Raw genomic sequence first — 54,782 nt, 5'->3', positions numbered from 1 at the left:
AGCTTTGATATATCTTACGAAGTTATGACTTTTGCGTCAGCTAAAGTTGCGGGAACGATCATTGCTGTTGCTTGGTTCTTGCATATACCTCTATCACAGTTGGCAGACGCATTTTCCCCGAAGAAGTTCCAATTTGAGGTTATAGTCGTTAATGTTTATTTCATGAGGAAAGTAGAGATACAAATCGGCTAATTTCTCGCCATTTTAATTTTCTTCGGATGAATTGATGAAGAAAACTTTTGATACTATTTTCCCGTGCAAGAATTGACGATGATGACTCAACGCTCGAATCCTACGATTCGCTTTTTTCCTCAGTTGTCGAGTTTCTTTAGGGTTCAATCCAGCAGCCATTATCTTTCTTTTCGTCAGATTGTCTCTCAAAATACTTCTCATTGGCGGAACCTTATGCTCCTCCATGCACTTACACGCAAAAATATCGCATAATTTAAAATGTTCCTTTAAAATTGTTTGAGTCTTATACTTCAATAAAACCCTACTTTTGGCCTATTAGTAGTATTAGATTTTCCGTAAGTTTTAGCACTTCCTGTGGTACCGCTAAATCTATTTAGTCACATTCATAATGGAAGAGAAGCGCGTCACCATAGTTCGCACACCTTCATAGCCACTCGAGAGGCGTCTTCATAGACCGTAGTCTCCTTTCCTGCGCGCGCAGGTCTAAAATTATTTCATCACTTCTCTAAAAGTTGGTAACATCGATTTGTTTAACGCCGACGAGGCGCCAAATAAGGGACAAGTCGTCTCACTACGCATCGTTTTTTACCGTCTACCATCTTCTGATTTATATTATGAAAGATAAACGACCTCCTAGCAGCATGCGCGGGATGAATTTTGCTGTGTTAGAGGCGTGGGAGGGGGAGAAGCGAGCGTGGAGGGGAAGGGATCGGCCTGCGGCTCTGGTATCCGCGACGCTGCGTGGGCGTTGGAATATTTTCTTCGCGGACGCGGACTCAAATTAGGCATTTTGTGGCTAAACGGTGGCAGATACGTCAAAATGCACGAAATTTTTGTTCTATAAGGGCAGTAACTCGGCAAAATCTATAGGGAATGACCAAAGAATATTATATTTTTCGAATTTTGACCCTCCCCCCCTAAATTGCATTTGAGCGAGGGTCAGGGGTTCACGTACAGGTCTCAAATTTTTCAGGCCTTATTTTTGATCGGTCCCACAACTTTTTTTCATTGGGCCAGATGGATTTGAAAAAAATCGATTTTTGCGATCCGCCCTACCGTGGGGTCCTCACACTCCCACTCGAAGGGGACCCACTCGATGGAGAGGGAGAGCGTTGTTACCCGGAAACACTAATTGGCAGCTCCTTAGGTCAATCACTGCCCCCGCTCTCTGAAGGAAATCCAGCCCCAGTTCCAGGGGTAAGCCTGGATTCCACACAACGTGGCCCCATGGATTGAATCTTTGATTTCCCAGTTCTAAAGGAATTATTTCCATCGACTTCACCCTCCTATTCCCTGGGAGGATCCTTGGGTCTAGCCATGTGTATTCACTACATGGGAGGACCTTAATGTGATGGCTGAGTACCCCACATACTATCTCGGATACCGTCAGCGTGTCGGGAAAGGTGATCGATGGGCTGGGGTATCCTTCCGCTGTTGGCCATTCGGGGCAATCTCCAGGGGTGTGCCCTTTTTCCCTGCAAATTCCACATCTTCCAAGATCCGCCATTCTGAAATGAATTAGACGGCTTGATTTCCTTTTTTCCCCACTTGCCTTAGGTTGTATGGAGTCATCCGTGAGACGTGTACTACGTCCCTTTGGCCTTTCGCCTTCTCTATCTCGTAATTGACTGGTCCTTTCTTCTCAATAACCTTGAATGGACCCTGGTACTGCGGAAGAAGTTTCTCACTTTTCCCCACCTACCTATTCGACGTTTATAATCTGATTAGATCTCTCGCGGAGAATTCTCTCTATTTTCGCTGTGCATTGTATCTTGCTGCTTCCTTTTTCTGTCTCTGGGCTAGCATTTCTAGAGCTCTATTTCTTACTTCTTCTAACCTTTCTCAGTCTTTCGTCCCGTCTGATTCTTCCCTATCTCCTAGCATTGCTTCGGGGGGCAATACTGCTTCCCTACCATGGACAAGTATGGAGTCTCGCCATACGTCGCTTGCCGTGTCGTATTGTAGGCAAATATGACTTGAGGTAAAAACTCGTCCCAATCCTTTCGTTTTTCTACCGTGAAAGCGTTTAACATCTCGGCTAGTGTTTTATTAAGCCTTTCTGTAAGGCCGTTTGTCTGGGGATGGTAAGCTGTCGTAAATGACCGTACTACTCCCATGCTCGTCAGCAGGGACTTTATACATGCTGACTGAAATACTTTTCCTCTATCTGTGAGGATTGTCTTTGGTGCCCCATGTCTGCAGACGATTTGCTCTAGTAGGAATTTAGCGACTTGTTCGGCTGTCCCGTTTGACAGAGCCTTGGTTTCGGCCCACTTCGTCGCATAGTCCGTAGCAACGACTATCATCGTTTTTCCTCTCCTGCTACGTCTAAAAGACCACAACAGGTCAACTCCTATTTTTTTCGAATGGCTGACCCGGCGATATTGACTGTAAAAATTCCACCGGTTTCTCGTGCGGCCCTTTTCTCACCTGGCGGTCTGGGCAGCCTCTTACATATCTTGGTGCGTCATTTTTCATCCCTCTCCAGTAATAACGCATTCTTAACTTGTCGTATGTTCGGGAAAATCCTAAGTGGCCTGACAGTGGGTCATCATGGCTCGCGTACATTACTTCCTGCAGAAGCTTTTTCGGGATTACTGTTAAGCACATTTTCCCTCTCGTCCCTCCATTTCTCTTTACTAGTACACCATCTTTTAAGGTAAAGAATCTGACGTTTTTTAACACCATGTCGTCCACCTTATCTGGTTCTTCCAAGGCCTGGATCATAGGAGCTAACTTCTCGTCTTCTCTCTGTGCTTTACCTATTTCCTCGCCAAGTAATGCAAGTATAGCTATCTCTGTTTGTCCTACTTCGTTTCCTTTTCCAAACAGGGACAGAATAGGTATTTCGCCCGCCTCCGCCGATTCTTCTTCCTTGGGGCTTGAAGTTGGATTTCGAGAAAGGCAATTAGCATCCTTATGCGTCCGTCCTGACTTGTATTGAACTACGTAATCTATTTCTTGTAGGCGTAAGCTCCATCTTGCCAACCTGCCTGAGGGATCTTTTATGGACTTTAACCAGCATAGGGCGTGATGGTCAGTCACTATCTTTACCCTCTGTCCCCATATATATGGTCGGAAATTAGTTAGCGCCCATACGGCGGTCAAACATTCCTTTTCCATTATGGGATAGTTCTGTTCAGCTCTGGACAGAGTTCTTGAAGAATACGCCGCAGGGCGAATGTCCTTCCCTTCTTCCGGCAATAGGATCGCTCCCAGGCCAAAGCCTGAGGCATCTACGCGTAGTTCAATCGGGAGATCAACATTAGAACCCCGATAACTCAAATATCGATATCTGGACACTCCAGAGAAAATCGACAAGCCTGACTATTTTTCCTCACACTCAAAACACATTTTTGAGGGGACTTGGGCCCCCTCAGGCCCCATGGAGTCGGCGCCACTGTCAGTTACTACGTTTGTGCACTTATAATCTAAAACTCTACCTTAAATTCTTCGCATTTCCCCTACTAGCACAATTTGTTTTCAGAGTATGCTGAAGGCATTTTCAACACATATGTAAGATGTGTTTAACATAATTTGAGCACATGCTGAGCATATGTAAATGTCTGGTGAGGCATATGCTCAAAATATGTTCAACGCCAGTGGAAAAACTATGTTAGGCGCATTCTCGAAATATGCTCAATATATGTTTTGAACATATGTTAAGCATATTCATCACTTATGCACAACATATTTTTTTAACATATGCCCATCATTCTCCCAAAATATGTTCAGCATACCCTAGTGAAAATCTCAATGGGATTTCGTTTTCCTATGGTAGTGTGACACTGGGAAACGTCTGTTTCTATATGAACAATTGTTTCCCATTGTCAAATTACTACGGGAAAAAGATATCCTATGGATATTTTCACTAGGGTCAGGTTGCATCCATTTATCCCCCTTATTAAATGTATTCCCTTACAACCTTGCAATACCTATAGATGCACAAATTCTCTCCTTTTCATCTCTCCTGCCTTTCACTGTGGACTTAGGGCATGATGACAGACCTACACATTGCATTCACTGAAGTTATCACATTAACACTTTTAATTGAAAATGGTTAATCACTAATACAACCAAATTTGGTCAAGGATTTGAAATCACCAATGTTAATTTAAAATTTATAAATGATGAGCTTCTACAGAATAAAGCACCGATGGTACTGATTATCAGAAGGAAATAACCATGATCCTGCTTCTGATCCAACATCCTATTATAATAATGACCAAAGATTAATTAATTACCAACTTAATTGCTGCTGCATCTAAACAGTCTATATCCCATAGTGATTTAAGAGCAAATTCTACACAAGAGAGAGTCATGAGGGAGTACTACGCCCTGACACTTATTACATAAAAAAATAGATTAACCTTCTACTATGAGAAGTAATCAAGTTTTAATTACATGTGATGCCTTTCAGAAAAGCTGAAAATATTGAAAAAGAAAATGGTTAATCAACCATGAGGAACCGCACAGAATAACTGAATCTCTGAAAAGAAAGTCTCCAACAAATTGTTCAACTGAGATTTCCCCACTTCTATTGTTTGAAAACAATGAAAATTTTCTGCATTCCAAATACTGTAATTAATTAGCAATATAATATTTGTAATTTGATCACGGATCACTCCTAAAGTTGAGCCAATGAGAGTTGTCTGATGACAGGTAGAAGAGCCAAGTCAGTGGTAGGCAACAATGCTACCTCGTCAGGATGGGAAACACCCACAGAAGGTGTACAAAGGGTTTATGAAGACAAGCCAGAAAAGACGATGGGGAGAGAAGGGCAAACAAGAGGGATGTAGTCGTTATTACCTTTTTCCTGTGACGACATTGTATGAGTAAGCAAGAGTGAAAGGTACTTTTGGGTAATAATGACTGCCTGTAAAACATTCATGTTGTCTAGCCCTTCAACATCCTCTTTAGCCCTGTCATCGTACAGCTCTCACCAGCTCCATTGTGCATGTGCATCTGAAAGTATTACACTCCACACTGCTAGATTACAACATGCGAAAGATTAAACGAACAAGGAGCTAAGAAAAAGAGCTAAGGTATGTTTTTAGTGACATTCATAAAAATATTGATACATAGGTGGAATCATGAGCCACTAATGCTTTAGCCCCAATTATTTTGTATGGATTTAAGTCAACTACCACTTTATCCTTTGATGAGCTCCTACAGAATATGTAATCAATTGGTAGATAATGGATTTCATATGATATAATAATAGGAGAATCAAGTATGACATAATTGTAGAATTCGATAATGAAGTAGATTTATTCTAATAAAAATACCTAAGCATTTAACATTATCAACAAATATTTTAAGCCAATTCTTTTCCTTGATTTCTCTCAGCCTTCTTCAGGCAGCACGACCGTCGTAGCCACTCCCCAGAAAACTCTTGAAAGGCACATTTATCAGCGCTGCTAAACATAAGACAAGAAAGGAGAGCATCTGCATAGATTAAGATAAACAGAAATCAATATTTATCCACTAAACAAGCACTAAACTGCAAAAAATTATTACTTCTTTAACCTGGAAATGGTGAAGATTGACTTCTTTCATGAATGGTAAATTAACATTTAGTTGCAAAATTTAACATTTGCATGTGTCAGACTAAGGAGAGGACGTAGCAGTAAGGGAAGTATTGCATTATAAGGTCACACAAAATGGGTAATTCATCTCAACTAGTGTATATACATTGGTCTTAAATATCAATAATCCTAATACATTTCTATACAAGTCCATCATCATAATATAATTATTGAGTGCTGGATGCAGATAATACTAATAGATTAGTGAGTTCATGACCATTTTAAGACACATATTCTTTACATTTTATGTAAAAATCCTCTTATTCTTTAATTTCGAGGTTTTGATTCACGTTATATTTTATGTACTTGATTCTCGGCATATTTTAGGTTGATGTGACTTCCGTAACATTATATGTATTTTGTTTCTTGTTATATATTATTTGTTATCTTGTTATTGCGCCACTGTTAATTGGCAATAATTGTTGTATGTGGGCTTTTGAAAAAAATAAATATAAATAAATATTAGCTTTTTCAGATTTATTTTCATCTTCTTCATCATCATTTTTCTTTATTGGTTGAATTCTGTCATAGATATCCAAACTGCTACATCCTATACCCACCAATGTGCTGCACGGCAGTTCAACTTTTACACCTGCGTAGAAGTTAGTCCATTCTTTTTTACACCTCCTTTACCATATTCCATGCAACACAGTAAGTGGTCAGTCTAGTCTCACAATGTGGCCAATGTTTGCCTGTCATAATTCTTCATCAGGTACTCACAGTTGTGCAGCCCAAGCTGTGTACAAAATGCAAATAAGTCGCCTCCAATCACTCCAACTTGCACCTATTTTCTTAAGAATGCACATCTCAGTTATGTTCTATGCTTACTAGTCCTAATTATTGTTATTGCACCACAGGTGGACTTTCCTCTCCCGAAACTGAACTGATTGCTGCAATAAGGGTCTTATTCTCTTGCTCCCACCTGCCCATTATCCTCAACATCACTTTTGCTGAATGCATTATTATTAAGCTAATAGTCCTTGAGTTCCCACACTCCATGGCTTTATGAGCTCATCTTCTTTAAGTACTTTAGGAGCATTTATGGCAAGTTATCTCATTGCTTAATTAGCCTTTTAAATTTCCACAGCGATGCTCATGATGAATGTAAGATTCAGGGTTTTCCAGCTGCATTTGTTGTTTTCGAGTGAAAACAGATTTGAAAGCCATTCTGCTTTCATTGGCAGTGAGAAGTTTTGATTGTATTTTTATCATAAAATTAAGGCCTCTCACCTTCAACCTGAAGACAAGAGCAAGATGACTTTCTAAACTGTTTTCCTTCACAAACAACAAACGCAGCAGGAGAACCCAGAATTAGACTCATCATTTTATGGATTGTTAGTCTCTCAGACTACGTTTAAGCTCTGCTACTTCTAAATTTCATTTTCTGCCCTTCATTATTTTTATGAACCTTTGAAGCACATTTTTACTTCATTCTATGTGGTTTTCCATGTTGTACGAATTTTCTGTATCATTACTCGAAACTGTATCAGGCATTCACACTATTCCTAAACCTCTCTCTACCTAAACCTACCCCCTCAGCTATTCCATATGTACCTCTACCTGAAATGCTGTTTTGCCACGAGTGCCATTTTGATAAATAACTTGCCCCTCCTCAAGAATTCTACTGATTGGGGTCAACAAGCCTTAAATTTGGTTCTGAGTTATTTTCTCACTTATTGATTATGGAGATAACCACTGAATAGTCAGTGTTTGGTGAACCTTCACCCGCAAATGCACTAAAAAGAATGGTTCTGATAAATATGACTAATTAGTTTGTTAATTACAGCAAATTTGGGTGATTTGTTCAAGACAAGGCTATTTGCACCATATCACATTTGAGAGTACATAATATTTCTGAAGTTATCAAATTTCAGCGAGTAGAATTCCATCAATTTCAATAGTATTATTGATCATCATGAGGATTCTTGAAAGATATATCATGGGATTTTTTAAGACGGGCAATAGGTAAGGGGAACATGGGCGTACCCAGCGAGGGGCAGGGGGGCCATCTGCCCCCCCCTCCCCCTAGAAGCAAAAATCTCAGAAGTCTTTAAGAAATATCAGTACTGAATTGAAACGAAAGTATTAAACAAGTTTTTTTTAAACCCACGAAAAATGATATGTATTATATAATATATGTCTTGTATAAAATATATAACTAAAATAAAACTATTTTTTCAAGGAAATAAACTAATAAAGCCCTGTTATAATTTTCTTAAAATTTTATTCATTTTTCATTCATCTTTTCCATGCTAAAATTTCACAACTTGGCTTGCCCCCCCCCCCCCCCCCCCCCCCCCAGTTATGATTCTGGGTACGCCCTTTAAGGGGAAAGATTTGAAAAATATTCAACAAAATGTAATGGATCAATTTCTATTGTGTATTAAGCTTATTTTACAAATTAGCTAAGCCACAGCGATATCTTTATATGAATTCATTATAACAATCTTGGTTTGAATAGAACAAAATAGGTAACAGGTAAAATAGTAGTGACGAATATGTAATCACTTTGTTCTTGACATAAGCCTTATCAATCAATTTTTATACATTCTATGGATCAGTCTATCACAAGTCAGGTTGCTGATGCCCAACAACAATACAAAATAGAAGACATACTGTAAATGTTCAGAGTAAATCACATTGAAACACATTATGCTCAACAGTACAATATTAGTCGAACAAATGCATTTTACTTATAATCATGGAAAAGTCAATAAAACACATTGTTGGCAGGACCCAATCGGAGGAGAAAATTTAAAAAATAAAGCATCTTCCATAAAGTTTTGGTTCTAGCATTGGACCACATCTTGATTTAATGTAGGATAATGTTATGAACAATCCAAAGGTAATAAATCAAATTGAAAACCGTACTTACTTCAGGCTCTTTATATAGCACCCAATATTACTTAGGTATGTACTTAAAATACGGTGAAATAAAATCATTCAACTACATACAACAAAATGCTGACAAAATCCCTGATTTTAAGTACAAGTGTGAAACAAGAGTATAAATATACAAAATTCTCATTACATAAGAGAGCAGCAAATATTACCAGTTGGATTAAAGTATACCATTTAGGTAAGAAAATATACGTAATATATCCAGGAAGAATAAGGAATGTAATAAAATTTACATGATTGACACAGAAAATAATGTTAAAAATTGTCATATTCTTGCACAAAAAATAACTAAGAAAATATTTCAACAAACGTTTCCCTCTTTCTTCAAAATTTCAACAATAAAGTATTATTATCAAGTGAACAAGACTAGTATACCATCAAGAGTGCATCCTCAAACAACTGTGCCAAAATACTATAGTTACAAAAAGCACACACCCTCAAATAAAAGTAAATATCACCTAAGGATATTTATATAAAAGATGGAGAGAAAGATCTTAATGCCTCTTTAAACTGAAATTTCATTAGCAATAAAATTTGCTCATATTATGATGAAATTAAATTCTACAGACTACATAAACAAGTACATTCATGCCTGCCTGTGTTCAGAAAATATTCAATTTCTAGCATTTTTCATTACACATTTAGTGTCCTGGAAAAATGTTTGGTAAGTTTGTTTTAGCACAGTTAAGTAATAATTAGAGAAGCATAATTTGGTAGAGGTATGCACATTGATGTACAAAACAGAACGGTTATTCTTGTTTGTTTTCTGTGACTCACAAAACTTAAGAAATTTTTATAATTAATTTCTAACAAAACCAAACCTCCAAACAGGTACCTTTTGACCACTTCATAGAGGTTTAACCTCTTATCATTCAATATTCACTTGTTTCCAATTCAATGTGAATAAACGTAATCAAATATTGGAGTATGATAAATGAGTAGCGAACACAGACACTAAGGAAAGGTTATTCACTTATAATATGATAATGAACTAATGATACATCTTTGGACAAACATACTTTTCATAGCTGACAATCAGCATAATAATGTAAGAGACCCATTATCAGCTCCTAAAAGTAAAAGACGATTGAGGGGAAGCACAGCCATTGCAGTAAGAACTCCCCGGAATGCATCAGATCGCAGGCGAGTGGAAGAAAAACTGGCCTGCTCATCTAGACTGGTGTGAACTCCAATCCGATTCGCTGTAGTCCCTGAAATGAGCTCACTTCCATATGCTCCAAGGCAATGGACAGGCTCAGTAGGGCCCCTGAAATTAATAAATATTATTGCCGAATATATCTGCTTAAAAATAAGGCCAAAATATTCAACCTTTAACAAGAACAGTCAATGTATAATGCCTGGGCAATCAGACCCTTTTTATTTGCGTAAATGTATTTACAGCAATACATAAAAAATGCACACAAAATTCAAGTAACTATTGTGGTAAAAATTGTGCTATTACCCTAGTCAAAATGGAAATCATATTTGAATTATATGTATTTCAATATTTAAGCACTAAGAACATTAAACATTATTTGTCCCCAGATATTATTGTTTTGAACCCTTGTCTTGACTGCTATTACAAATATTTAGACATTTTAATGCTAAATTTGACTCATAATGTGCCATGTACCAGTGATAATTATGCATATTTTTTTCAAGTTTGCACTACATTTTTAACAATTCTTGTCACTACCACAGAAGTGAGTGATATTCTCTGGAATTTGACAAATAATTTGCTAAAATATGGTTAGCACATAAGCAAAAAAGTTTTTTTTCTTTACACGTAATTCTTCATTAAAAATTTCTCGAATGGTTGTCAGGGTGATTGCAAACTTTTTGGTCTATTTTGCTGTTTCAATGTTTGGGTGACCCCAATGTCACCAGACTGATGCTGGTTGCTTTCTCAATAGAATTTGGTGAGGTAGAGATACATCTTTGTATATATAACGTTGCTGCATACGGCAGAAGAAGGGGAGGAGAGGTAGGTTGGAAAGGGGACAATGGACAGTTTGGATATAATTTTTCATGACTAACATCTGCCACGTTAGGATAATTTTGAGGCAGTTGTGCCTCTTCAAATGGTTATCATCCCCCTTTTGTATACCTATTGCTTTTCTCACCCATCTTTGCTTATCGTTTTTTACTTTGGCGACAATTTTTGTATTCTGCAAGTCCATTGTGTGGCCCAGTGATGCATATTAGACTACTGTGGATTTTGTTGGCCACCCCAGTCAAATTGATCCCTTGTTTCCCTCTAGGTGGCTTTTCACGGATCTAGCTGTTCTGCCAAAGTAATTCTTCCTGCAGGTTTGGCAAAGAATGTGTCAGACCCAGTGGCAAAGCAAGGGGGATGGTTGGGGGGGGGGGGGGTCCAGACCGCCCCGAAATATAAAAACACAATTACTTTGCTTCATAAAAGAAAACGAAATTTTGAAAAATCATGAATTTACAAAATATTTCTTGGAAAAATTAAGTTTTTTAAATGTAAAAAGGGTTAAAATTATATTAAAACCCTCTTCTTCATACCCTGTTTTTCAAAAAATTTCCCCCCTGGTTTTGGACCCACCAACAAAATTCCTGGCTACCCCACTGGGCAGACCCCTTTAACTTTCAGCATTGTTCTGTCCTTGGCGCTTTTACTGTATGATTAAATATCACACGAGGGGAGAAAATTGCCCCATATTTCTTCGTTAAAACTTTTGCGGGTACTCGTCATGTTGAATAAAACATTTTGGGCTATGTCGCTGGGTCAATTCTTGGATGGCCCCAACGTTTCCCAACCGAAGCTGGTTGCTTTCTCAAGAGAATCCCTTAAGAAAGCAACCAGCATCATTTGGGAAACGTTGGGGCCACCCAAGAATTGATGCGGCAACATAGCCCAAAAGTTTTTATTCAACAAAACTCCCCTGGTATGAAATTTTAGAAAAAAAATTCAATTTCTACTGTCATTACCCATATTTATGGCAGAAAAGCTTTCTTCTGGCTGCTGAGGTTTTCTTTTGATGAATTAGTGGCCTCTGTATTGTTCCTTTTACCTTCCTTCAAATTTTCTTGAACGCTCAGAAGATAACACCATTGTTGAACCCATTTTTATTTATTTAAAATAAAGATAACCCCCAGGGCCACACTCAAAAAGTTGCTCTGATGCACATACTGTAGTGAATTTGTTTATTCAAAGGTGATTATCCACTATCTTTGTTGCATCTGCTCCCAAAAAGTAACCTCTAGTTTAAATGAAAAGTATGGAAGTTAGTAAGCATTAATACTGTGAAGCAGCCTCAGAAGAGGCTTTACTGCCATTTACACTACTTGTGCAAGGACTACGTGTTATAGTCACAGGAAAATCCCTTTCTGGCCAATGAAAAGAAAACCAGTGAATCAGGCAAATCAATCGTACATAAGTATTTCATGGAAAAATGCAACATTCTGAAATAAATTCAAGCAGTAGTACTGGTAGTACCCGAAATAGGATTAGGTAGCATCAAGTCAGCACTAATTCTTGCTACCAAGCTAGTGGAGCAACAAAATGATTTTTATCTTTTTGCTACCCCTCAGGAGTTTTTCCCTGACCATAACCTAATTTTCCCAACAATACCCAATTTTTCTAGTCCCAAATTTATTCCCCTGATTTTACCATGATTTCCCTGACAGGTTTGAACCCTGCCAAACTCAGAATATTCAACTTGGATTGTGGTGACAACATAAGCCATTAGACTATGACACAAAAGCAAGTACATTAATATACATACATAGTTCTGCACCATTTAATATCAGATCTTCCCAATGCGACAGTTGACCCTGAGCTGGGGCAGGGAAAAATTGGAGAGGAAGTCTCAAGAAGCAAGAGTGAATGTTTCCAGCCTTATCTCAGCTGAAATCACTCATTCACACAACCTTCAGCAATAGAAAATCTAAAATTAAGAGAGAACCTTGAGACCATTCCAGGGAAGGAGAGCGTGAAATGAGAGTCACCAAGAATTATCACCTTGATGTTACAAAACTAATTGGCTGAAAAAATTCACATTCAATCAGCAAGCTAAAAGACATACTTAGGAAATTGACTTCTTTAACTTTCACCTTTAAAAGTTTGGCCGAAAGCCATAGATGATAAAACTTTTGTTAATTTCCAAATAAGAAATAGAGTACACTCTCATCAATACGAACGACGCTACTACGAAGTTCTCATTTTTACGAAGCTAATCGTTGGTCCCGACGAAAAGACTAATCCAATCTATAGTAAAGGAAATGTTATTACAAAATTTTTCGTATTATAAAATTACGACTCAGTCCCAGTCCCAGCGGTTATAGCATTCAAACTTTATAATGAAGTTCCACAGAAAAGCAACCGTGTTTAGGCGAATATACACAACGCTGCATCATAATCATTCCACTACGTTCTAGTTCTCGTTGTGCACTCTGCCCAAGAGAGTCAATTATGATTCTTTCTTCAGTAGGAGATATTTCAGTCTCTACACAACATCATACAATAAGCTTCATTCCTGTGGAATCATGGTGACCCACTCATTACCGCTCGTAAATTGGCCGTACAGTAAGTCCTCTTCTTGCAAACATTCAATTTACAAACTTTCAGCGATTCGAACATACAAAATATTCAAACGTGTCCACAATTTCAAATTTGGCGCCTTTGGATTTGGCAGATGCAACGCGATGTGGTGTGGAGGAACTCACACTTAGGGCACAGTCTGAACAAAGAGCCAATTAATCCATTGGGAAGTCAGGAACAGTTCAGCATTTTGCCTGCTCTTCCTTCCCGTGGACAGAGAATTTTTTACAGCTCCAGCTGCATCACATGCACAGCTAGATCCGTACGTCAAAACAACGAATTAACACAAAGTTGTGTAGAGTGTTGCATTATACAGGATAACAACACTTTCAATGCCTTGCATAAGTTTATCAATTTATGACGAAGGTCTCGGAATGCATCTTCTTCGTATGCCGCGGACTTACTATATTTGTGCATAATTTAATTGCGCACATCATACATATGACTCTGAAGCTTTTCTGCAGCACAACTATAAACACAGGAGATCAAAGGGACTAGGAATTTTGAAAAGATATTTTTTTTTCAATTATTTTTAAAAGAAACGCTCTTACGAAGTTTGTTATTACAAACCTCCAGTTTTTTGGTCTCTTGAATTTCGTAATAACAAGAGTTTACTGTATCATAAAATTATTTGGATCAAATGCCTCCCACTAAGCCAGAGGGATTCATTCAGTCACACAGAACTTCATGCAGGAATCTTCATATATGATCATGAAAATTGAAGCCTGCTCAATGTATTTAGGCCATTAAACACGGTACCCGGAATTGCGCAATCTGACATATGTGCGAAGGCGCAATCAAAATTGCGTCGTGTAAAGTGGTGAATTGCTAGAACACATGCGAGAATGCGTGCATGCGAGACGGCAAAATAGCCCCTGTTCTAATTTCGTTCATGCATTTGCGCAATTCCATGCCATTTTAGAAATTAATGCAGCTCTAACCTGTGCAATTCCATGCTCCATGTAAAACGGCCTTTTGACTTTGCACAGCTGCATAAAATACATGTGACAAAGCAGTCAGCAACAAATTCTGATTACTCTGACAACACAAATATCACTCTGCTATGAGGAAAGTCAACCAAATACCAATGTCAGAGAGATAATAACAAATGTAACAAAAGACTTACTTCATATTAAACTTTAGTTTTCCATCATCAGGATTCCACACAGAAACTGCCTGGTCCAATGATGAGCTGACCAAAGTGTTCTCATTCACAACAACAAGCTGTAGCACCTGCAAAGTATAGGCAAATTCAAATAGAGTTTAAAGTAGATAAAGAACAGTATATATTGCAACCAATGCAGTTTGGCAAGGTTCATGGGTAATTTTAAATCGGCATTTATGAGAGAAGGAGAGCTGATGCAATATTGTGTGTGAGTGCATAACGATGCATGAATGGACTCAAGTGTAAAATGTTCCCCCTTCCTCCCACGGTTCCCCCCGCTTCCCAATTTCGGGGTTTTTCCAGGTTGCGTGCGTGACCAGTGAAATGTTCACGTTTCCCCCACCCCCTCCCTCCAAACAATACGTGTGAGCAGCGAGCGGAGGATGACGTAATCCGCAACCCCACCCTCTACAAACTGAGCATGCTTCGGCAACCCCCCCTCCCGATGGCGACGATTCAAAGAAAACCCGCCTCTTTCTGAGTTTCCCCACCTGTCCCAACCCCGGAAAACCAACCCTCTCTGGGTTATAAAACCCGGGTGTATTCCAGCTCAGGAGAACACATCGTTGCCAGCTTTGTATTGCTGCCGAAGGCAGGTGGAGGTCAGATGGAGAGGTGAAGAGAGGCGAAGTAGAGGAAACAGGAGAACAGACGGTACATTTCCCACACCCAGAGGAAGAAAGTCACCCCACGACATCCCAATTTAAATATTCTCTCAGCCCATGGTGAATGAAGACGCAGCGACCCCGACAGGAGCCAGCTGAGGAGGTCAACCCCATCCATGACCGAGAGCCAGAGAGCCTATAAGTAAAACTGTCAACCCTCATAACATCCCCCCCTAAGTTAATAAGATTCAAAATTCCAGATTGACATTAATAAATTTAATAACACCTTAGTTGTTAATCATGAGCCCATACCATAATGTTGGTGAAGCAAACATTTGATGAGAGGATTGTAAAATAAGAGAGTGAAGAAATGGCTAGCATTGAGTTCAATACAAAATGTAGCACTTTATGAAATGTGTTATGCAGATGCTAATAAAGGAGTATGAGAATGAGCTGGTAGTGAGTAAAGAAGGAGGAGAAGGGAGGTGAGGTGTTAAGAGAGAAAAAAAGAAGGAGGTATGTATGTATTTATAAACCGCTAGGGAAGATGATGAAGAGACAGTGTGTGTATGGAGCATGTAAAATTGTAAAAAGGTACTTGGAGGAGAGGAAATGATGAATGTTGTGAGTGAGGGATGGATGTTGGGTAAAAACAAGGAAGGAGTTAGATGAGAACAAGGCATTTAGCTACAATGAAACAAATAACCACCTCATGCCAAACAGAAGATGGGAATTCTAAGTGAGAAGGGGGTAGGCCATGGTGACTAGTAAAATTATCCATTCAAGCCTAACTCAGCTAGTACTTCACCTTGGTAATAAAAATAAAGTATTGGAGGTAAGAGCTCCATTTTTATTCCAAGTATGGACTATTATTGATATTACGATATAAATCTTGGTTTTTTATCATAAAAATTCACTGTTTATATGCTGCTAATAGGAATTTAACTTTTTTTTCAAAGGGCACTTTTAGAACCAGCCATTTGGCTATAATTCAACATACCTCACCCTCATGACCTTTCCACGAAGAAAGAACCAAACCAGTTCGTATGTCAAGAATGGAAAGATGACCTGAAGATTGACCAACTGCCACCCAATACCCATTAGGAGCCACAGTTACACAGCGTATTAATCCCCATGGACTAGGAGAAACCTGTAATATTCAGATATAATAATTACAGTAACAGGCACACATATCATGAAGATGGTTTTAACACAAGATATTAATTTTTAGGCCCGAAATGATGACACAATATGTTTAAGTCACGAAGGAAAAAAAGAAGAGCGCAGATTTTAAAGTGAAGTTCTCAATTTGAGATACAATGATTAGGCTGATATTTAAACTCTTTTTCAAGTAAATGTTTTTCAATAATTTCAACAAAGGACTTGCACATAAATATATTAGTATAACGTGCTACAATAACCAGAAGATATTTGCTTTTTAGGTACCTGGAGAAGAATAATGACAAAATTCTGTTCCTATTTAAATATCACCTGGCTTTAGCCAGATATGTGATCCAAATCTCAAATAGATGGAATTTAAAGAGTTCATCATGAATATACTCTGAACAAAAACTTACCTTACATTTCTCTCCTTTGACTTTTCTAAAGCTTTTGACTGTGTCAATCACGGTCTATTACTGCAAAAACTTGAAATGTTTGGAATTAGAGGTGCAGGCTACAAGTGGATTGAGTCTTACCTGAGTGATAGGCGACAAAGTGTTGTCCTTAGAAGGGATGGAACCAATTTTATGTCCCCTGAGAAAAAAATTGTCATGGGCGTTCCCCAGGGCTCAGTTCTGGGACCAGTTCTGTTCCTTTTATTTATAAATGACCTCCCAGATATGTTTAAATATGTACCAGGTGTACTTCCAGTATTGTACGCTGATGATACCAATGTTTTAGTGTCTGCCACATCAATGGAAAGCCTGACCTTAAAATCTAATGATGCAGCACGTGTCTTACAAGAGTGGTGTAATCAAAATTCTCTCCTCCTCAATGTGGAGAAATCTAATTAAATTTACTTTTGCAACAAGAATAAACAGCAATCACAGATCTCTGTCAAGACTGATGGTAAACCTATTCCACAAAACCTCAGTTCCTCTTTCCTGGGTGTAACTCTTGATAATCAAATATCTTGGGAGGAACATATTCAGAAGCTTCGCAGTAAATTGAGTTCTGTCTGTTATTTGATCCTGTCTATCCGAAAAACTGTAGATATTGATGTACTATTATCAATTTATTATGGTGAATTCTACTCACATGTAATGTTTAGTATACTCTTCTGGGGCCCTAGACCCAATTCCAAAATAATCTTCAAAATTCAAAAGAGGATACTGCGTATTATCGGCAAGGTGCCTGTTTATGCTCCATGTCGCCCTCTTTTTAAGAAATTCAACATTTTACCTCTCCCCTGAGTATATATGTATGCTGTAATTGTCTGTGCAAAAAAGAATCTTTCGAATTATGCAACAAATAGTGATTACCACTGTCATTATACAAGGAGTTCTACAAGCCTCCATCAAACATTTACAAGAACCAAGAACTCAAGTTATGCACCTTGGCACATGGGCCTACTGCTATTTAACAAACTCCCACCAGAAGTGAAGGGAGTCAAAAACATATATCTCTTCAAATCAAAGCTTCGTGAGTTTCTTTTGAAAAAGTTATTTTATTCTGTGGATGATTTTCTTCATCCATAACACCTTGCTTTTTACATGATGTATGGTAATACCTTGTAGTTTTTTGTATCTGTGTATTTTTGTACCATAATTGACGTGTCCTATATTTGTGAGAACAAATCGCCGGACAAATAAATTATTATTATTATTACCTTGAGATCATTGAGATAAGCCTGAGGAATTCTGGGATCAACCAGCCTCAATGTAGCATCAGTTGTAGCAGCCAGAAGTGTACAAGCTGGGGGAGGCAGTGGACGAAGCACACACACAGGAGGATAGCGAGTAGACTCAAGACGGCGAATCGGTGACCCCACAAAGGGGTCCCACAGGTGAAGAGCTGAGTCACACGAAGCTGCCAGTCTCAAAGGCTCCACCATTGCTACTGACAACACAGACTTACGATGGCCAACATAGGTCCACTGGCAATGTGTTACTGCAGACCCATCCCCCTGGTGAACAGAATTCTGGATTAGACATACGTCGGAAGATACATTGAAAATAAAGTACATTCCAGTTATTTGGGACACATCAGGATGGGCACACTTTACCCCATTTATGACTGTTCTATTAATGACGAAGGTTAGGTTTTGTACATAGAACCATTCACAGAATATGTTTTAACTCTTTCACTGCCAGCCCATTTCAGGTGGAATGTACGAAGACTGCCAAAGGCTATTTTCCGGAATTAGCAAAATTTCAGATTTAAAAATTTTTCAGCTACTTAATTTTATTTAATACGTCTAGATTTTTTTCCCAATTCTTAAACTATACTTATATCTTATAAGCATAGATAGATTATGGGGGTTTACATAAATTACAGCCCTTGATAAGGCCACAATCACGGAAAAAAGTGAAATAATTTGAGCCGATAAATCGGCCCTTGGCAGTTTTCGCTCAACCAGCTTGGGCCAATATATCGACCCGGTGGCAGTAAAAGGGTTAATGATCTTCACATTGGTGAAAGGGACGCAAACATTTTGTTTACACACATATATGAGTTTGAAATGCATAGTTCAGGTAAAATTCCCGACACTCAGTATGGTTGACTATACAGGTGGGCCTAGGCTATCTCAGAAAATAGGGGAACAGAAAGAGATCAAGAGGAAGGGATGGGTAGCAGAAGCGTGTAAAGTAAAGTTGGAGGGGAAGGAGCATGATCCCTCCATCTTTCAAGCAACAAGACTACGAATGAGGGAGTCAAGGACGAACATGTCAGATCTTGCTATTTTTTGACATCGTTGCCTTGAAAGTGAAGCCGGGCGAGCTACGTGATACATGCAGTTGGCGTTTCCAGTCCGTCTCCACTTGTTTAAGGGGGCTAATGATACTCTTGTTTTTTGGAAATAGTGCTGTATTGACAATGTTGAATATTAGTATAGTCTAGTCGTAACTAGAAAACTTGGTGGCAATGAATTGGAGGTGAAAAAACTAAAATATCATCAGAAATGCATCGCGTTTGGTCTCATTCTTTTTTAAATCTCATGCATGTCATCCAATTGCCGAAGATGTCGACAGCGCATGCAAAGAGAGGATCAGAACTCTTTCCACTCTCTCTTATGGGATGCTGCATTTACTGAAGCATTAATTCATATCCAGATCCAATGTATTCCGCAACTTTGGATATGAAGTATCCGGAGAAGGGCAATACCCACGGATATTTGGATGCTAAGTATCATATCCGACCATCCCTAGTATTTAGTTAAAATCCCCATGTCCTACAGCTGGTAAATCCACTTGCCTTCATCCGAAGTGCTTTGCCTCCACTCCACTTGCTACCATTCAGCATGGCACGAGAACCCTACCCGTTGACAACATGTAAGGACTTGGACTTGTCCTAACCAAAATTGTTTTCTGCACATGACATACTGTGACAGAAACCCCTCTGAAGTTACCCCTTTCTCCACACATTTCCTCCTGATACTACGACAGTAACTATTCAAAGTTGTTAGTTTTCATTTTAAATTAACTCATAATTACTCCCACTTACCTGACTTCTTAAGGACCAAAGCTTCACAGTCTTGTCCCTACTGCCACTAAGAAAGCTATTTTCATTATCCAGCACAACAACTGCCCTGATGCTATTTCCATGACCTGAAAATTTTTGGAGTTTAATTTGCTTAAAATTGAATCTGCTATCCTTTTCTGAACGTCCAATTTCATGCTCCCAATAAGCCAACCAATTCCCTCTCAAATGCCTGAAATACAAGTTAAAAGTCTCATCAGTTGAATGGATGATTTGAAATTTGTGACGAAATTACAGATTGAAATGAAGTGGTACCTGTTAGTATTTTCCATTTTCTTACTTATAAAAGATATCATTTCTGACTCTTGAGGAACATGCCCAATTCCTGGACTTGAGCAAAGTGGAAGAGTCGAAGGTATATCAGCTCGCTTCATTCGCCAGTGATGAAATTCAAAAATAAGCATTTAAAATATGAAACACTTTCATTATTCAAAGGTTAACATCATGCTGAAAGCCATACATTTAGTCTTGTATCAATTCATCAAACTTCACTGATCCTTATCCAATACATATTTAACTGATAACTTGATTATTTCCCCTGACATTTCCATGGTTTTCAACATCCCCAATCAGGTTAAGCAAATAATTTACATCACTTCTCCCTGAGAACACAAATGGACATAAATCTGTCCTGGCAATGTTTACATCCCTGTAGCATCAGATTGCATAAATTATACGCCTAAATGACCAACTGCTCACACTTTTTCATCAATTTTATAAACATTTAACTGACTATTAGATTAACAATAATCCAAGGACCAAAACTATACAAATCATACCTGCAAATCAATCCTGTTTCCAATGACAGCTACATTGCTACCAAAACTCTGTGACATCTCCTTGTCATGGGTATGAGGTCCCACAGGTACTAAGTAGTCTGATAAATACATGTGATCAGCCGTTTCTTCATTCCATGAAAATATAGGGAGAAAATCTTTTAATTTTGTACATATATATTTATAAACATTTATTTAAAATAATCTGTGGTCCAAATTACCACAACTGAAAACCCACGCCAAAGTGAAAGTTAAATGACCCAAGCAATAAGGAAATAACTAAAGCCAGTCAAGCAACGCTTAGAAGCTGGTTTAACTTAGGTGACAATGCACATTTCCATAGCTGAATTTAGACCAGTCAGTATAAAAATAAAGAATAACTCCCATCCATAGCATGTGAAGATTACCTCCTTCAGGTTGAAAGTGGTGCATTTCTTGCTCATAAGTAAAGCATAAGTCACGAATCAGCTGCTCATTTTGTAAAGCTTGCTCCATAACATTCTCTCCAAGGAATCTAAAAAACGGAATGTATGCCAAGTGGGCAAATTCTTCAGAGAATACACACTTGAGCTCTTCAAGTGCCTTTTAAAAAGGGAAAATGAAAATCAATTGAAACAATTATAATATAAATTATATTGTGTAATTATTTTTGTCAAAAAACAATCAAAACTTATATATCGTACAGAATATTCATTATATGAAATATGCCTACAGTTCAAAAGTTTTCCATGAAAATTATTGCAAATACGTACATAAATATTAGACACAAAAATAACAACCTGGCTTCTCAATTCCGACATTGGCTTGAAAGAAGAGCCACCATCAGGAGTTGTTCCAACAACAGGTGGTGATGCGGAATCGGTGGAATCATTTTCTGCTTTACTTCGAATATGTGATATGTGCGCACCACGAACTGCCCATTCTGCAGTAGTACCATCACGGCAAATTTCTAAAAAGCTGTTTTCCTCCAATGATCTGTGAAAAATGATTTCATCACCATTGAATGAACTGAATCAAATCTTTACATCCAGAAAAAAAGGCCAACAATAAACAGAATCCTAAGAGAACATATTTCAAATCAGTGCAAGTGTGAAAATTAATGGCAAATAGACACCTAACGAGTCTATATGTTTTAAATGAGATAATATTGAATTTCCACTTACAACGCAGGGCTATCCTTGAGTGACTCAAATCTTGTCCCTAATGAGCTTGGCGTACCATCCGAAATAGTTCCAACAGAAGTGCCCTCAGCACCACATTGCTTTTCATTTCTTTCCCTGATGAATCCATGAGCCTTGTCAAATGCAAGGAAAAACCTGCGCAGAGCAGATGATAGATGCCTTCTTGTCATTTCAACACCAACTCGCAGGGCTAAAAGATGCAAAGCATCAAGTACTTTAGCTGTGAGGGCAGCTCTGGCAAGGGCACCGGATGGAAAAGGTGCTCGTCCAGATGATATAAGCCGAATACAGGGTAGCAAAACCTGAGAAATTATGTTATCCTGAATAGGAAGATGAAATAAATGAAATATTAGAACAATGGTATAATGTGTTACATATATAAAAAACCAACAATACATACACCACACAAATTTTTGCAGCCCTGACCACCGTGTACACATCAAATGTGAAAATGTACAACATAATAGCTACCTAAATAATCATTGAAATCGATCGATTTGGCTTTAACATGGTGAAAATTCATGCTGAATGAAGACAATCAACCTTTGTAAATTTTCACAGATATTTTATTTGGTACAATGCATTTCGATGCTAAGGTACCATTTTCTAGTATGCAATAAACATTCCTTAATTTCAACATACATATCTGCTATACAATATCTTTGAGAAAATAGTGATTTACAGAGAACAAAAGAGAGTACAACCTAGGGCTACTAAATGGGAGTCCCTGAATTCAAATGTGAAACAAGCTCTTGAACCACCCATCACAAAAAATTCACACAGCACCAAGTGGCCAGGGAAAAAGCAGCTGGCCCCCTCTGCCCAGAATGTGACTGGTTGAGAACAGGATAAGCTCCAAATCAACATCACTGATTGTAATGTATCTCAGAAAAGAGGAATGAGAAAGCATTAAAAATAAAAGTCATTTTCACATAGATTGACCAGTTCAAGAGAAATGAGGAATCTCCACAAAACTAAATATAGTAAGTATATGTAGGTATTTAAATTTTCAAGGTCACTAGACCAAATTATTAATATGTGGGGAAAAATATAAAGCAGTTCCTTGATCAAAACATGAGGAATAAATTATTAGGATGGAAAGATAACAAACTATACTGTAACCATTGAGCACAAAACATGATATCTAGGCCAAACCACAACCTATCCAGTAAGTAATGTAGCATTTTGAACATTAAGACTGTAAAGTAAATACGTAGGTTACTAGAAATGTTTAGGTTACCTGCAATTGGTCCATTAATGTTGCATCAGAGAGGAATGGGACTATGTGTATCAGAAGAGCTAGACATCCCACCAATCCTGCTTCCAAGGTTGGAGTTAATTTGCGTCGGCAAAGAGCTGCCAATTCCCACATATGAGGAAGATACTGCAGAAGGATCAGCTGCTCTCCATACAGAGCTAGAGCAGAAAGCCACACAATAAACAATACTACCACACAATTTTTAAATCTAATACCATTAATACAATTACATACATAATTCTTTAATTTTAAAAATCCAATTACTGAAGGAAATAAATATTGTAAGGATTCAATAATATAATGCATTCCAGGGTTCCAGTGGTGCAGCGAGGGGGGGGTTTTGGGGGATAACCCCCCCCCCCCAGAGCTCAGAGAAAGTTTTAAGTTTAACCCATTTTATTTAATTGGATTGGTATTACTAATAGAATAGTGTAAGGATGAATAAAATATCCCTCAGAGAGCCGTAAAATTCACCATTTTGAACAATTTATTTTTAAAATTCCGCAATTTATTTATCTCGCATCCTGGTGGGTATACCATACCCCCACACACCCCAGTGTTAGTTGCACCTAAACCCCCCCCAGCCTTAATTCCTAGCTGCGCCCCTCCAGGGTTCAACAAAAGTAAAGGTAAGCACTCGATTAAAATAGGAATGGTTTTGGAGAAGTAACACTAAGGGAATATGTCAGAAGTTTGGCTTTATGGTTTAATGAACCCAAAAATACACAAAGCCACCAAATGAAAGTTAACCATACACCATCCTACTCAAGATTCTCTGAATCTTTAGCATCCCTGGACTGCGTCCATCTCTAGCATCACCCCGAAACCCTCTCGAGGGCCAGCAATGGCTGTGCAGCCACTGTACAGTCTTTTACCTTACTCCTACACTTCCCACAGAGTGAGATCCCACAGCTGAATGCAACTCTACATCCAGCAATTTACATTACCTGCTCAAATGCAACACCCAAGCTGATGCAAGTGCTGATCATTGCACTCACACTTGCACAGGCAGAAATATGTATTTTTCACATGGATGTATTCAACGGTGTTTGGCGAGATGCTGTGGAACATATGACAAATGAAAAACTTTGTGTATTTCCACAATATTTATTATTGCATGACGTGTTTCAGCAAATCACCTTCACCATCATCAGGTACAAATGCATACAAATGGTAATGGCAAAGGTGATTTGCTCAAATGCGCCGTACGATAATAAATACTGTGGACATACACCAATTGTAAGTTTTTCATTTATCATTTTCACATGGATTTAATGCCAATGTTAATATGGCTGTAAATAAATATGTGAGCTTGAAATACAAAGTTTTGAGTTAATAATTGCGTAGGGTTACAACAAAGCAACCCCAAAGCAAATGTTAATGATGACCTCAATTTCATGCAGGAAAATAGAGAGTAAGTTAGATAGAGAGAGAAAATTGAAGTATTCAGTAAAAATATTCAGCACCTCTTCGCTAAAGAAAGTAAATATGTACCTGCAATCGAGGAAAGGCATTCCAGGACTTTAGATGCATTACTGTCCCCCATTAACTTCCGGCCAGATATACAACACGGATGGCGGGCATGAATCCCTTTCCTCCCACTTTCATTTGGCATAGGAGTTAGGTTTTCCTCTCCCAAGAAGCAAAGTGTGAGCATTCTCAGGAGATTCCGTGACAAATGCCTTGCTGAAAGTACTGGCCCAAGTCTGTGTGCAAGCCATGATACTGTCTCAGCACTGACACTCGAAACCTCACTACTGTCCCCTTGCTGACTAGAAAGCCATCTTGAATAGTTCAGTGTATGACTTTGAGATGCAAGATCTAGGTTTGGTTCCTCATTCACAGCTTGTTCTGCCTCTTCCTCTAAGACATCTCTCTCTTCTTCCTCTCCTTCTACATCCTCTCGGCCCAGGGAATCATTGAGGGATAAGCGATCAGCACTTAATGCATCTGAATGAAGCTCTAGTTGGTCCATGAGGTGATCCATCAGTGGGCCTTCCCTGTTAACTTCGGTTGTCACCTCTGGTTCTTCCTCTTCTGTTTCTGGACCAACCTCAAACACAAAGACCTCTGAAAATATTTACATAAAATATGATAAGTTCGTTTTTCCTCTCAAAAAGCATTTTGATGCTTTCACATTATTTTCAAGTCTGTTCAAAGCTCCATGAAAATGATGTGAAAGCATCGAAACATGTCCTCTAGTGAATGAAATAACTTCCGTGGAACTTGCAAGATCTCTTTCATCTATAATAATCAAAATGCTTCATTCAAAAACCAAGTCAATGAAAATTACTGCAGGAGAATTCACCTGGTTCCACTTCTGCATCTGTTGCTCCTTCTTCATCCACAGCAGCTCTATCTTCCTTATCATCTAGTTCATCTTTGGTACCTGATTTCTGAGAAGCATTGCGTTCTGAATCTGCTGAGGAGTCTTCGTCTAACGGGGATAATATGGTCTTCCCATCAACAGGAAACTCAATTTCTGTAGACCTTCACAGCAATAAAATAGCAAGACGAGAAAAAATATGAATACCTACGCATCCAAAGCAATCCAATGATGATGCAATTTCAAACCAAATAGACTTAGGTTCAATAAGAAATCAAGAATATGCACAAGGGTACCCAAAAAAAGTTAACTCTAAAACATTTTGCAACACCTGTCAGATTTGACAACCTTAAATCATAGTGTGATATGAGCTTAGAAAAATAAAATCACATCCAAAGAAGGAATTATTTTCCCATTTTTTTCCAATTGAATCAAATCCATGATACAATTCAAGCAATTCTAAAGCAATAGACAGTTAGGTATTCATATACTTACTTGGAAACAAATTCAGGCCTGTGTGACTGCATTGAGCTACTACTAAAGCCTTCCTGGGCATCCCTCTTCATCACTCCTGATGGTCCATCCCTGTATCCCCCAACAGCTTCAACCAGAGATGTAACAAATCGATCCAAGAACACGCCAAGTCCAAGCCACACAGATAGCCTCAGTACAAAGCTTCTGTGGTACAGCTTGCTAATTCTTCCAACTGCAACGGCTCCAGGACCTTCTCTTTCAAACAACCTAGCAATGGGTTCCAGCAAATGCAAACCTGCTTTACGAGGCCCAAGTGCTTTCGCTACAGGCTCAAACAGGTGCCAAGCAGCTGCTACTGCTGTCTGAGGATCTTCCAAAAGACGGCGAACATGTGGCAGGACCAGGGCAACACCCTCTTCACCCAAATCTGGAAGAAGAGGCACTAAGCCTCGGGCAAACTCAACCACCATACACTCCGATACCTTTTCAACAAGCAATTGTCTCTCCTTCCTAAAATTATCGTCTTCCTCCACACTACAGTCAGCATCAATCAAGTCTAATTCCTCTCTCATGGTCATGTACTCCCTCAACGTCCTCAAGAGACTATACAGTCCAGGAAAATAGGTAGGAAACGGAAAAAGAGAAATGGAAGGCTGAAGCAGTTGGTGGGCTGACGGAGGAGGAAGACCCATGGGCATGATCATAGGGTAACGGAATGGAAGGTAAGGCATTGTCGGTAGGACACTGGTGTTCTCCTCACTTTTCAACTCTAAATTGCTCTCACTGTCTTCGGACGACAATTGGAGCAGGAGTGAAGTGGCATGCCGAACACAAGGTGGCAAGGAGTGGTTCTCGGCAAGGAAGGCAGCACGGCATAAAGCAAGGCGCTTCGATATGGGCACAAAGCGTGGGAGGGCATTGAAGGAGGGAGAAAGGAATAGCTCCACCACGAGGCAGCCCAAAACTTGCATCTCTCGAATACGACGTGCAGCAGCGGCTTGCTTGAGGTTGACTCCATCACCCAAGCGTGAGGAACCCACAGGGGGGACTGAGGTAGAAATTCCATAAGGCTTATGGAGAGTTTTTGAGAGGAATCCATACAGGGTTTCCAAATCTAATAGGGGCTGCGCAGGGTTGTAATCCCTAGGCAATGAAATTGGCATATTTGCAGCACCACTCTTCACACCTGTTTCAGTCTGTTGTTGCTGCTGTTTTTCCTCCACCAATGAGGACCTAGATCGGCTAAGCAACTTGGTGAAAGCCAAAGAACGTGACGAAGTATCATCCTCATCAATGCTATGGTCCTCATCTTCACATTTCTCTTGTTTCTCATTTTCTGAAATAAGAATAAAATGAACAAATGGTGGACTTAGTTTTTTTTTCTAGTAAATATATAACAATGGAAAAATTATCATGAGTGAGGCTACTGAAGACAATGGCAGAGATAGTTATCAAACTTTTAACAACCCATAGCCTGAGGAACTGCAGAAATCATTTAATTTAACAAGTAGGTTTATTCTTCAGAAATATGCTCGTGATAACATTTATGCATATCCACCTGATTTCAGTAGATGCACACAAATAAGTTCAATGGAATATTTTCAACAAAGCATAGCCATTTGGTCAACAGTGCCCATGAGACATCAAACGTCAGCATAAAAACATTCTGGGAGGAAAGTAACAAATAAATAGTAACTGGCATCCACTATCAGTCAAAATATTATCGCTTTAAAAATCTGCATCCTTGGTGGTGAACTAAAAATGATGAGAAATAAGATGGGAAAAAGCATATTTATACAAGAGAACAAACAATTAATCCCCCAGAAAAAGCGTGCATATATTATGATCTCATATTGGTAACTAATACATACATGTAGCTATAATTCAGTATTCATAGAAGCTGAAGTGCTAGGTGCCAAGTAACATGACGACCACATTTCAGCCATGAATCACTAGTTGCTGGAACAATACTGCTATCAAATGACATACTATACCAAGAGGATGGGAACTGAGATGCTTCAAAGAGGAATTATTCTACCAGAAAGTGAAAATGGCTAAGGCCTAGGGATATCCTGAATATTAGCAACCCAATCAACATTTACGCCAAGATGGCTGCTTATAATGGGCATGCAACATCAAAGCATGCTGAGAAAGTATACCCTACTTGGTCAGGTATTATACTTTTTATTGGGATATACAGTAAACTCTTGATTTTACGAAGTTTTCGATTATACGAAGTGATATTGCGGTCCCGGTGAAAAGCCTATGCTAAATACATGGCGCTATTCGATTATACGAAGTTTCGATTATACGAAATTTTTTGAATTTACGAACCTCGGCTCGGTCCCTAGGAGCAAATGGCATTCGTTTATACGAACTACGGCGAAAAATTTGTCAACAAAACTAGTTATGCCGGCGTAAGTAGCTAAAAAATCAGCGCTTCCAACTGTGGTCCATCAAAAGTGCGAAATCGTAAATGATAATGCAACTTTGGAGAGAAATGGGTCGCCAAAAACCTCACTGTGGGAATTTAGGGGGAGTAGGAGTTAAGTTAAAATATCGCGGCTGACATTATGCCCCTATTTACGTGCCTGTTCGTAAACATAGCATCGACAATAATTCGTACTTTAACATGTCAGGAAGGTCGTGCGGAGTATTTCGCACACCCCTAATTAACCCTTTGCACTGCTGTGAACGTACTTCGAAGACTACTTGACTACTTTTCGCCGAAGCACTTCGAAGGGTCCCTAATCCGGGACCCTTTCCTCGACGAGCTCACCCTCGCTGGCCCCTGAAACTGGGCTATTTTTTAATGCCTTACCTGACGTAACCCTGGGTTTCAAAGGGCAAAGGTGCCATGGGGGAAAAAAGAGTAAAGTGCGTGTTACTGTGGGGCTGTGCGTCAACCAAACGGGCACGGACAAAATAAGCCCGTTGTCATTGGGAAATTTGAAAGGCCACGGTGCTTAAAACATGTAAAATTGGAAGCCCTCCCCGTTTTTTACCATGCAAATAAAAACAGCTGGATGACCCGAGAAAATTTCCAGCAAACGGTTATACGTCTACAGAGAAAAATTGCTGGAGAGAACAGCAAAATTGTTTTAATAATGGATAATGCCACCGTTCATAAATACGTGGAAGATGTAAAATTGGCTAATGTTCGAGTCCTCTTTTTACCCCCGAACTCGACTAGCAAGTCCCAGCCCTTGGACCAAGGCATTATCCAGAATTTTAAAGTCCTATACCGGAAGAAGCTTGAGCGGTATTACTTGCGATGGATCGGTATGTATACATTCATCTATTTTGCTCATGTGCGTTTGGATATCGATTTAGATATTTTTATTCATGATTATCATTCTTTCAAATATATTTGCTACTTTTATAAATGGGAACAGAAATTAATAACATCCCGAAATGGACGTTGATACATGCAATCCGCGCCATAATATCTTTTCGTGTATATATTGGCCTTTGTGAATGAACAACTTAAATATCTTAAGTACTGGGCTCTATTTACCGCCAATTTATATTTCAGGCTTCTCGTAATGAAGACGCACTTCCAAGTCTAACCATGAACTTTCTTCTCACGCGCTTCCCCGTTCTCCCATGCTGGGGTTCTGTCTTTCCAAAGCCGTCCCTTCCCTCCTGCCGCCTTTGGCTGATCTTGCTGACACCCACCTTACGCATCCCAAACCCCTCCTTCCCCAGCATTTCCCATTCACTCCCTCCCTAAGGAGACTGAGCTTGTGTGCGTCGCAAAAAAATATGGCCCCCAAAAGTAGACTGAGGCAGAGCTGAAGGCCATTTCCCCACCCTTCTTTGTCCTGCCCCCTTCACCAGTCCTTGTGCTGACCACACTCCTTCCCTCAGGCAATCCCCATCCCACTCTTATTCACCCCACCCACTGGGAACGTTCCCCGATTGTGGAGAAGGGCATGGTTCATCTTTACCTGCAACGGGGGGAAGTTATTAACCGGAGAGAGGCGGAAGAAGTATCTTCCACTATCGGGAAAATGGTGCCGCGCTTATAATTGTCTCTCTTCTTCTCTGCTGACTTTTCAATAAAAATTAATTTCTTTGCTCTTTCCACACTATATTTATTTACAATTATGGCGCGACTATTTTTTAGTGCTAAAACTAAGAAAATCTTTTCTCTATGTCAATGATCCTTTGCCTAACTTTCAATACGGCGGAGAAAGGAACACGAAAACTAAATGAGGTGAAGGTACAGGTTTTTGCGTGTCATTTTTTGGGAATTCACGCTAGCAAACCAATACTTAACCACGTTGAGAAATGATAAAACGTCTCTTGTAGGAAAACAATCAATGTGGATAATAACGTTTCTATCTATATTTCTCCGATACTGTAAGATGTTTCTCCTGTCGTTTTCCGGTTGGAACCTTGCTCCTGTCGGCATAAAATGAGAGAAACACTATATGAACAGGTCACCTCACACCCGGTATGAAGAATACAGTCCTGATGAAGAATTAAGTCTTTTATGGCAACGTCTGCGAAGATGATGGAACACAGTAGTCGGACGGAGAACTCAAACAGAATTTACTTCAAATATTCGCCAGAAGATAATCACATCCTACGTTATTTATGATCGTAATTGAATCTCAGTGAAAATAGAGCACATTCTGCTGAAAATACGAAGTAACTCGAAATATTAACTTACGAAGGTTATTTTGGAAACGGGCTAAGACCCTTGTTTTTCTTTTTTTCTCGTCACTGAGCGATAGAGGGCGACATAAATGGTGGTTAGGCCGGCTGCCGCTAAAATTCCGTGGGTGTCAGAAACAAATATCTATCGTTTGCATACTTAATAGTAGCTATTGGCTCCTAACCACAAATTTATAACTGTTAATTCTTGCAAACTTGTTAATAAACATTGCAATTCATTATTTGATAACGTTTTCTAAACTGGTCGGGAATTTCTTTAGCGATCGTTGATGTTGAAGTATGAACAAGAAATGGGAATTTTATGGTGATATAATTATTTAACGATTTTTCACATCATAAATCGATAGCAAAAAGCCTTTTCTATGAATTATACCGAGAATAACCACCGAAAACATTTAAATAAGACCACTAAAGACAAAAAACGGCGGAAGAAACAAAAGCGAACATTTTTTCGTGACTTATGAAAAAGGTTTGAATTTACGAAACTCGATTTTACGAAGTGCCAATTTTCCGGTCCCACTGACTTCGTAAAATCAAGAGTTTACTGTAGGTAGTTTAAGTAGCCCAACTTATATGAATTTATAATCAAATATGGATTAAGAAGAATCAACATACAAGCAAAAAAAAAATAGGATAACCTGGACTGTAACAACTCGTGCCCAAGATAATGACAAATCAATTCACAAAATACCATTACATAATAAATAATTCTAAAAAAAATCTAAAATAATATTCAGTCTCCGAAACTTACTTCGCTTATCTTTTGGAGGAAAATACACTTTTGGAGGAGTCTTCCCAAAATATGGAGACTGAAGGACTCTGTGTGGATGAGGGTGAGTAAATAGCTGGACCACACCGGAGTTGGCCAAGTTTGTATGACCATCCACAAGGTGAAGGCAAACATTTTTTGCTCTTACAGCTGCCATTCCAGATAGTCTTCACAAAGAAATTTAAAGAAAGCATTAATAAATATCAGAATATACTGAAAATTACCAAAAAAGTTAAGTATTTCACAACTAGGTATATCGGATTAAAATATCTCATTGAAATAAATAACTAAGCATAAGTTTCCTGAGGGTGGACTAAACGAGATCTACTGAAGTACTAAACAATATTAATATCTACCTTACACTCAATAAGATATAATGGATAATCAAAAAGTAAATTTGGAGGATAAAGATATTAGAAAAAATTCAAGTTACTTGTAACCAAAGGTAAGGTCTATCCAGTGATGAAGCCTTTCCGATACATAGGCACTTTCAAGTGCCTGGCGATGTTTTTCAATGAAATGTTCAGGAGAAGTAGCCCACGAAGGAACTTCAAGATCAGGGAGGTCTTCATGTATTGACTGAATAAAAAAATAGCAATTAACAAGAAATCTTGTCAAAAAGGGAAAATATTAATCAATGGATACAGTGAATGAAGTTCTCACTACATATGCTCTTTGTCTCTAATGAAAGGGAAAATTAATCAAATTAAGAAAAAGAGATACACTAGAAAAGGTTTAATGTTGTAAACTGAAAGTCTACAATACAGACAGTTAAAAGCAATGAAAATGTAACTGATTGACTTCGTTATCAAAGTATCATATCATTGTATGAAAATGCTTTCTTATTCATTGATTACTTTTTATATGGCATATCAGAAATGTAAAGCAGGAAATAAATTATCATTAACTTCAATTCATAAAAAATAATTTAAGTGTCATGGGAGGAAATACTCATACATTTTGGCAAAAAAATAAGAATGGCTAAGTTACCTTAAAAGTCTGGGGATCAGTAAAGAACTCTGGTATACATTCATCAGGAGTCCACTCATGCATACGCTGAATAGAAGATGGGTACTCTGCAGGAACCCATTTGGATCGAACATGTTTACATAAGATTGATTTTGCTGTTTGGCGAGCCATATAAACATAATATGTTATTTCAGAGAGAACATCTGAAACATGATGTGGAACCTGAAATCATAAGAACATCCATATAACACTACTTACCAGAATTAACTATGCTACATCAAATTCTTTAATAAACTGTGAGGTGTACTTGAGAATACACAAATAAGCACATAAGCAAGTGGAACATACTTCTCACATAAATTCCTCTCATAGGCAAAATTCTTTGAATAAAAGATACAGTGTCCGGCGTGATACGGTGGAAATCTTCGATATTCAGCTTAGTAAAACCACTAGTCTGTTTTCGCACACTTTTATTTAAACTGACCATGGTTTTGGCAACTTGTGCCATTATCAAGGTGATAATGGCACAAGTTGCCGAAACCATGGTCAGTTTAAATAAAAGTGTGTGGAAACAGACAAGTGGTTTTACTAAGCTGAACAAAATTCTTTGGAAAATATCATCATGAAAAGTAGCCAACAGACCATTTCCAATATCATATCAATGGAATTTTCATTAAGTAATCAGGTAAACTATAGTAAAAATATTTCACACAAATAATGTGAGCTTTCCCTTCAGAGGTTACAAGTTCTCTACCATAACTGAAACAAATTTTATGTACTTCAAATGTGCATTTCCTACCCTTTCGTTTCATGCAATGACTGCCAGTAACAAGTAAATCACTAGGAATCAATTTCACAGACTTCAGTTTCTAAAATAGCACACATTGAAAATCTTATGCCCAACAAAGCAACAAAAAATTGTTAATTTAAATGAAAAAATTAGCAAAAAATCCTCATATGTAACGAGATAAATATAATAATTTTTATTACACTACATATCCCACTGAGCAACAAAAGAAGACTGAATTAATGCTTTCTAGGTTTCCACGCATTGACAGACTGCAATTCCGCACACAAGTTTTGGAAAATGATTTGTTTTCTGAAATGTCAGCAAACAAAGATCCAACGAGCTGTTGGGGAACTCAAGGATAACTCATCCATTATAAGTACTGAATAATTTTAAAAGATTTCTTGTTCATTGTAAGATTTTGAGATAAACCAATAGATAGGGTATGATTACGACTGGAAAGCTAGATGTAAAAAATAAATTGAGTGTAGTTACCATGAACATAAAACAACACTTCCTGAAAAAGTACTTAGATTAGAAGGAAAAGGGCAGAAAGTAATGTTAAATTACAAAGGGATAGAAAAGACTCAAGTAGAAGATAGAAGATTTTGATTAAGGCCTGGTTACATGGTACATTAACCCATATATGATGTCTAAATGTATGAACCGGTGAGTGAATAAAAAAATGTACTGTTTCACCACCCAACTTGTACAAATACATGAACAGAAAACTGAACCTAGTCTAATTTGATTCACCCCTTCGTACATATTCTGTTCCAGTCCAACAAAATCATTCATGCTTTCACTCATTAACTCATACCGTGTGGACAGATCTTAGTGATAATCTTCAACTACAGTCTTTTCTATAAGTGGGAACTATAAAATAAAATATATACACAATAAGCATCAAAGATAAAAGAGAGATAAATTATGATGTGATATATGATGAAAATTATAGCAAAGTCCTTCATCAAATATCATCAGATATGATGGATAATCACCAAGAGAGATACCATAGAGAAATTCAATCAGAGCAATGGCTGAAAACCAATGAATTACACTCATTTCTCACCTGTAACAGTGGACGCCCAGGAGCTTCCAAATGATGCGATAGGACTGCATCGAAAGTAAGATCCAACTGCCTATCCCCTTTATTTAGTCGAAACTTTGATTTGGACAAATCCCTCCAGCCACCATTTGGCACTGAAAAATCCATCACCCACGGCAGCACTGGGTGATAACTAGGACTGTCGTAACGTCTCCCAACCAAGTGGTTGAGGGCCATAAGGTATTCAAAATTAGAGAGACCACCACGAACCCACAGTTCCATCAACTGTTCCAGATTTGGTTCAGAGGCCTCATTTTGGCAAGAGGTACAAACAGTTTCACCTGGTGGAAAATACTGAGGGGATGAAGTGGAGGAAGAGCCGTCATAGAATGATGTCACAGGTGTAACCGATTTCCCCTGCTTAGATGGCGTGTTCATTGTCCAGTGAGTTGTTTTGAGGTGGTCAGCATTAACATTTGATGCCAATGCATCGAACCCAACACTGTGTACATTGTCAAGTAAACAAGGCAACACTCTTATCCACAGGCCATCATCAGCTAATAGAAGATGGGAAAGCGTCAAATCCCCTAATGCAAGACCTCGATCATGAGTATCCTGCATGAGTTGTAAAAGCTGATATATCACAAAGAGAGGTCTCGCAATGGATGATGAGCCTGGGGTGGAGAGGGAAAATGAATAGGATGAGCAGGAGACCATGGATGGCACAGCCCATGGAGGGGGAGGAGCAGCCCCCAGAGCAGCAGGGCTGAAGTTCACACAGTCCTGCACAGAGTAGAGGCATTGCTCTGTTGGACTGTGGATAATGTAGAAGTGATGGGGGCTGTCCATGGTACAAATGGTTGGCAAGATGTTGAGGTGAGGCTCATGTTTTCTACCCCTTAAGATAAAAAAAAGAGTGAAAGATAAAAACACAAGTAAGGAGAAATTTAGTAACAGGTCTCAAAACTGCCTGAAATCCAATTTCATGAGAAACACCATATAAATACATTATCATTCAATTGCATTCTTAGCTCATTCAGATATGATTGACTCGACAAGTTTATGGCTACAGTGTATACTTTGGTAGACCACCAGAAAATATATTTACAAGATTTACAGCAAGAAATGGCATGGTAAAATACAAGGTAGGAAAATTAACATTCATTTAACTACCTGATGATGACGTCTAACAATGAAACCATGGTCATGAATAAACATTAACGTGAAAGCACAAAGTTCTTCTTTTTAATGTTAATTATGAATCGCTTTCACCAAGTTACGCCTCAAACAATCAATTTTTTCAAAATAGGAAAAGAAAAGAAGGGTGAGAATCATTTCTCATATTTACCTCAATATGCTATTTACATGTTCTTCCTCAGTAATTTGACCATGAACTTTTACTATAGGACAGCCAAATATTCTATTGATCATGTCAGCTATCACTATATCAGAATCCACGCAGTGTATACTGGACGTCTCTTTCCCATCAAGTGGCACAGCTGAACCTTGAAAAATTATATTCCTTTTAGAGCTTATGTTGTCAGTGTTAACACAAAACTATGCAGAGCAGTGTACTACTTACTCAGATATTTTTTAAATGCTTCTTTCCAAAGATTTTTATGATTAGTCTGAGAAACATAATGTAGAAGTTGAGAGAATGTGAGAGGCGGCTCAGTTTTCGAAGATGTGACACGGGAACGGGGAAGTGGAATAACCTTTTCTCTTTTCTTGGGAATTACCTTGAAATACATTTTAGGCATATACGATTATTAAAAAGATGAATTCCAGACATAAAAGAAGGGTGAGACGGATTCAATATTCGATTAGACCGTCCCTAGCCTATGACGATATCAAAATCTTACCCTTATGAAAATGATTTGCCAATCTGTACCAGGACATTCTCCTTGTTTCAACCATGCCTCAACTTCTTCATCGCAGAGGGTATCGTGGCGTCGAAAAAGAGGTAACTCCCTTCTTTTCAGCAATAGCCTACGAAAAATTGGATTAATACACCAGAAAACACATTCCAATCGTCTGAATTGAATACTTTTCACTCACTTACCTCAGCCAACTTTTATGGATAAGAGACACAAATAAGTCATTGTGCGCGGACTTCTTAATATATTTGACAGGGATACCCAATTCTTGTGATATTTGTTCGGTGGTAGTCATGTTTGGCTGCATAAACAATCATCATCCACACATCCTACTTCAAAGCATCTTCGACGTGTAAATGAATAGCAAGTTTTAATCAACAATACGTGACTTCAGTTTCAAGTCGGCATCCTGATGATAAGAAACGAAGATATGTTTGCAAGTTATGGAGTGAATTTCACAGTTCACTCGGCTCATCCAAAATCAATCTGACAGGAGGCTTAAGAATATTATTCGTGCTGAAACTTTAGGTAAACAAGGACTAGTGAAGAAAATGAACTTACCTTGTGACTTCGCAATACCTAGGTTCTTAACCAATACTTTTAAAATCTGCTCAGGAGTACTTGTTTTCTTGTATGTTTGACATATAATTTCATGACAAACGAAAATAGGCACCCGTGAGTGAATGAGAAATTCACAGCTACGTATGTAAATAAACGACTAAAAGATTTTGGTTAAAATTTCCTTTTCTTCAAATTTCTCACAAATTATAATACATCTAATTTATTTATAATTATTGAATTATTTTCATAAGAAATACGGAGGTGAAACTAAATTTGTTTTCGTAAATAGTTTTTTATATCGCTTGGCCTTAGTTCTCATAATATGACCGCTCCAATTCAAATTTACGAATCGAATTTGTTTGGAAAGTTATCAGTGATGTTCGGTGTTGGATCCAGTTGGATCCTATTAAAAATGGATCTAAAAATGATTGCAAGTTTCTTGGATAGTTTTTTTTGCTGAAGATGTTAATGAATGTAAGGAGAGTGCACAGGAAAAAATAAAATGCCAAAATTTGACTTTATGGTTTACTTTTGGATTTTTAGGTTATCAATGCCTTTGGTTTCTCTAAAATAAGGTCTGTTGCGTTGCTCGACATGTAAAGGATATGCAGGAACTTTATTAGCGTAACTGTATCGTCTTCTAAGGTGGACTATTTATCATAAATAATTCAGGTATGGAAATATTTGTATTTATTTTATTTTGCATAAAATTACACAAGATTTTAGAACATAATTGTCACATGAATGCAGTATCTGCATTAACCAATGTAGCATTCATTTAAAATGTATATAAAATCTAAGTCTCTCATATTGTTCAATCACAGGGACTCACTGCATGACTTTAATACATTTTCACATTCATAATTATGACTCGGGTCCAAAGTCATGTTATTGTAAATTTCTCATGACGTCTATATACGCTCGCCAAGTCCAGTCATCAACGATAAAAAGAGAAGTCGGTGGTCATTAGGTGTCTTTCTATCCAGGTATCAAATCGTTTCGCCATGTGTGGGCTCATCTCTTCTTTCCAACTCCCGACTTTTCCTTTCCTCATGAAGTTGCGATTGATGTCACCCAGGCATGATACTATGTCGGTGTTTTCCCAAAATGTGTAATTGACTGACACATTCGATTTCATTGCTTCAAAACTCAAATGTGAACAAAGCTCAGATAGTTGTCCAATATCTGAACAGTCTTCATCCAAAAATGAAGCCACTCTTGTGCATATGGATGGCAAATCCTGTTGAAATCATAAAATTTATACATATTAATGTTGTAAAACCTGTGAAATAATCCTCTGAACATTTTAATAATAAAATTGTAATTCTTTTAAGTCTTCATTTGTGGTAACAGGAAATTGTACATTTCCCAAAAAAATAAGGTTCTCTACCAAAATTAATCAGTTATAACTGTATAAACATTGAAGCACCCACTTTTCCTCCTGCCTCTAAATTTTTAAGGAATGCTTATGTTCAATGGACAATATATTTTTTCCCTTTGTCAGTCATGCTTTCCATGGGATAGAGTGAGAATGGAAGACAAGACATATTACTCCATGTGCATCAACTTACATACTACTCAATGCACATCTGACTGTCTATCCATGTCAGGCACCTGTCTCAAGAATTTTAATGGAAGCCAATAAAAGTGGATAGTTTAGTGTGTGTGCCAAAATTCATAGTAATCATGCATATCAGATGGGTGAAGAAAATTATGGGTGAAATAATTTGTTCCAAAGATTCATTCGTGAGATTTGAATCTGTACGACTGCTTTTACATTTGAGTGCATAATATCCGATGTTCAGACCCACCCTCACTCCCATCCTTCCTCTTTCTCTCCCCTAACCCACCCTCCAATCCCTTGTTCTAGGGTAACTCGATGATAAGACAACAAATAAAAGATTAAGCAGTGATCATTGGGGATAGTATGAAAAATTACAATATGTAGGTATAAATTGTTTATAAATTTGGGAAAAACGGCCATAGTTTTTATATTGCAGATGATTTTTTTATCCATACCCAAATGCTTATGAAAACCTAAGATCCTGAGAGACAGTGGTGAATGAATACATGGTGGACCAGCTACCTATTGCTGCGTACTCATGATTAGAGATTCATTTTTGTGTCGTTGCATGCATCTATCTCAAATCATCATGCATCTAACTCAACTTAATTATCTAGTTTAAAAGTTACCTCTTCCTACCTTTTTCATATCCTCGTATTTAATGAAGAGGAGGTTAGGATCATATCTATGCTCCCAGTATGTTAAAACATGATCCCAGTATGGTGAGTATGGAACTGAAAATAATTTTTAGGACAATAATAATTAAGCTTCACTAGGTTTTATTTCTGGAGAAAATCATCCCTTTCCCTTTGGTTCAAAGCAATTTTTTTTAAATTAAAACTTCATTATGCATATCTATTACGTTTGATTATCCAAATTTTTTATGTTTGGTATCATTAAATAATTTCAATGGATTTCTTTAGATAATTATTGCCGTTTTCCTTTTTCAAATCATCTGTGGATATATTATTAGGAATTCCAGCTACTATGTGAGAAATATATATTTTTTCTTGATAATATTATCTATTCTAAAATATGGCAGAAATTTTTGTGACATCTTGTTTCAGAATACAAATGTACGTAATTTCTGCTTAGGAGGAAGAGTCATGAGTGCTGAAGTTCACTTACCTCTATCCTCCAAAAATAACTCTGCCATTTCTTCAAAATTTCCTTTGAATAAGCCTTGGCGAACCAGTTGATGGTAATATGACAAGCAGAGATCTTTTGGATTTCTTGCCACATAGATAATCTGGATTTTTGCCGGATTACATGGAAAAAATCGTAATACTCTTTGTTTACAGAAAATATTTTAGTTGCATTGTATGTTGATATTGATGTCATATTATATTGAATGTGGTTCAAATGCAGTAGCTTACTCTTTTGATGCATGTTGTTGAAATTTTTTTTTAATACTTATTTATTTTGTAGAACAAACATAATGCGGTTGTCATTATGTACTTAGTGAAATGGAATATGCTATACATGGGCGAACCCAGAATCAAAACTGGAGATGAAACCAGAGTGAATGTACTTCATATGACTTTGAAATACTTGGAAGGAGGGTGACCAGATCCAAAATTTCAAAAGCAGGACATTTTGAAAAAAGTGTGACCACAAATTGAATTTCCCTGTATTTTCTAAGTTGCAAAAAATTCATATGGAATTTGCAGTATGCAATATCCCTTCCTCCTTGAGTCCATCGTCAATACTTCAGACTCCACTTGATAAAATTTGAGATGCATCTTTAAGAGAGTTAATATGTATTTGGTAGAGATGATATTTCAAGTTGGGTGAAATAAAGAATCTATGAGACATTTTGAAAAGAGAAAGTCCAATGCCTTTTTTAAGTTAGTTGTTGACATGCTCCTAAATTTTACGTGATGAGTTACCTTCAGCTTACCTCGGTCCTATTATGGGAGTCAAGAAAATCATCTCTGAAACCCTTTTATGCCCAAGAGATTAATTTATCAACCATCAGGTCAGTGCCATGGTAATTTTGAAAAATAATTTTTATAAACTTGATTGCTAAATGATAAAAACTCAACTTCAAATGAAACATTTACCTTAGGCTTAACGGTTTTAATTTGTTTAGGAAGCAGTTCCCATGGTAGATGACATTTGATAAATCTTGGAGATTCCATGTTTTCCACATAGCTGACTGAATCCTTGAGTAATGGAGGGATTCCTCTTTTTCCTGTCAAAAAAGTCGATAGCCTGGAAAATCAGAATATTAAAATATCCTTTTTTAAATGGTGTAAGAGGGTGCCAAGCATAAGTCTGCATTCCTATAAACTTTAATTTTCGGTCCTTTGTGGTGAAAACTTTTCTAAATTCACTGAAATGAGAAGAGAAGCTAAAAGTTGATGTGAAGTTAGATGAGCCACTGTATTTATAAACACATGTTCATAATTTTTTTCATATTTTTCATTTCATATTTTTTCACATTTATAAGTTTTATTTTCATTTAATTAAATTTTTATCATTCTGGGCCATGATGATGCTTGGCTATACATACAGCACTGCCTTGGAAGTATGCTTATAGTGTTGCCAATTAATACCTTTGGTCTGAGTTAAAAATTAAGGTGCAATTTTAATGAAAGTTCAAGCTGTGCTAATACCATCACTTACTTCAGTTACTCTTCTTTTTGATGATGTGATGTTAATGTTTTGTTTACTTCCTAACTTATAAAAAGTACTTACTCGAGAAAAGGAAATCTTATGGGAAGAATTGTGGATTTTGCACTCTCAAAATCTAAATCATTACATATGCACCAGACCATCTCTTGTGTCCATGTTGTGCCTGTAAAAAAAGAGATAATATTTATTAAATGAAGATAGCATACGTAATGAAGCCAAAATTTAAGCCCAAGTATGTTTTCTTTTATCACCATTGTGTGTTAATCTTCTCTGTTTCTTGTAGTGCATAGTAGTATTTTAGTCTTGGTGATGTCCTTAACACATTCAGTGCGGATGACATATATATGTATATGTCATGAGGGCTTTTCCACTCAGGCGGATGACATAAATGTATGTCTTCGGGAGTATGTTTTTCCGCTGGTCACTAGGGTGCTCCGAGCGCGCCTAGCGTTACTTTTTCACCTTCCCGCAGTTCGGGAGTGACCTTACACCATTGCGGAAGTGTCCGTTTCTAGTTCTACATGTTCCTTCATTTTTAGTGTTTTTTTGTTTACTTTACTGCTGTTTTTGGAACAATTTGGCAGGTTGAGATTTTTCTTTTCATTTCCTTCGTCTCTTTATCATCATTCTTATCGTAAATATCATAGTCATGTCTTACGTATGGATTATTTTTTTTTATTTGTTTTTTACCTTCATTTTTAATTTATTCATATTTTATGTGCTATCACAAAAATTATGATTAGACTAACTTTTATATTAAAGATATTTATCCCCGTTTCGTACTCACTACATTATAAAAAAATGATCTTAGTGCGTTGCTTCAGTTAATGATGTTATATTTGAATTTCTTTTGCTAGGAACATTTTTATTAATGCAAATTACGTTTATCCTGGGTGATTTTTTTTGGGTCTTTTCCCTACTTTTACGGCATATTTTCCCATTCATTTCCCTAGGTCAATTACCAATCCTCTATTCATTTCGATTTTATTTCATTTTCTGAGTTATTCATACGTGTTGGGTTAGTTGCTGATTTTCTTCCTTTTCATAAAAAAATAACATATTAATGGTGTATGCAACACTGCATTACATTATCTACAGTATTGGTCTGTATTTTTTTACTCGTTTATTTGTTTCCTTAGCTTTGTAAACGAAATTGCGGAAAAGAATAGACTCAGAGGTATTTTAAGCATTATGGCATTTAACCATTATTTATTCCCTTGAAACAGTATTTTTATCTTATTTTTTAATTTATTCATATTTTATGTGCAACCACAAAAATTATTATCAGACTTAGTTTTTGTTAATAACGTGTATTCCCGTCTCAAAACTTACTATTTTATTCCAAAATGTTTCCATGCGGTCCAAAAGGTCGTATTTTATACTTTATTAATAATTTTAAAATAATTATTGCAAATTACGTTTTTTTACATAATTTGGGTTTTTTTCCTAATTTAACGGCATATTTTCTCAGCCATTGCTCTGCATCAATTACTTGTCCTCTGATCATTATGGTGTTTTCATTTTGTAGGTCATTAATACATTCTAGTGTTAGGTACAGATACAGTCTTAATTTTCATAAAAACTAAGGTATTAATCACATATGCAACACTCCATTACACAAATTGTACTATTTTGCTGGATAATTTTTAAGGCTCAAGGTTGGAGTCCCTCCCTACCAGCGGCACTCCCGGAGATTATTTCAACTTGCCAATGATATTTTCTTTGAAATAATCCTCTCATAGACGGAGAAAAATGCAGAAAGCATTTTCCTCCGAAATCCTTCACCAAGGGCCTTCACTAAGGGCATACTGGATTGGAAGCTGTTGGACAGGGAGAACTGGAAACTTGGCTGGGCCTTCTTCTCCACATGGGCGCAATTAGGGTTAACACGATTTCTAACGATTGGAGGTCAGAATTAGTGTGAGTACCGATATTCGGGAGAAAATGTGCCGTGATAGGTTTTTAGGAATGAAGCACGCTCTTCATTTCTCCGCTAACCGTGAAGGCATCCATAGGACAGTGACTGAAATTTGCCCAGAATGTGAAGAAAACCATGGCTCTGTCTAAGGCCTTGCTTTCAAATATATCATAAAAATTTGTGAGAATTTTTATTGAAATGTTTCAATTTTGCAATAACTCTCAGGTAACATAGATTTAAAAAATGTTTATCCCATAAATTTATATTTTTCTTGCCGTTCATTGTGTGTTCTACTTCTGTGACTTGAAAAAATTAAATCTACGGCCGTTGAAACAAAAAAAATACACGTAAAGACTAATTCCAAGATATTTCCGCCATTAACCTAAGGAATCAATGGTAGAAGAAGTATTATAAACGGAAATATGAAAAGTTCACTCCTTCATACAAGGAAAATTGCATGTGTGTAATGCGGGTAGCGTGAATTGTCAATTACTGGTGACGGGTGGCATACATGTATGTCATTAGGGTTTTTTACAAATTGCTTGAAATAGAAACAAAAAAATTGCAAATTCTGTTGTATTAATTCCAAGACCACCGTTATGAAGGAAAATCACCCATCCGTCACTGGAGGTTTCGGTGAAAATATCATCCGCATTGAATGTGTTAATAGTTTATACTCTGTTCATTTTATCTTTGCGGATGAGTTGTTGCGGCTAAAGCAAGTGGAGGTGAGGGGAGGGAAACTAACTCTACATGTGACTTTCTGTTTGCAAATCAGCAAACAGTAGGCATGGCCTCAGTCAGTCACTCTCAGACCTCCTTCGAGTGAACATCATGAATCTGCTCGTGGAGCAGTGTTGCCAAATCTCACACGTACTACTTGCATATGTCTAAGTGTGCCTTTTACCAACGGTTCCTCATTCAGCATGGTAGCTGACAATGTCTTGGGCTTCTGTGAAGGGATTATCCTCAATACCTTCCAAATGAGAAGGAATGTTGTTTCGGCACCGAGGCCAAAATACCTGTGGCCACCCAGGACTCAAACATTTTCAGTGACAAAGTAGGGCGGCTATGTACATTTGGCAACGTTAAGTTCGCTCCTCCTCTCTCTCTCTCTCTCTCAGTACTGTACCCCTCCCCCATCAGCGAATTCCTCCAAGGGTGTCCGGGCTCACACAAAAGCTCACCCGCAAACAAAGTGAATAGAATATAATTGAGATACTGGTTCGTATTTGATAATTGATATTTTTTTCGAGCCTTGATTAGCGAATGAACAATGACCTATCTCCTTGACTTGAGCTCAAGGCTTGAATGATTGAGGCTCCATAATATTCCAAACAAAACAAACGTAAAGATAACAGTACTATATTAAAAATCTTGTCTATTTTTTAAGTGTCCGGGAGGAGCACATATCCGTGTGCCCCCTTGATCCGCCACATATGTATGTATGGTACCATGTGTGTTTATAAAATACAGTGAATATTTGGGATGTGTATGTATAAAGAACTCAAAATAGAAATATTCCTGCGTTAACTTATAGAATAATCTTTGATCACTTTCCCTTGCATGCGTCTATTCCTTGGATCCATATGTATTTCGCATACTATGGAGTTTCAACTTTTTACTTTAAGATTTAAAGTAGTTTGGTTCCCCAGCCATTCTCTCTCTCTCTGCCTCGCTTTTCCCCCCTCCCTCCTTTCCACCGCCACCTATCCTCCCTTCCCCACAGAACTGCCCCAGGTTCCTTAGCTACTAGTAGACCTATATATGTATAGCGGGTAGTAATTAATTCAGGAGAGCAGCAGTGAGTATTGCAGGCAGTATAATTTCAGGATATCTATCGTATGATATGCCAAAATTTCCGAGCGTTTGAATATTTCAAAAATATTTTAGGCTTTTAACTGAATTTAAAATGTCTTTTTATTAATTATTGGCGTTATGCGTTGATAACTGAAATATCTGTCAGCCGTTTAGACAGTATTTCGTAATAATATTATGTATGGAAATTCACATCCAAAATAAATTCTATCTAAATGAACCTTTGAATTTTAACGGTAACTTTGATAAGTTAGACAAATAAGCTCATCAGTTATATAAACGATCTTATATGTCCTCTTCAAATTTATTAATGCTACGTGTGACAATTGACTGACAAAATTTTTAATGCATATTAGAGATCTCTCATTACAGTTAAGTATAAAAAAAATAAAATATTACATGCCGATTTCTGCTTAAAATTTGCCGCTGATGAATCAAAAATATCAATTTAATTGCTTCTGTCCTTTTATTGTTCTGTTTATAAGATCATGAATCTAATATTTTGATCTGCTCTCTGAGGTCTTAGGAAGAAGTGTGCGGTGAAGCGTGCTGAGAACTGTAGGAAGGGATTAAGTTAATGGATGGAGGCGATACTTGGTGATTTCCCGTACGTTGAGCATGCTATTTTTTTCTTATCACTCAACTTTCTAATTACCCAGATCGATTTCAGCACCAATTTATCATTTTCAATGCTTTATAATTACCTTCTTACCAAAAACAGATTTAGGGGGTGGGCACGGGGAAACGTCCCCCAGACGCTTAAAACATAGACAAGATACGGTCCCAGTATCATTACGTCCATTTTGTTTTGTTTATTACGGAGCCTGAATCATTAAAGCCTTGATCTTAAGTCAAGAAGTCAGGTCATTGGTCATTCTCTAGTCAATGTTCGAAAAAAAACATCGCCCAAGGGGGAAAGGGGCTCGAAAAATGTCGTTATTATATATTTAACTTATTAATATTATCTTATTAATAAATTTTGTGTTAGAATAAAGAGTATAGTTCGTACAGTATTTATTGTACGTTGTTTTTAATATCAAATATGAGAGGACTTTTCCTGTCAGACCCTTGCCCCAGAAATCCTGGATCCGCCCGTGCTATGCATGGATTAACTATAGGAAGGAAATACATTTAATTTTAACAATGTGAACCCACTGACCCTATAGCTAGCTATTTTTAACCAGCTCCTCGATGTTTTAGAACAAGAGCTCTGCCAAAGCAGTGAAGGAGATGATTATGTATAATGCATTGCTTCGGTTCCTTTCTCGAAATCGCCTGATATTAAGTCATAATCCGTGGCAGAAGGAATTGAAAGTATCCGTAGGATTCTTTGTGGTCATGCGACGTTTAATGTAATTTAATGTTATGTTTGTTGACATGGGAGTCCGTCATTACAATATTTTCTAGGGGCAGCATCAAGTAGGCCAGTGGCGTAGCCAGGGGGAGGGTCCGGGGAGTCCGGACCCTCCCTCCTCCCCGAAATATAAAAACACAATTATTTTCCTTCTTAAAAGAAAACAGATTATTGAAAAATCATGAATTTTCGAAGTATTTCTGTAACAAATGAAGTTTTATCAATTATGAAAAGTCTTAAAATCATTTAAAAACTCTCCACTTAGTACCGTTTTTTTTTCAAAAATTTTTCCCTGGTTTTGGCCAACCCCCTCCCCGAACGGAATTCCTGGGTACGCCACTGAAGTAGGCATGGGCGATATGTCGAAATATGGGAAAAGATCACGATTTTTAAATGTATCGGGACTCCGATATTGAGTTTTGATTTTTGGCGAAGCATAGATAGTCCGATAGAAATACTGAACTAATTCAGTGTACCAAAATCGTGATGCATTTCCTGATACCCAATCAAAAAATCGCGCTGAATAAAAATGTCACGATAAAGTATTGTAATGCGAATAGACAATCCGATTAAAAATCGCCTTATATAATATCATATAATAATAATAATATATCTTACAATAAATGTTCGATTGAATCCGATATATTGTGAGTTTTATTTTTGTTGGGTCCAACAAGACAGCAGATGTCTTCCCAATATCAGGTATCGTAGTCGCCAATTATCGATATTCAAACAATGTCGTATTCCGATATTGAATTTTCAATGTCACCCAGGTCTCGGTAAAAATGATTTTCATTACCTCCCGTTGGGCAAGGTCAATTTTCGCTTGTAAACCCTTTAAGGATTAACACCGGGTTATATCATTATTGATGAGAACCCATATGAGGTATCGTATTGAGTCAGCCGCTCTCTCTTTGGTGCACAAAATGACCCACATATTTGATAATTCCCCGAGGGCATGGAACCAGAAAGGCGGAAATGTTTCTGTCTTTCGATTCAACTTATCAATTCCAGGAATCGCTGAAGTAATTTACCGGATTGACCGACTAATTTCGTTCATTTTTCACCATAAATTAAGTTCCGGAAATGCATGATTTTGTAATGGTTCTCATCCTCCTCGGTCTATCTTTGACCGCGCTGGTGAGTGGTTTGGTGAGAAAGAAAATTTACGGCCAATTCCCAGGAAATAGAGTTTGTTTAATGTAAGAGCATTATAGACAAAAAGTTGCGGCAGTTCAGGCACCAGTACTTTAATTACCTTTACATTTTCCCTTTTGTGAAATTTTATAAAAGTTACGTACAGAATACATTTAGTCGTAATAATCTTAAGTTCTAGCATTCAAAAATATAATCAGGAATTTATTTAGGAAATGAAAGCATAAGATGACTTGGAAGGATATGTTTGGTCTATCATTAGCTCATCTGTTCGTATTCTTCGCCGAATCCATTATTATCCATTCATTATTCCGCTTTGTTTTAGAGCATATCTTGGTTAAAGTTAAGATTTTTTTACTATAGAGAATTTTTGCCATCGCGTAAAGTTTCCTCTTTTTTTGAGTGTGTCAAAAACCGTTATGCCTCGTCAAAATTTTACTGTTTGTGAACGCAAATGCTTCTTTTGTGGTGGAGGAAATTCCATCTTAGTAATATTACTTTTAAGTACTCCAATTTGTTAAAAAGAAGGCAAAGATTAATATTATAGAGGACTTTATCGAAATCAGGTGATAGTTCTGATGTGAAAGTACCAGGCAAGAGGATTGGAAACGCATTAGCTGATACACTTTTTGTACTGGAGGAAATAGGCGCATTGAAATATGTTACCCTGCTGAGCCTCCGCAAGGTGGCGACGCGCTTTTTAGATACCCTGCTAGTGGAGTAGCATGCACACTTGTAAAATAGAGTTGGGGAATTCCAAAAGAAACATGAGTTAAGTATATCCCTGGAAAAGTTATCTATTCGAAGTTAGTAGTCACACTCCTAATAAATTGATTAATAAATTTGGAATTAAAAGACAAAAAAATATTTTCCCAAATGTTATTTTTTCAGTTTCTCTCAGGAAGGATTTTCTGAAGTTAGTTACTTCTTACAAAGTTATAGCTACGTAATTTACACGCCTATCTTAAGGACGTATACATTCCAAGGAATTATTTTTGGACGACCGGCTACTCATATGTGAAAATAGAGAAACCGTTTATTTTCCCATAGTTCTTCTGGGTATATTGTGATCACTAATTAGATCAGGTCGATTTTATTTTTTTAAATTAACGAATAAATTTTACCGGTGATAAAAAATCATCAGTTAATAATTTAAACGATGAAAATTTAAGCGTTTACGTTTCTAAAGTATAGCAAATCAATTGAAAAGTTTGATCATATGTCGGCAAAGAATTACATGGGTAATTTTTGTGAACACTAATCGCTGCAAGACGCCTCTATTACCAACAAATCCCGTAACCGAGCTGTGTGGTATAAGCGATGAGCTATTCATTTCTTAGTTAGATACTCAGAGTCTGAAACCTTATCACATTCCGGTGCACTGACCGAAGATGATCCATCGACTTACCTGATTTTGGATAGGACAGGACCCAGATGTCAGTTTCCCTGACCTCCATGTCACGAATCCTCTGGGCGATATCGAGGAAGGTCTCCGGAAGTAGGCAGCCTGGCTTGTTCCCTTCCTCACAAGCTGTTATCCTCACATATTTGTCATGGTTGATGTGCTTCATGAACCGCCTGTCCCCTTCTGTGACGCCATCCACTTCGTTGATCCGGAAATTCATTTCCATGACTTCAGTCGTTCGTCAAATAAAAAAACAGATTGCAAGGTTAGCTCGTTGAGATCACGATAGGGTTACGATGCCTGCATAGTTAAGGTTTTTTACGCACAATTTATTGTTTAATTGTCATGAGGCGCAATACGTAAGTTGACGATAACTTTGCAAAGACCAAACGTGACCAAAAAAGTCGACTGCCACCACTAGACCTTACCAGAAAAAAACATCATTTGTGTTGTAACCGTGAAATTTTCCACAAAGAAAATAAATATTCATTTCGTAATGAAATCGAACTAACCCAAATAATCGCCAAAATTCCAATTTATTACTTTAAGAGTGACTTTCTCTCGGAGAAAAGTTTGGGAGGAGAAAGAGTGAAACATACTTATTAGCCTGAAATTAAATCATTATTATCAATAGACAAGATGTAACAAAAACTGAATTGTCTAAAATGCTGTTCAATGTTCGCTCCGAAGAAAAATATTCTAGCAAAAATGAATTGGAGAGTTTCCAACTTGTGAACGCGCGCGATATTAGTATTATCATGTGGTCGTAGTGTTAAGCATTCCCAGGTATGAGGTTGAGGCTGTGTATATACGGGCATGTCCGTAGTCGACTAGGCGCCTGTGGTATAAATACCTCTATCAATATACCGGCACATGAGGAATATTACTTTATGCACCTCGGTAATTAAAGTTGTATTTTTGGAGAAAATCTCTCTCGATAGAGACTCCTTCAGCATTAATTTATAGATGAAAAGTATTAAAGATTAACTTCAGAAAAAACTTAACAAAATATATTTTTATCTTCGAGGTTATTTGCGTATCTTGATACGATTGGAAAAGTAAAGCTCATAACATTTACAAGTCAATTCTATCGCATAACTTGACTCACTTTAAAAACTAGGAATAATTTCAAACGGCCATAAAAATAGTAGCGTATTGCGTTTGGTATCCCTGTTTAATAGATCAAATATCGCGCCCCAATACAGTTACATCACTCGCCTCTCCGTTTTTGTTTTCATTTTATTTTTCGAGTCTGAAAAACATTTTTAGGGAATTCAATTTTTGTTGTGCCTAGTAGGTTGATAAAAATGAATTAATCTGCAGATCGATAACTATTTTCAGTCTATATCCTTGAGTTAACTTCGAGGGAAAATTATAGATGATAGGTTAGTATTATTATCATATTTTAATAACCCTTTACCTTATACAGTTAATATTTGCTATTGCTCTCATGGGATTAATTAACCTGCAATTTCACGAATTATAAGCCAGTGATGGTGGTGCAATGCGATGAAGAAAATGTTGTTTTTTATATATAAGGTGCACTCACCTGCTGCCTGTGGAGAGGACTGGAAGAAGAATGTCTTCCGAATCGACTGATTTTCCCTCTTATAGCCTTCTCCCGTGCGCCACGGCACTGCCCTTTCCTCTCCCGGGCGCGCCGCTGTGCCTTCTTTTAATACGTAACTGAGCGTAGTAGGGTTTGGGCCACGTGTTGCGAGATGAAAATGCTCGTCGGGAGCCGAATTATAATGAGCGCAGTCCAGCGATGCGCTTTGGTTTTTGTCTCTTGTTTTTTTTAACCAGCGTCCCTTCGGTTGGAATTTCCTAGAATGATTCTGGTCAACTCAAACCAAAGCGGCAATTTCACGGCTCTATCATTCGTCTCCTTTCGAAATCGCCACCTTCTTTCTCTTCTCTAGTGGAGCCGGCGACTGAGCGTAACCGTGGGGTCTCCCAGTTACGACCGAAAAAGCGCCTTCGTTTTGCTCTTTCGGATATTTTTTTCCCTCCCGAAACTTTCTCCGCCGAAATGAAAGTGAGTGGTTTTGGTTCGAGTTCCATTTTCCTCCCATCCTTTCTCCAACCAGGTGTTTGCCATTAATTCGTGTTGTTAATTCTCTCCCCTCTCACCCCCTCGACACTAAAGTCGCTGGCAGTAAAACCCAGTCTTCCTGCGATTATCTTCTTGCAAGGGTTGAAAAGTGCCTTTGTCATCGGATGGGCAAAACCTCCTTTGTCATTGGTAATTTTTTCTATTGTTGCATTTTTTCGGCGTCGAAGAAAGTTTGAGACATCAGCTTCCCGCATCTATCTCGTAACGGGCGCAACCAATTTCCGCATATCCAGGCGAGAAGAATGAAAGTGTTGAGAATGGTTATGTTTCCGCCGCATCATCCACTGTTACATCACAAATATTTACATTCGGAGCGAAGTGATGAGCTTTGCCTTACTATTGAGATTTTCCCTTCGAATGCAGTTTTCCAGACTATGATGACGTTATGTGTATGCTAGCGGATTACCGTGGTATATTCCGTTATACTGTGGGTATACCTTATTGGAAATCAGTTAATGCACATGTTACAATAATATATGACAACGTGTGTTATAACAGTTGAGAGATAGTCCATTTTTTGTTAATTTTAAAGCCTACATATTTTCGTTATGCTATTTTTTTTACATAACACAATTTTCACAAATTAACAAGTGTACATGGAGTGGAATGTATGGGAAATGTTTACGGACAACCATAGTCAATAGTTATTGGAACCCGTGGTAGAAAGACGTGTTAAAATTTTTATGAAAAAATTCAGTGTTAACGTGCTGGCGATATGGGACTGGGATTTGGTTCCAGAGGAAGGAGTATTGGAGACAATTTGGAGGGGGAGAATCGAGCATTCTCTGCGGAGAGAAAGCAGTCAAATTCTCAAGGAATAAGTGAAGTAACCGCATGTTGGGTCACCTGTAATCATTAAGCGACGCGGCATTAGCGCGCATTAAGTAGCATGAGGTACAAAGAGAATCATCTTACTTGTTACATCACGGTGAGGTAGCGGTTTAGAAAGATGGAAAAATGACTTAATCATCTTTAATATCTCTTTCAGGATTCGTTCCGCGTTTTCCATATGTCAGAGGTATGCCAATTCGCGCCTCAGCGATAACATAAATGAATAATTTTATATTGAATAAAAGAAGTTAATTTCAGTTCATAGTTCAATTGACGCCGAAGGTGAAATATCTCTTGTATCATCTCATCCTACATCAGTGGCGCAACGAGTGGGGGGGGGGGGTTTGGGGGATAAACCCCCCCTCAGAGCTCAGAAAAATTGTTAAGGTAAATCTCACCATCTTGAACCATTTAACTGAAAAATTTTCTGAGGGAGGGCCCCCGCACCTCCCGCTTACCCTGGCGGGTATACCACACACTCATGCCCCCCAGTATTAGTTGCCCCTGAAACCCCTCCTAGCATTAATTCCTGGCTGCGCCCCTGTCCTACACTATCAACAAGTTTCTCCAGTGAGCCATCCATTGTGGGTCGGGATGCAACATCACGTGAAGTGTCATTTGAGGATCTTTTTCTGACGACTGTCAATGCAAACACTATAGAACCAGGAAAAAGGGGTATTAAACGGAAAAGAGTGGCAAAAGGCGCAGAATGGGAATATATCTGTAGTCAAATGTAAGAAAACTTACATATAAGAGAATCCAAAAACAGATGAAAGAAAAAATGATAAAGAAAATTGGAGAGGACTTCTTTATTGACTATGATAGGGCATTGGGTATCATAACTTATGACGAGAAGGATGTATATGACATGGCATTAATTCCTGAAACAGAAGACAGCATGAGTCTAAAAAACTTAACAAATTTGGTCGCTAACATTCAAATTGGAGATTGGATTCTGGTTAGATTCAGCAGCAAAAAGTCAGTTGCTCACTATGTAGGAAAAATTTTGGAGATTCCCATGGTTTCATTCAGTAAAATCAGGTGATCCCATGGTTTGCTGTCTGAAGATATGTTTTGGGACTGAAATAAGTTTCACCTATCCACAGAATGAGGATTCGTGCGAAATAGCAAAGGAAGACATTGTAAAAACATTACTTAAGCCCTCGGTTGGCCGTCGAGGAAAAATAACGTTTTGCCTATCTTTCTCGGGGTGCAGCCTAAAAATAAATCAATATTCAATGTTCAATTGCTTGAAGACCATGAGTTTTTCTTCATTTTGCTTTTTTTACAAATAACTTAAGCTACATAAGAGAAGCAATTTTTTTGTTAATTATAATACTATTTTTTTTAATATATAATATATAATATATAATTTATTCCATTTACAATCAAATATTACATTTTAGAACATACTTAAATATTTTGGAATATATAGGTACCCCTTTTAGTAGTTTTGGGGCTACCATCATAAACTTTTTACATAGGTCTGGTGCTAGCACACATGAGAAGTAAAATTTCTTTGTATTCAGTTATTTGTTCTATTGCCGATTGCATTCATTATTACAAAACGTATTTCAAATATTTGGACAAGGATAACTATTTTTCTTATTTTTCTTATATAAACGCATAATTACATACATAGAATATACAATATACCTTTTATTGTAAACTTTTTAACCCACCTTTCTTAGTAGAAACTCTACTTCCTCACACATCATAAGCCATTTTTTAACTGCGGATTTAAATCCCCATCTTTTTTCCGAGTTTGCTACATTACTCGGCAACATGCTAAACAATTTAGGCCCTAAGTAATTGTATGACTGTCGATAAATTTCGGTCGTCGGCCTAAGTATATGGAAGTTTCTCCAAGCTCTAATGTCATAGTTTTGTGGTCGGGCCTTTTCACCACTACGGTTATAGAATATTCTAAGGACTTTATAAATGAATAAATGCCTTAGTGGGAGGACATCTAATTTTTTGAATAGAGGAAATGAGTGGCTTTTCCTATACGATCGTGTTATAACCCTGATAACCCTTTTTTGCGCCACTATCAATGGTTTAATGTTGATAAAATATGCTCCACCCCAGCAGGCTATTCCGTATTGCAATCTTGAATTAACGAGAGCATAATATACCATTTTTAACACTGATTCAGGGCATATGTATCTGAGGAAGTAGAATTTTCTTACAATAGTAATCATTTCTGATTTTAATTTATTTATGTGAGACTTCCATTTACAATTTTGGTCAAAATATATACCTAAATATTTTATGTGACTAACCTGTTCGATCAAAATACATTTATCACAGGAAGTAACATTATCTTTTATACAATTTGCACATTGATAGTATAGTTTACTTTTGTTTGAGGTAGATTTACTCATGCTAAACATAATATATTTCGTTTTTTCACTTAACAACATATAATTAGCCGAAAACCACATATTGAGTGTTAATAGATCACTTTGTATGTGTTCATATAGATCATCAACACTATTAACAGAGTAACTTAGTGCAGTGTCATCTGCGAATGACGTTAATTGACCTTTAAACCTGCCAGCACATAAATTGTTTACATATATTAAAAACAGTATGGGTCCCAACACAGAACCCTGTGGGACACCACAGGTGAGTCGAATCTTTTCACTGTAGCAATTTTTGAGACGCACACATTGATCTCGATCACAAAGATAACTTTGAAACCAATCATATGCGGTTCCACGTATACCCGCTTCCCATAATCGATTCATTAGTATGTTATGATTAATGGAGTCGAAGGCTTTGGTAATGTCTACAAATAAGCCAGCAACTCTACAGTTCTTATTCAGTCCGTCGTTCAGCTCTGAACAGAATTTTAATAATGCATCCTCTGTACTCTTACCACTCATAAATCCAAATTGGTTTTTATTGAAAAAACTATGCTGATTTAGAAATTTAAGAAGTCTGACTTTAACAACTTTTTCTATTATTTTAGCAAATACAGATAATAGGGATATTGGTCTGTAATTATTTACGTTCATTTTATCACCTTTTTTAAAAATTGGTATCACTATTGCAGTTTTTAATTGTTTAGGAAATATTCCAGTATACATACTTAGATTAGCAATATGGGCAAGGACTTCCGAAATATTTGCCTTTACTTTTTTTATAACTTGTGTGGAAATATTATCAACACCTTTAGATTTTTTAGACTTTAATTCCTTAATAATGCTGCTAATTTCTTTCGCATCAGTAGGAACAAAAAACAGTGAGTCAATTGAAGTGGAGGTTGGGAATATTTCTTTGTATTTATTCGTATTACTTTCAAAATAATTGTTCTGGGTCAATTCTTGAATTACTTTACCATAATGTGAACTAAATTCGTTTACAATGTCCTGGCACTTAGTGACAACGATACCATTACTAGTTCTAATTTTTACACAATTCTCATTTCCTTGCTTTCCTCCCGTGAGTGAATCTAAAATGCGCCATTGAGCAGCGGTATTATTGACATTACTATCAAATAGGTCCCTGTAATACTTTTCTTTGCGCTTTTTAATATCATATTCTAATCTTT

The 54,782-nt window shown here is 37.5% G+C and overlaps 2 protein-coding genes across 2 annotated transcripts; both read right to left on the bottom strand.

Moving 5' to 3' along the window:
• Window positions 1–8,137: 8,137 nt before the first annotated feature.
• Window positions 8,138–36,525, bottom strand: LOC124167080 (WD repeat-containing protein 81). The gene is made up of 23 exons (XM_046544873.1): window positions 36,429–36,525; window positions 36,053–36,276; window positions 35,853–35,979; window positions 35,573–35,729; window positions 35,339–35,495; window positions 34,015–34,888; window positions 32,177–32,377; window positions 31,620–31,765; window positions 31,169–31,353; window positions 25,756–27,070; window positions 25,243–25,424; window positions 24,429–25,004; window positions 22,917–23,092; window positions 21,659–21,996; window positions 21,275–21,470; window positions 20,903–21,077; window positions 20,499–20,623; window positions 19,975–20,087; window positions 19,684–19,891; window positions 17,849–18,145; window positions 16,019–16,168; window positions 14,375–14,481; window positions 8,138–9,948 (listed from the first exon to the last, which is right to left on the bottom strand). Exons 2-23 carry the CDS (start codon window positions 36,172–36,174, stop codon window positions 9,717–9,719), a joined length of 6,159 nt encoding a protein of 2,052 aa, XP_046400829.1. The 5' UTR covers window positions 36,175–36,276; window positions 36,429–36,525; the 3' UTR covers window positions 8,138–9,716.
• A 576-nt stretch (window positions 36,526–37,101) lies between these two features.
• On the bottom strand, window positions 37,102–48,508 carry LOC124167070 (luciferin sulfotransferase-like). Its single transcript, XM_046544864.1, has 6 exons — window positions 48,283–48,508; window positions 40,693–40,792; window positions 40,056–40,206; window positions 39,121–39,241; window positions 38,632–38,726; window positions 37,102–37,668 (listed from the first exon to the last, which is right to left on the bottom strand). The coding sequence occupies exons 1-6, from the start codon at window positions 48,503–48,505 to the stop codon at window positions 37,366–37,368; spliced, it is 993 nt and encodes a 330-aa protein (XP_046400820.1). The 5' UTR covers window positions 48,506–48,508; the 3' UTR covers window positions 37,102–37,365.
• Window positions 48,509–54,782: the final 6,274 nt, after the last annotated feature.

This window comes from Ischnura elegans, chromosome 1, assembly GCF_921293095.1.
Source record: "Ischnura elegans chromosome 1, ioIscEleg1.1, whole genome shotgun sequence".
NCBI lineage: Eukaryota > Metazoa > Arthropoda > Insecta > Odonata > Coenagrionidae > Ischnura > Ischnura elegans.
This window is presented reverse-complemented; position numbering and strand designations above follow the sequence as displayed.

What these genes read in the sequence shown, in the direction of transcription:
- LOC124167080 (XM_046544873.1), bottom strand. Translation starts at nt 36,174, where the DNA reads ATGCAGCCAAACATGACTACCACCGAACAAATATCACAAGAATTGGGT. An exon ending in ATCCATAAAAGTTGGCTGAG is followed by an intron (nt 35,980 to 36,052) that starts GTAAGTGAGTGA and finishes AATTTTTCGTAG; the next exon opens with GCTATTGCTGAAAAGAAGGG. An exon ending in GGCAAATCATTTTCATAAGG is followed by an intron (nt 35,730 to 35,852) that starts GTAAGATTTTGA and finishes ATGTATTTCAAG; the next exon opens with GTAATTCCCAAGAAAAGAGA.
- LOC124167070 (XM_046544864.1), bottom strand. Translation starts at nt 48,505, where the DNA reads ATGGAAATGAATTTCCGGATCAACGAAGTGGATGGCGTCACAGAAGGG. An exon ending in TTAAAACCGTTAAGCCTAAG is followed by an intron (nt 39,242 to 40,055) that starts GTAAATGTTTCA and finishes GCAAAAATCCAG; the next exon opens with ATTATCTATGTGGCAAGAAA. An exon ending in AATACGAGGATATGAAAAAG is followed by an intron (nt 37,669 to 38,631) that starts GTAGGAAGAGGT and finishes TGATTTCAACAG; the next exon opens with GATTTGCCATCCATATGCAC.